The following is a 72,089-nucleotide window of genomic DNA, read 5'->3' on the forward strand; positions in this document are numbered from 1 at the left end:
CTGCGGAAACTGGTCATCGGGTGCTGGAAAGAAATAGAGAATACACTCAATATTAAATGGCTGGATATGCTGGATAGTAATAATAATTTAATAACACTTACCACAACAAAACATATTCTTTTCCATTAGAACATGTTCCTGATTTGGTAAAACAAGGCTGGTTGAAATAATTATTTCCATTTACTCTATTCCTTACTGAATCTGTTTTGCACTTCGTGTCGCGCCTTTTTTTCGACTGACAGCTCAATCAGTTGCCAGAAGGATTAAACTTATTACCAATGTTGCCAAACTTACAGAAGATGGGAATGTCATTTGAAAACTTTCAAACTTTTAATGAAACAATTTCGCATTCAGAATAACAATGTTTTATTTAAAGAAATATTTTCAAATTGAAAGTTTTATTCTCACTCATTTATTTTTTTTCTGTGTAGTTTTAATTAAATGTTTATTTTGTGGCAGGCGTTGAAGCCTCGCCGCCACCCACTGCCTCATCATCCACGCCATCTTGTTTCCGGTTTTGCGGCTTATTTTTTTTCTTCTGCTGAGCTGATGGCTCGACTTTAGACCCTGCGAATTAAAAAAAAATTTAAAAAAACTTGAATGAAAAGAAAGTTGAATATGTTCAAGTTTTGGCAGGTCAATTGAATTCAACTGAGTTGTACAATTCACTTGCTGTTTCAAAACGTTGAATTAAGCCCTCAGTACACTGTTTGTCATGATGACAAATATTTGTCAAGTTTATCCGGATATCTATCAGACTGATCAGAAATCGACATGGATATCAGGCTGACTTGACAAATATTTGTCATTATGACAAACAGTGTACTGATAGCTTAAAATAGCAAATAGGCACACACTCACCTTCATCCTCCACTGTATGAAAAAGATTTTTAATTATTCTCTCCGCAAACGGGTTTTTGACGGGTACTAGGTTATATAGCACCCCCCCCATCAACAGCGTTCCTGGATGAGGGGAAGGGAAAAAAGGCCTTTTCGCCAGTGAGTTTTCCTCCAGCTAGTGTCAAAAAGTACAGTAATCGATTGATTTTTACACACCGAAAAGCCGCCATTACCGAGCGTGGAAAGCTGGATTTACCGACCTACCGATAACTACCGATTTTTCTGCAATCAAGTTACCAATTTATCCAAAATTAATCTGGCCACCCTGGCTGAACCGGACTGAAATGTCAAATGAAATATTTCCAGCTGCAGCTTATGCTACGTTTAGACAAGGCAAGTGAATTGAGCAAGTCGCTTGAATCGAACGCGAATGCTACGTTTAGACAAGGCAAGTGAATTGAGCAAGTCGCTTGAATCGGACGCGAATGGAACGTGTAAACACCTTAATTCAATTCACTTGAACGAAAAGAAAGTTGAACATGTTCAACTTTTGGCATGTCAATTGAATTGAACTGAGTTGTTCAATTCACTTGCCCCGCCAAACCGCAGCACCATTAAATTCACTTGAACGACAAGAAAGTTGAACATGAACTTTTGGCAAGTCAATAAACGAATCCAAGTAAAAATAAGAAGAAGACACTCGACGGTGTTAACTTTGACAGATCCTACAGCACAGCATAGGAAGATCATTTTAAAATGCTTATAATAAATTCTAGACAAATTGTAATTAAAAACTGATTGATGTAGGATACGGAAAAAGTTCTGAATTACATATTCGGAAGCTTATCTCAATTTTTTGAATATTTTCCAAAAATGTATCTATCATACAGTTCGGAACTTTTTCCGTATCATACTTCAATCAGATTTTAATTACATTTTGTCTAGAATTTATTATAAGCATTTTAAAATGATCTTCCTATGCTGTGCTGTAGGATCTGTCAAAGTTAACACCGTCGTGTGTCTTCTTCTTATTTTTACTTGGATTCGTCTATTGAATTCAACTGAGTTGTTCAATTCTCTTGCCCTGTCAAAACGTAGCATTAGGCTGTGAACCAGCCTCCAGTGAACCAGTCGGGGTCTCGCCGACATTTCTCACCAACATGAACGCACGGTTCGTGGTTGCAAACAATCCCATTTGATTTTGCCATGACAGCTACTCGTGGTTGCAAACAATCTGAGTAAAAGTGTGAGTGAAATGTGCGTGTGCGTACACGCTCGCAGAAAGCCTAATTCCAGCGATTCGTTTAACTTTTAGTTAAAATTTGACAGTTCGATGGTTATTTACCCATCGTGGTTAAAATTTACTCCGAAGCCGTCCCATTTGAGTTTTGACAGATTGATAGTTATTTGGAACAAAATGGATTTGGCGCCAATTTTCTCGCGAACAAAGTTTAACTATCAAACTGTCAAATCTAACCATGCTCCGGAGCAGGGTTATTTTTAACCACGGAGAAATAACCATCGAACTGTCAAATTTTAACTAAAAGTTAAACGATTCGCTGGATTGGTTCACAGCCTTATAGGCCTTGTTTACAACGGCTGAACAGGCCTGCAAGCCCGAAGCTGTCACTTTCATAGAAGAACTGTCAATTGACGATAAAATCAGCTGTTTTTAAACGTCTCGTGAAAAGGTCTATAAACCGATAAACCGCGTTCAATGTCCCTTCTCATTTCTGCACATACGGTTCAATAAGGGCTCATTCACAAATTACATAACGCCCTAAGGGGTGGGTGGGTAGCCAATATTCCGTTACAAAATGTTACGGCTTGTCTAGGGGGTAGGTGGGTTTGTTCAGTTCTGTTACTTGTTTCAGGTTTAATTTCTATCCATGCGAATACATTTTCGCAGCTTCTCCTTCTGACGCACGCTCTTCGTTCCCACTGATGGCGTAGGTAGCGCTCGTAACAGGATCGTCGCGACAGAGAATCCAACGATGGCAATATGTTGCAGTGTAGCGGTAAAATCATAGAGCCAGCATCTGCATTTAAGTGAAATAGGTACTCTTGTGATATTCTGACTATCGAATGGTTGCTGTTGTGTTGGTGATTAGAAATCCGCATGTTATGAAATCTGTCCTTTTCAGGGCATTAAATTTTTCATTGGAGGAATTTGGTTTGATTGAGAGTAAATTCATGAGATGGTTGCGTTAAATCGGCAGCAGTTACGCAAAAATTCATTAGATTCAATCCATCATTTTCCTTCTGCAGAGTTAGTGATTAAAAATCCATCGAAAGATAAAGACGCTAATAGTTTGGAATCTATCCTAATTTCGTGACGATCTCGAATTTGAAAATTTCCGTTTTACACCCCGTATCTGAGTCTTGCCCTTAGACGTAGTTTACGTCAAAAAATTATGTCAACAATCTTCCTCCCAAACATAATGGTGGTCCTGAAAAGAACCGATTTATTTCCACTTATGTGCCTCAACAGCACGGCGTTGATTGCCAGATTCAAAGATGCTGTTGGGAACACGGAAGTAAAGATGTACTGCTGTTGCCACTACCGCCACCACCACCCAACGAAAAATTTCATCCGCATCATCACTCATAAATTTTAATCAACGAGCCCTCCCGTGCGAACGAAATCATCTGTGGAATGCATAATCAGGAATGCATCACGCTTGAATTTGTAATGCTAAAACGCATCATTCCGCTCATTTGCCAAAACATCATTTTGGTTTAAAACGCATTCGAAATTAATTTGGGGGCAATTTATTGCTTATACATGAAAGAGTGTCTAATATTTTATGCGAGAAACGTCAAATCACTGTTTTTAACAAAGGAGAACAAAAGAAAACATACGATGATTCAACTCATCCAGGAGTTTTAAGGTGCTGAGTTGGGTTTCAACTCACGCTTGATTAGAATCGTCCATGAGTTTTGAGTTTTTACCACCACAGACCAAACCACAGGCGTTATCGCTTGAATCGCCCTGGTCCGTTCTCCGTGACATCCAAAATGAAAATGACGCGCGCACGCGAAACAGGGGGCTTTATATACACAGGGAAAACGAAGCAGTGGATCAAAAGGCCCGTACCTTACTGCAATCTGATGTCCGTGTTGGGGATTTATGAACGGAATTGAATTTTTCACCCGATTTGGAAAGAAATAACATTTTCAATAGTTTAACGTTGATAATCAATAGTATCAATAGAATTGGCAAATTGCTGGAGAGTTTCCGAATTTATTGATAAGCAAATCTCGAAAATCCATCGAAAGATAAAGACGCTATTAGCGTTTGAAATCTATCCTAATTTCGTGACGATCTCGAATTTGGAAATTTCGGTTTTACACCCTGTATCTGAGTCTTCCCCTTAGACGTAGTTTACGTCAAAAATGGGCCTGATTTCGTTTAGTAAAAGGAAACTTTATTAATTATTGAACATATTTCTCTTCGTTAAAGGTTACCCAATTAAACACTTATAGGACGATCATGCCCTCAGTGGAGACAATGGGTTCTTAATAATATTGTTGTCATTGTTGTCATTGCATTATACTTAACGTATGCTGTACTTGAAGCGACACGTTGTAATTATGCCATTATGAATACTAATTGAAAACAATAATTTCCCCAACAAGTTGGCTTTCCTACCTATATACTGCCGCCGCAAGCGTAATCCAAAAAATTTAGATTGATTATCAAGACGAAATGAATCCAATTTCATTTCTAGCAGATTCAAAGTTTGTCTATTAGTTAATGCATTAAAACTATCAATTTCGAATTATCAAATATATATTTTCTTTCATTGATTCAATAATACTTCTAATATTGGTACCGTTACCCTAGCAGAGTGAACTCTGTGGCTTTTAAAAGAAATGAACATATACCAATTTGATGAGTACTGTACGACTTATATTTACTCATACCATATGTGTTCCGATGGTTTTGTGGTATGGCAAGCGCTTTCCACCCCAGAGGTCAGCAGTTCGAATCTAGGTGAATTCAGCATAAAACATTTTGCAATTTTTTTATACGCAAAAACAGTTTTTTGGCCATAACTCCAGATTGCGATGAGCTATTGATCTAATTTTCAATAGCAAACAATGGGAGTGAATTCAAATCGGACAATGGGAAGTTCGAAAAGTGCACGAATAAAAATCCACACATTTTTATTGGCAAAAATCTAAAGAAATTTCCAAATAAATTTTATGTGTGCGTTAATAACCACCCGCTATAGGAGAATCCACATAAAGGTTATTAGTTAATAACGGTTATGTGTGTTTCCACATATACGCTATGCGAATTCACATAGACGTTATGTGGGAAATGCTATAGTCAAAATTTATGTGTGCCACACATAATGGATATGATTGAATTTTTGTCAGTGTGTGTCTACAAATTTTGTACACATACACACATACATACATACACACATACAGACATCACCTCAATTCGTCGAGCTGAGTTTGTTTTTGAAGTAATATTATAGCCTTTACGTACATTTAGTGTACGAGAAAGGCAAAAAAAACACACACACACACTCAATTCGTCGAACGGAGTCGATTGGTATATAACACTATGGGTCTCCGGGCCTTCTATAAAAAGTTTGTTTTTGGAGCGATCATATAGCCTTTACCGTATACTTAGTATACGAGAAAGGCAAAACATAAAATGTATGAGTCTAGCATATGAGCATCATTCATATTCAATTATAATGGGTATTCAGATTATTAATAGATTCTAATGAATGAAATAAGGCGGTATTTTGGTTGGGTTTCCAATAATTTTACATTGAAAGAAATTTGGAGGAATAATTAGAATCAAATAGCACAAGGCCTTCCTTTATTCATCAATAGCTTTTTTGTTGGTAGCTTATTAAGCTCTGATATGACTCGGAAAATGTGTGGCATAACATCTAACGGAATAGGTATGCTGCGAAAGACTTGTGCTGAAATGGAAGAAAAGAGGATTTATAATTAGTTATAATTTGTTCATGTTAGTATGGTAATTAATATGCATGTTTATCAATACCTTGCATACCTGGATTCCTAGCCGTATAGCTAAATATAATGCTGTTCTGATTCGGTGGCCCTACTCGTCCATGTTCCGTACAAGTTCCACTGAGTGTTTTCATGGCTGAATCTCTCCAAACCGTACGAAAACCTGTTGTCATCCATACACATCTTCAATGGCTGCTGTCTAGCATAATCTGCAATCGAAAATAAAATGTTTCATTAGTTTGAAAATAGGGGCCCTCCTTAGCCGTGCGGTAAGACGCGCGGCTACAAAGCAAGACCATGCTGAGGGTGTCTGGGTTCGATTCCCGGTGCCGGTCTAGGCAATTTTCGGATTGGAAATTGTCTCGACTTCCCTGGGCATAAAAGTATCATCGTGTTAGCCTCATGATATACGAATGCAAAAATGGTAACATGGCTTAGAGCAAGATTACCGGTGGTGAGTTTGAGCCGTTTGGCAGCGCAGTATCATTACTTGACACTTTACCGGTCGCTACTAAACGCGTTGCTATAACAGTAGCGCGACTGACAGGTGACCAAATTTGGTAGCGCGATAAGAGCGCTGCTATTTGATGAACTTTCAAATGTCAAACGTCACCGGTACGGAATACAGCAACCAAATTGAGAGCCGAAAATAGTGACCGATACGGAAACGAGTGACGAAACTAAAATGAAAGCGCTGAGCGGGTGATTAAAATGCTCGCGACCGATAATGTAGCGGCCGGTAAAGTGTCAAGTAATGATACTGCGCTGCCAAACGGCCTAAACTCACCACCGGTAATCTTGCAACTGTATATGTGTATACACCATGAAATGATTAAATCAAATTTAAAGCAGACCCCACACGACGGATAAAGTTAATCGAAAAAATCTCCACGGGAAAGTTTTTAAAACGACGAAGTTTTTAAAACACTTCTCAAAAATTCTAAAAGCAATTTAATGAAAAACGGTAAGCAGTATGGGGTTGGACTATTCTTCTACTGTATAATAAATGCGATATTTCTATTAAATATTTTATTTTCTAATATTACACTTAAAAAGTATAAGAAAAGTCCAACCCTGTGCTGCTTACCCTTTTTAATTTAATGGCTTTAGAGCCATTTTTGATTTTCGAAAATAATCGCATTTCAATATTTTTTTTCGCCATATAAAGAATTAGTGACTCAAACTAAATGTCGAATATTGGCTAAACGACCCTGTTAGGAGCTCGCGTTTCCACTGGATGGAAGAAGAGACCTATACTAAGTATTGACTAACAATTGGAGAGCCATTTTTGATTTTCGAAGAATAATTGCATTTCAATTTTTTTTTCGCATATAAGAATTAGTGACTCAAACTAAATGTCGAATATTGGCTAAACGACCCTGGTTAGGAGCTCCGTTTCCACTGGTGAAAGAAGAGACCTATACTAAGTATTGACTAACAATCTGGAAGCCATTTTTTGATTTTCGAAGAATAATTGCATTTCAATGGTTTGCTTTTCGACATATAAATTAGTGACTCAAACTAAATGTCGAATATTGGCTAAACGACCCTGGTTAGAGCTCGGTTTCCACTGGGTGAAAGAAGGAGACCTATACTAAGTATTGACTAACAATCTGAGAGCCATTTTTGATTTTCGAAGAATAATTGCATTTCAATTTTGTTTTTCACATATAAGGAATTAGTGACTCAAACTAAATGTCGAATATTGGCTAAAGACCCTGGTTAGGAGCTCGCGGTTTCCTGGATGGAAGGGAGACCTATACTAAGTATTGACTAACAATTGGAGAGCCATTTTTGATTTCGAAGAATAATTGCATTTCAATGGTTTGCTTTTTCGACATATAAGGAATTAGTGACTCAAACTAAATGTCGAATATTGGCTAAACGACCCTGGTTAGGAGCTGTTTCACTGGTGAAAGAGGAGACCTATACTAAGTATTGACTAACAATCTGGAGAGCCATTTTTGATTTTCGAAGAATAATTGCATTTCAATGGTTTGCTTTTTCGACATATAAGGAATTAGTGACTCACTAAATGTCGAATATTGGCTAAACGACCCTGTTAGGAGCTCTGGTTTCCACTGGGTGAAAGAAGGAGACCTATACTAAGTATTGACTAACAATCTGGAGAGCCATTTTTGATTTTCGAAGAATAATTGCATTTCAATGGTTTGCTTTTTCGACATATAAGAATTAGTGACTCAAACTAAATGTCGAATATTGGCTAAACGACCCTGGTTAGGAGCTCGCGGTTTCCACTGGATGGAAGAAGGAGACCTATACTAAGTATTGACTAACAATCTGGAGACCATTTTTTGATTTTCGAAAATAATCGCATTTCAATATTTTTTTTTCGCCATATAAGGAATTAGTGACTCAAACTAAATGTCGAATATTGGAAACGACCCTGGTTAGGAGCTCGCGGTTTCCACTGGGTGAAGAAGGAGACCTATACTAAGTATTGACTAACAATCTGAGAGCCATTTTTGATTTTCGAAGAATAATTGCATTTCAATGGTTTGCTTTTTCGACATATAAGGAATTAGTGACTCAAACTAAATGTCGAATATTGGCTAAACGACCCTGGTTAGGAGCTCGCGGTTTCCACTGGATGGAAGAAGGAGACCTATACTAAGTATTGACTAACAATCTGGAGAGCCATTTTTGATTTCGAAGATAATTGCATTTCAAATTTTTTTTCGCATATAAGGAATTAGTGACTCAAACTAAATGTCGAATATTGGCTAAACGACCCTGGTTAGGAGCTCGCGGTTTCCACTGGATGGAAGAAGGACCTATACTAAGTATTGACTAACAATCTGGAGAGCCATTTTTGATTTTCGAAAATAATCGCATTTCAAATTTTTTTCGCCATATAAGGAATTAGTGACTCAAACTAAATGTCGAATATTGGCTAAACGACCCTGTTAGAGCTCGCGGTTTCCTGGGTGAAAGAAGGAGACCTTCTACTAAGTATTGACTAACAATCTGGAGAGCCATTGTTTGATTTTCGAAAATAATTGCATTTCAATGGTTTGCTTTTCGACATATAAGGAATTAGTGACTCAAACTAAATGTCGAATATTGGCTAAACGACCCTGGTTAGGAGCTCGCGGTTCACTGGATGGAAGAAGGAGACCTATACTAAGTATTGACTAACAATCTGGAGAGCCATTTTTGATTTTCGAAAAATAATCGCATTTCAAATTTTTTTCGCCATATAAGGAATTAGTGACTCAAACTAAATGTCGAATATTGGCTAAACGACCCTGGTTAGAGCTCGCGGTTTCCACTGGGTGAAAGAAGGAGACCTATACTAAGTATTGACTAACAATCTGGAGAGCCATTTTTGATTTTCGAAGAAAATTGCATTTCAATGGTTTGCTTTTTCGACATATAAGGAATTAGTGACTCAAACTAAATGTCGAATATTGGCTAAACGACCCTGTTAGAGAGCTCGCGGTTTCCACTGGATGGAAGAAGGAGACCTATACTAAGTATTGACTAACAATTGGAGAGCCATTTTTGATTTCGAAAATAATTGCATTTCAAATTTTTTTTTCGCCATATAAGAGAATTAGTACTCAAACTAAATGTCGAATATTGGCTAAACGACCCTGGTTAGGAGCTCGCGTTTCCACTGGATGAAGAAGGAGACCCATACTAAGTATTGACTAACAATCTGGAGAGCCATTTTTGATTTTCGAAAAAATAATGCATTTCAATTTTTTTTCGCATATAAGGAATTAGTGACTCAAACTAAATGTCGAATATTGGCTAAACGACCCTGGTTAGAGCTCGCGGTCACTGGGTGAAAGAAGGAGACCTATACTAAGTATTGACTAACAATCTGGAGACCATTTTTGATTTTCGAAAATAATTGCATTTCAATGGTTTGCTTTTCGACATATAAGGAATTAGTGACTCAAACTAAATGTCGAATATTGGCTAAAGACCCTGGTTAGAGCTCGCGGTTTCCACTGGATGGAAGAAGGAGACCTATACTAAGTATTGACTAACAATCTGGAGAGCCATTTTTGATTTTCGAAAAATAATCGCTTTCAATATTTTTTTTCGCCATATGGAATTAGTGACTCAAACTAAATGTCGAATATTGGCTAAACGACCCTGGTTAGGAGCTCGCGGTTTCCACTGGGTGAAAGAAGGAGACCTATACTAAGTATTGACTAACAATCTGGAGAGCCATTTTTGATTTTCGAAAATAATGCATTTCAATGGTTTGCTTTTTCGACATATAGGAATTAGTGACTCAAACTAAATGTGAATATTGGCTAAACGACCCTGTTAGGAGCTCGCGGTTTCCACTGGGTGAAAGAAGGAGACCTATACTAAGTATTGATAACAATCTGAGAGCCATTTTTGATTTCGAAGAATAATTGCATTTCAATGGTTTGCTTTTCGACATATAAGAATTAGTGACTCAAACTAAATGTCGAATATTGGCTAAACGACCCTGGTTAGAGCTCGCGGTTTCCACTGATGAAGAAGGAGACCTATACTAAGTATTGACTAACAATCTGAGAGCCATTTTTGATTTTCGAAAATAATCGCATTTCAATATTTTTTTCGCATATAAGGAATTAGTGACTCAAACTAAATGTCGAATATTGGCTAAACGACCCTGGTTAGGAGCTCGCGGTTTCCACTGGATGGAAGAAGGAGACCTATTCTAAGTATTGACTAACAATCTGAGAGCCATTTTTGATTTTCGAAAATAATTGCATTTCAATTTTTTTTCGACATATAAGAATTAGTGACTCAAACTAAATGTCGAATATTGGCTAAACGACCCTGGTTAGGGCTCGGTTTCCACTGGGTGAAAGAAGGAGACCTATACTATATGACTAACAATCTGGAGAGCCATTTTTGATTTTCGAAGAATAATTGCATTTCAATGGTTTGCTTTTTCGACATATAAGAATTAGTGACTCAAACTAAATGTCGAATATTGGCTAAACGACCCTGGTTAGGAGCTCTGGTTTCCACTGGATGGAAGAGGATAAGTATAGAATGGATTAGCAACAATCTGGAGAGCCATTTTTGATTTTAACAAATAACTGCATTTCTATGTTTTGCTTTTGCCTTTCTCGTATACAAATAGTATAAAGGCTATATGTTCGCTCAAAACAAACTTTTATAGAAGGCGCGAGACCCATAGTGTTATATACAATCGACTCAGCTCGACGAATCGAGGTGATGTCTTGTTTGTTGTGTGTGTATGTGTGTGCGTGTGTGTGTGTGTGTGTGTGTGTGTGTGTGTGTGTATGTGCAAAAGGTCAGCCCACTTTTCAGGATCTTACCCTTAACGATTTGCTCGCAACAAGTTGCATTCGACGCAGAATCCTGTCCCATTGTTTCCTATTGAAAATTGGCAGGATCGGACTATGGGCTCAAGTTATGGTCAAAATACTTTTTTGACAACAACGAGTGTAAAAGTCTGCCATTTTCAGGCACTTATCCTTCACAATTTACTTGCAACAGTTGATTCGACGAGAATCCTATCCCATTGTTTCCTATGAAATTGGCGATCGATTATGGGATCAAGTTATGGTCAAAATACTTTTTTAGACAACAACGAGTGAAAAGTTCAGCCCATTTTCAGGCACTTACCCTTGACCGATTTGCTCGCAACGAAATGCATTCGTCAGAAGTCCTGTCCCATTGTTTCCTATTGAAATTGGCAGGATCGGACTATGGGCTCAAGTTATGGTCAAAATACTTTTTTAGACAACAACGAGTGGAAAAGTCTAGCCCATTTTTCAGGCACTTACCCTTAACAATTTACTCGCAACAAGTTGCATTCGACGCAGAATCCTGTCCCATTGATTCCTATTAAAATTGGGAAGATCGAACTATGGGCTCAGAAGTTATGGTCAAAATACTTTTTTAGACAACGAGTGGAAAAGTCTAGCCCATTTTTCAGGCACTTACCTTTAACTGATTTACTCGCAACAAGTTGCATTCGACGCAGAATCCTGTCCCATTGTTTCCTATTGAAAATTGGCCGGGTCGACTATGGGCTCAGAGGTTAAGGTCAAAATACTTTATCTTTGACGAAGAGGAGTGAAAATCTAGCTCACTTTTTGGCACTTATCCATTACCTATTGTTTCAAAAAGTAGCGTTCGACGAGGATCCGTCCCATTGCTTTCTATTAAGAACTGGGCAGACGGATCAGAAACTATGGTCAAAATACATTTAAGCAAAAAGGCGTGGAAAGTCACGCCAACTTTTCAATCAATTTCCATCAACCGATTTGCTCGCAACAAATTGTGTTCGACGAGGAATCCTGTCCGATTGTTTTCCAATGAAAATTGGGACTCTGGGCTCGAGTTCTAGCCAATATATTTTTGCCTTTCTCGTATTCAAAGTAAAAAATAAAAAAAATTTAGCCAATGTATATTTTTACAAAAAACTTTTTAAAGAAGCCCAAGAACTAATATTTTATTAGTAAAATGCTTTTAAAAAGTTCACTTGTTTTGGGACACTTGGTCATTTGTTTAACAACAAGTTGTATAGGACGGCGAATCCTGTTTCATGTTTTTATTAAGTTTCTCATTGTTTTGTATTAAATTGACCATAAAAATTTAGCCAGAATATTAGGTATTAAGAACTAACTTACTTTTCGAGCACGTTCAAAGAGAGATCTGAGTAGAAAAAGCCGTAGTCGATAGTAGTTCTATTCTGCTGTATATGAATATTAAAAATGTATGTGACTTCGTAGCTTGAATTGGCATCGACAAATACAGATTAAAAATTGTCTCTAGTCACGCTTTTTTGGAGAAATATTCCATAAATAGAGGGGAGATAACTTCAATGTTCATAGAAACGAGCGTTTTCAATTGCGTTTATCTTAAATCATTCGATTAATACTCATAACTCATGTTCTATTTGATTTCCGTGGATATAATAAGAACTTGAAATCCAAAAATCGCTACTCGTTGATGGAATTTTGAAACCCTTTGTAGGACTAATTACACTACATCGAGTAAGCTGCTCAATTGGTTTGTGAGTTAGGAGATGGCGAAATCTGCTTTAATCAGGAAATTCAAAGTATCAAGTCTTCCAATTAGTTTCCGCGTAACCACTTCTATCTACCACAAGTATTTCTAGCGCAACCGAGAATAGGATTTGGCTAATTTGAATTATCGTTAAACAAATAAATTTCTTATTAATGAGCGTTTGTGGTTTTGAGGAAAGTTATTAGGTAATCAATTTGTTACTCTTTTACTATTATCCGATAATGATAAGGCACGTCCTAATAATAATTAAATAGGATGTAGTTTGTCAAAATGTTGACTACATACGTTTGAACATTCTTGGTTTTCTAAAGGTGACGCTTATAGTTGTGTAGATTACGAGATGTCACACGACAACTTTGACATCAAGAGCCTCCTTATTATAGCTTTATCCTGATAAACTGGTCGAATAACTCTCAAATAGTTTTAGCTACATTCTCAATATTTCGAAGAAACGATTTTTTTTTCAGATTTCGAACATGTGTAATTTGAATAGTTCACTATTTTGGTTTTAATTCTTTCAAAATGGACGCATTCAGGCCAGTACTGAATAAGTCGTGATCATCATAAGACAGAGACAAAGCACCTTTTTCTATTTCAGGAGACCAAATGAAAGAATCTGGGTTCTTTGATCAATATCGCATGGAAGGCAGTCATGAAAAGATCTTGTGCTTTGTTTTAAAATTCTAGTTTCTAAGTAATTTTTATATTATATATGCAAAGAATTGTGACTAGTCGATAAATTAATCATATTCCTTTAATTCACCGGTTGAAAGTGGTAATAAACACAATAATAAAGCAGATATTGCACTTTCATGCCCTGTCACGGGACAAATATTTTTGAGATTTTTGTATGCCATTCATCCTTCGCGTTTCTATAGATATTGAAAGGGCAGATATGTAAACATCGCTGACATCTCTCATTGAAAATGAGAAATTCAGTACTGATTCAGGCTTTTGATTGATTATTTGTTTACAATTTAAATTCATAAAAGATATTTTGCAATTTCTGATCATAATACCTGGTTTACAGTTAGCATTTGAGTGATAAAACGGCCTACTTTTCCATACCAATGACGTAATGAACATTATGCAACTCAAATGGGTTACATAAAATCCATTATTTTCCATTATAGCAAATACTGGTTTTCCAAGTATAGCACTCATATGGGTGCTATAATGGAAAACCAGCATTAGAACAATGGTTACATGGCCACATTTGCTGAATTGGCGGTGGTGTTCAAACAGTGTATTTTCTGTGTCACGTAATAAATAAAATAATTTGGTGAGATGACATCAAATTCTCCAAACAGGTTTATTTATCGCTCTATGGTCTGTCGAGCACCTAATGTGATAACATGGAATCTATTTGTTTTCTGCACAACACGATTTTTGATTGATCATGGAAGTAAATAAAATTGTACCATTTTGGTACAGATTTATCATACTCGTGCTGAAAAATCATCTTCTTGCAACTAGTTGCACAAACTACTATCTCAATTCTTTGCAATGAAACTACCATAGCATCATTCCATGAATGAATATGTACAAGATACAGTGTAGACTCGATTTTTAGCATGTTAAAATTTTCCTGATTTCGTCTACAACCGATTTTATGACGGGTTTGATATGGTTTCTCCACAGTCAAAACCATTAATTGCTTTATATTTGTTCTATTTGACCTCTCTAAAGAATTTTCTCGAACATTTTATAAAGAGCGAGAAAGGCATCAACACTGCTAGGTGGATTAATCTGGGTTTTTTATATAAGAATTTAGTTAATTATAATTTAAAAAACAAAAAAATCGTTGGTAAAATTAAAAACGTTGGTAAAATGAGAAAATTCGTTAGTGATTTTCAGTAGAAAGTATAGAGTTGTTAAATCTACACACTTAAAATAAATCTGATTCATTAAATTTCGAATCTCAAAAGAACTGTTCGTAAATAATTTTACGGATTTTCGGTGATTTTGACATTGAACAATGGAAAAATTACAAAAATCTGTAAAATAATTACGAACAGATCTGTGTTGAGAATTCGGTAAAATTACCGAATACTGTAAAATGAGTTAAGTGTGTACCAATGCCGAAAATGTCACTTCGAAAAAATGTTTGACAAAAGCTGACTCTTAAAATAACATTTTCTTTGAAAACTAAGTGTGTATTTACAATCAAAACAACTAGTAATGCTTTTAATACAACAGGCGTGTACTTTCAATTTGAGTTCAATAATCCCCAATAAAATATAAACATTTAAAATACATTATTTGTTCATTCTCCCATTTTATTATCTCATTCATTTTCGATTTTTGATTTACATTATAACGTACAATTAAAATTTATATTACCAATGAGTAAAATGATGCATTTCCGGATCAGACTGATTCATACGTGGCTTCTGCTGGGGATGACTGGCTGGCCGGTTATATGAATCAGGGATGTGTTGAGCACCGAGTTATTGTTGATTCTGCCTCGTTGCTGTTGTAATGATTATGCGAAAACGGTCATTTAGGGCCGTGTTGAGCACCGAGCCATGAGTTCTTCATCTGCTCAGTTACTGGTTGGTTTCTGCTGCCTTGGTTCTGCGGAAACTGGTCATCGGTGCTGGAAAGAAATAGAAATACACTCAATATTAAATGGCTGGATATGCTGAGATAATAATTTAATACACTTACCACAACAAACATATTCTTTCCATTAGAACATGTTCTGATTTGGTAAAACAAGGCTGGTTGAAATAATTATTTCCATTTACTCTATTCCTTCTGAATCTGTTTTGCACTTCGTGTCGCGCCTTTTTTCGACTGACAGCTCAATCAGTTGCCAGAAGGATTAAACTTATTACCAATGTTGCAAACTTCAGAAGATGGAATGTCTTGAAAACTTTCAAACTTTTAATGAAACAATTTCGCATTCAGAATAACAATGTTTTATTTAAAGAAATATTTTCAAATTGAAAGTTTTATTCTCACTCATTTATTTTTTTTCTGTAGTTTTAATTAAATGTTTATTTTGTGGCAGGCGTTGAAGCCTCACCCACTGCCTCATCATCCACGCCATCTTGTTTCCGGTTTTGCGGCTTATTTTTTCTTCTGCTGAGCTGATGGCTCGACTTTAGACCCTGCGAATTAAAAAAATTAAAAAACTTGAATGAAAAGAAAGTTGAATATGTTCAAGTTTTGGCAGGTCAATTGAATTCAACTGAGTTGCTATTCACTTGCTGTTTCAAAACGTTGAATTAAGCCCTCAGTACATCTGTCATGATGACAAATATTTGTCAAGTTTATCCGGATATCTATCAGACTGATCAGAAATCGACATGGATATCAGGCTGACGACAAATATTTGTCATTATGACAAACAGATATATATAACAAAATACAAATAGGCACACTCACCTTCATCCTCCACTGTATGAAAAAGATTTTAATTATTCTCTCCGCAAACGGGTTTTGACGGGTACTAGGTTATAGCACCCCCCATCAACAGCGTTCCTGGATGAGGGAAGGGAAAAAGCCTTTTCAGTGAGTTTTCCTCAGCTGGTGTCAAAAGTACAGTAATCGATTGATTTTTACACCCGAAAAGCCGCCATTACCGAGCGTGGAAAGCTGGATTTACCGACCTGATAACTACCGATTTTCTGCAATCAAGTTACCAATTTATCAAAATTAATCTGGCACTACGGCTGAACGGGAAGTCAAATGAAATATTTCCAGCTGCAGCTCATGCTACGTTTAGACAAGGCAAGTGAATTAGGCAATCGCTTGAATCGAACGAACTGAACGTGTAAACACCTTAATGCTACGTTTAGACAAGGCAAGTGTGAGCAAGTCGCTTGAATCGAACGCGAATGGAACGTAAACACCTTCAATTCACTTGAACGAAAAGAAAGTTGAACATGTTCAACTATTGGCAAGTCAATTGAATTCAACTGAGTTGTTCAATTCACTTGCCCTGTAAAAACATCTAATTCAATTCACTTGAACGAAAAGAAAGTTGAACATGAACTTTGGCAAGTCAATAAACGATCAAGTAAAATGAAGAAACTCGACTGTACGAAGATCTAAGCAAGATAGAAGATATTTAAATGTTATACTAAATTCTAGACAAATTGTAATTAAAAACTGATTGATGTAGGATACGGAAAAAGTTCTGAATTACATATTCTGAAGCTTATCTCAATTTTTGAATATTTTCCAAAAATGTATCTATCATACAGTTCGGAACTTTTTCCGTATCATACTTCAATCAGATTTTTATACATTTTGTCTAGAATTTTATAACATTTTAAATGATCTATCTGTCTAGTTGTCAAAACTTTGACTTCATTATCAACTGGATTGTTCAATTCTCTTGCCCTGTCAAAACGTAGCATTAGGCTGTGAACCACCTCCAGTGAACCAGTCGGGTCTCTGACATTTCTCACCAACATGAACCACGGTTCGTGGTTGCAAACAATCCCATTTGATTTTGCCATGACAGCTACTCGTGTTGCAAACAATCTGAGTAAAAGTGTGAGTGAAATGTGCGTGTGCTTACACGCTCGCAGAAAGCCTAATTCCGATTCGTTTAACTTTAGTTAATTTGACAGTTCGATGGTTATTTACCCATCGTGGTTAAAATTTACTCGAAGCCGTCCCATTTGAGTTTTGACAGATTGATAGTTATTTGGAACAAAATGGATTTGGCGCCAATTTTCTCGCGAACAAAGTTTAACTATCAAACTGTCAAATCTAACCATGCTCCGGAGCAGGGTTATTTTTAACCACGGAGAAATAACCATCGAACTGTCAAATTTTAACTAAAGTTGAACGAATCGCTGGATTGTTCACAGCCTTATAGGCCTTGTTTACAACGGCTGAACAGGCCTCAAGCCCGAAGCTGTCACTTTCATAGAAGAACTGTCAATTGACGATAAATCAGCTGTTTTTAAACGTCTCGTGAAAAGGTCTATACCGATAAACCGCGTTCAATGTCCCTTCTCATTTCTGCACACGGTTCAATAAGGGCTCATTCAAATTACATAACGCCCTAAGGGGTGGGTGGGTAGCCAATATTCCGTTACAAAATGTTGGCTTGTCTAGGGGTAGGTGGGTTTGTTCGTTGTTACTTGTTTCGGTTTAATTTCTATCCATGCGAATACATTTCGCAGCTTCTCCTTCTGACGCACGCTCTTCGTTCCCACTGATGGCGTAGGTAGCGCTCGTAACAGGATCGTCGCGACAGAGAATCCAACGATGGCAATATGTTGCAGTGTGCGGTAAAATCATAGAGCCAGCATCTGCATTTAAGTGAAATAGGTACTCTTGGATATTCTGACTATCGAATGGTTGCTGTTGTGTTGGTGATTAGAAATCCGCTATTATGAAATCTGTCCTTTTCAGGGCATTAAATTTTTCATTGGAGAATTTGGTTTGATTGAGAGTAAATTCATGAGATGGTTGTTAAATCGGCAGCAGTTACGCAAAATTCATTAGATTCAATCCATTTTCCTTCTGCAGAGTTAGTGATTAAAAATCCATCGAAAGATAAAGACGCTAATAGTTTGGAATCTATCCTAATTTCGTGACGATCTCGAATTTGAAAATTTCCGTTTTACCCCGTATCTGAGTCTTGCCCTTAGACGTAGTTTACGTCAAAATTATGTCAACTAATCTTCCTCTCAAACATAATGGTGGTCCTGAAAAGAACCGATTCATTTCCATTGCCTCAACAGCACGGCGTTGATTGCCAGATTCAAAGATGCTGTTGGAACACAGAGTAAAGATGTACTCTGTTGCCACTACCGCCACCACCACAACGAAAATTTCATCGCATCATCACTCATAAATTTTAATCAACGAGCCCTCCCATGAACGAAATCATCTGTGGAATGCATAATCAGGAATGCATCACGCTTGAATTTGTAATGCTAAAACGCATCATTCCGCTCATTTGCCAAAACATCATTTTGGTTTAAAACGCATTCGAAATTAATTTGGGGGCAATTGTTGTACATGAAAGAGTGTCTAATATTTTATGCGAGAAACGTCAAATCACTGTTTTTAACAAAGGAGAACAAAGAAAACATACGATGATTCAACTCATCCAGGAGTTTTAAGGTGCTGAGTTGGGTTTCAACTCACGCTTGATTAGAATCGTCCATGAGTTTTGAGTTTTACCACCACAGACCAAACCACAGGCGTTATCGCTTGAATCGCCCTGGTCCGTTCTCCTGACATCCAAAATGAAATGGCGCACGCGAAACAGGGCTTTTATTACACAGGGAAAACGAAGCAGTGGATCAAAAGGCCCGTACCTTACTGAATCTGATGTCCGTGTTGGGGATTTATGAACGGAATTGAATTTTTCACCCGATTTGGAAAGAAATAACATTTTCAATAGTTCGTTGATAATCAATGTATCAATAGAATTGGCAAATTGCTGGAGAGTTTCGAATTTATTGATAAGCAAATCTCGAAAATCCATCGAAAGATAAAGACGCTATGCGTTTGAAATCTATCCTAATTTCGTGACGATCTCGAATTTGGAAATTTCGGTTTTACACCTGTATCTGAGTCTTCCCTTAGACGTAGTTTACGTCAAAAAATGGGCCTATTTCGTTTAGTAAAAGGAAACTTATTAATTATTGAACATATTTCTCTTCGTTAAAGGTTACCCAATTAAACACTTATAGGACGATCATGCCCTCAGTGGAGAAATGGGTTCTTAATAATATTGTTGTCATTGTTGTCATTAGTATACTTAACGTATGCTGTACTTGAAGCGACACGTTTAATTATGCCATTATGAATACTAATTGAAACAATAATTTCCCCAACAATTGGCTTTCCTACCTATATACTGCCGCCGCGGAGCTCGCGGTTTCCACTGGATGGAAGAAGGAGACCTATACTAGTATTGACTAACTGAAAATCTGGAGAGCCATTTTTGATTTTCGAAAAATAATCGCATTTCAATATTTTTTCGCCATATAAAAAAAGATTAGTGAGCTCAAACTAAATGTCGAATATTGGCTAAAACGACCCTAGTTAGGAGACTCTGGTTGAGGTTTCCACTGGGTGAAAGAAGGGAGACCTATACTAAGTACATTGTGTAACAATCTGGAGAGCCATTTTTGATTTTCGAAGAATAATGTTGCACATTTCAATGGTTTGCTTTTCGACATATGGAATTAGTAGCTCAAAGCTAAATGTAATACGAATATTGGCTAAACTTTGACCTAGTTGATTTAGGAGCTCTGCAGATTTCCACTGGATGGAAGAAGAGAGACCTATACTGCAAGTGATTGATTCTAGCACTTTCAATCTGGAGAGCCATTTTTGATTTTCAGAAAAAGTAATCGCATTTCAATATTTATTTTTTTCGCCATATAAAATTAAGTGACTCAAACTAATATGTCGAATATTGGCTAAAACGACCCTAGTTAGGAGACTCTTGCAGTTTCCACTGGGTGAAGAAGGAGATTCACCTATACTAAGTGTTGACTAACAATCTGGAAAGCCATTTTTTGATTTTCCGAAGAATAATTGCATTTTCAATGGTTTGCTTTTTCGACATATAAAGGAATTAGTGACTCAAACTAAATGTCGAATATTATTTAAACGACCCTGGATTTAGGAAGACTCCGCGGTTTCCACTGGATTGGAAGAAGGAGACCTATATACTAAGTATTGACTAACAATCTGGAGAGCCATTTTTTGATTTTCGAAAAATAATCGCATTTCAATATTTTTTTCGCCATATAAAGAATTAGTGACTCAAACTAAATGTCCGAATATTGGCTAAACGACCCTGGTTAGGAGCTCTTGGTTTCCACTGGATGGAAAAAAGGAGACCTATACTAAAGTATTGACTAACAATCTGGAGAGCCATTTTTTGATTTTCGAAGAATAATTTGCATTTCAATGGTTTGCTTTTTTCGACATATAAAGGAATTAGTGACTCAAACTAAAATGTCGAATATTGGCTAAACGACCCTGGTTAGGAGCTCTTCCGTGGTTTCCACTGGATGGAAAGAAGGAGACCTATACTAAGTATTGACTAACAATCTGGAGAGCCATTTTTGATTTCGAAGAAATAATAATGCATTTCCAATATTTTTTTCGCCGACATATAAGGAATTAGTGACTCAAACTAAATGTCGAATATTGGCTAAACGACCCTGGTTAGAGCTCGCGGTTTCCACTGGATGGAAGAGAGGAGACCTATACTAAGTATTGACTAACAATCTGGAGCCATTTTTTGATTTTCGAAAAATAATCGCATTTCAATATTTTTTTTTCGACATATAAAGAATTAGTGACTCAAACTAAATGTTGAATATTGGCTAAACGACCCTAGTTAGGAGCTCGCGGTTTCCACTGGGTGAAAGAAGGAGACCTATACTAAGTATTGACTAACAATCTGGAGAGCCATTTTTGATTTTCGAAGAATAATTGCATTTCAATGGTTTGCTTTTTCGACATATAAGGAATTAGTGACTCAAACTAAATGTCGAATATTGGCTAAAACGACCCTGGTTAGGAGCTCGCGGTTTCCACTGGATGGAAGAAGGAGACCTATACTAAGTATTGACTAACAATCTGGAGAGCAATTTTTGATTTTCGAAAAATAATCGCATTTTCAATATTTTTTTCGCCATATAAGAATTAGTGACTCAAACTAAATGTCGAATATTGGCTAAACGACCCTGGTTAGGAGCTCGCGGTTTCCACTGGGTGAAAGAAGGAGACCTATACTAAGTATTGACTAACAATCTGGAGAGCCATTTTTGATTTTTCGAAGAATAATTGCATTTCAATGGTTTGCTTTTTCGACATATAAAATTAGTGACTCAAACTAAATATCGAATATTGGCTAAACGACCCTGGTTAGGAGCTCGCGGTTTCCACTGGATGGAAGAAGGAGACCTATACTAAGTATTGACTAACAATCTGGAGAGCCATTTTTGATTTTCGAAAAATAATCGCATTTCAAAATTTTTTTCGCCATATAAAGGAATTAGTGACTCCAAACTAAATGTCGAATATTGGCTAAACGACCCTGGTTAGGAGCTCGCGGTTTCCACTGGGTGAAAGAAGGGAGACCTATACTAAGTATTGACTAACAATCTGGAGAGCCATTTTTGATTTTCGAAGAATAATTGCATTTCAATGGTTTGCTTTTTCGACATATAAAGGAATTAGTGACTCAAACTAAATGTCGAATATTGGCTAAAACGACCCTAGTTAGGAGCTCATGGTTTCCACTGGATGGAAGAAGGAGACCTATACTAAGTATTGACTAACAATCTGGAGAGCCATTTTTGATTTTCGAAAAATAATCGCATTTCAAAATTTTTTTTCGCCATATAAGGAATTAGTGACTCAAACTAAATGTCGAATATTGGCTAAACGACCTAGTTAGGAGCTCGCGGTTTCCACTGGGTGAAAGAAGGAGACCTATACTAAGTATTGACTAACAATCTGGAGAGCCATTTTTGATTTTCGAAGAATAATTTGCATTTCAATGGTTTGCTTTTTCGACATATAAGGAATTAGTGACTCAAACTAAATGTTGAATATTGGCTAAAAACGACCCTGGTTAAGGAGCTCACTAACGGTTTCCACTGAGGTGAAAGAAGGAGACCTATACTAAGTATTGACTAACAATCTGGAGAGCCATTTTTTGATTTTCGAAGAATAATTGCATTTCAATTTTTTTTTCGCCATATAAGGAATTAGTGACTCAAACTAAATGTCGAATATTGGCTAAAACGACCCTGGTTAGGGAGCTCGCGGTTTCCACTGGATGGAAGAAGGAGACCTATACTAAGTATTGACTAACAATCTGGAGAGCCATTTTTGATTTTCGAAAAATAATTTGCATTTCAATGGTTTTTTTTTCGACATATAAGGAATTAGTGACTCAAACTAAATGTCGAATATTGGCTAAACGACCCTGGTTAGGAGCTCGCGGTTTTCCACTGGGTGAAAAGAAGGAGACCTATACTAAGTATTGACTAACAATCTGAGAGCCATTTTTTGATTTTCGAAAGAATAATTGCATTTCAATGGTTTGCTTTTTCGACATATAAGGAATTAGTGACTCAAACTAAATGTCGAATATTGGCTAAACGACCCTGGTTAGGAGCTCGCGGTTTTCCACTGGATGGAAGAAGGAGACCTATACTAAGTATTGACTAACAATCTGGAAACCATTTTTGATTTTCGAAAAATAATCGCATTTCAATATTTTTTTTCGCCATACTAAGGAATTAGTGACTCAAACTAAATGTCGAATATTGGCTAAACGACCCTGGTTAGGAGCTCGCGGTTTTCCACTGGGTGAAAGAAGGAGACCTATACTAAGTATTGACTAACAATCTAGAGCCATTTTTGATTTTCGAAGAATAATTGCATTTCAATGGTTTGCTTTTTCGACATATAAAGGAATTAGTGACTCAAACTAAATGTCGAATATTGGCTAAACGACCCTGGTTAGGAGCTCGCGGTTTCCACTGGATGGAAGAAGGAGACCTATACTAAGTATTGACTAACAATCTGGAGAGCCATTTTTGATTTCGAAAAATAATTGCATTTCAATGGTTTTTTTTCGACATATAAGGAATTAGTGACTCAAACTAAATGTCGAATATTGGCTAAAACGACCCTGGTTAGGAAGCTCGCGGTTTCCACTGGATGGAAGAAGGGAGACCTATACTAAGTATTGACTAACAATCTGGAAGGCATTTTTTTGATTTCCGGAAAATAATTGCATTTCAATGTTTTGCATTTTCTCCATATAAGGAATTAGTGACTCAAACTAAATGTCCAATATTGGCTAAACGACCCTAGTTAGGAGCTCTTGGTTTCCACTGGGTGGAAGAAGGAGACCTATACTAAGTATTGACTAACAATCTGGAGAGCCATTTTTGATTTTCGAAAAATAATTGCATTTCAATGGTTTGCTTTTTCGACATATAAAGAATTAGTGGCTCAAACTAAATGTCGAATATTGGCTAAACGACCCTGGTTAGGAGCTCGCGGTTTCCACTGGGTGAAAAGAAGGAGACCTATACTAAGTATTGACTAACAATCTGGAGAGCCATTTTTGATTTTCGAAGAATAATTGCATTTTCAATGGTTTGCTTTTTCGACATATAAGGAATTAGTGACTCAAACTAAATGTCGAATATTAGCTAAAACGACCCTGGTTAGGGCTCGCGGTTTCCACTGGATGGAAGAAGGAGACCTATACTAAGTATTGACTAACAATCTGGAGAGCCATTTTTTGATTTTCGAAAAATAATCGCATTTCAATATTTTTTTTTTTCGCCATATAAGGAATTAGTGACTCAAACTAAATGTCGAATATTGGCTAAACGACCCTGGTTAGGAGCTCGCGGTTTCCACTGGGTGAAGAAGGAGACCTATACTAAGTATTGACTAACAATCTGGAGAGCCATTTTTGATTTTCGAAGAATAATTGCATTTCAATGGTTTGCTTTTTCGACATATAAGGAATTAGTGACTCAAACTAAATGTCGAATATTGGCTAAACGACCCTGGTTAGGAGCTCGCGGTTTCCACTGGGTGAAAGAAGGAGACCTATACTAAGTATTGACTAACAATCTGGAGAGCCATTTTTTGATTTTCGAAGAATAATTGCATTTCAATGGTTTGCTTTTTCGACATATAAGGAATTAGTGACTCAAACTAAATGTCGAATATTGGCTAAACGACCCTGGTTAAGAGCTCTGCGGTTTCCACTGGATGGAAGAAGGAGACCTATACTAAGTATTGACTAACAATCTGGAGAGCCATTTTGATTTTCGAAAATAATCGCATTTCAATATTTTTTTTCGCCATATAAGGAATTAGTGACTCAAACTAAATGTCGAATATTGGCTAAACGACCCTGGTTAGGAGCTCGCGGTTTTCCACTGGGTGAAAGAAGGAGACCTATACTAAGTATTGACTAACAATCTGGAGAGCCATTTTTGATTTTCGAAGAATAATTGCATTTCAATGGTTTGCTTTTTCGACATATAAGAATTAGTGACTCAAACTAAATATCGAATATTGGCTAAACGACCCTGGTTAGGAGCTCGCTTGGTTTCCACTGGATGGAAGAAGGAGACCTATACTAAGTATTGACTAACAATCTGGAGAGCCATTTTTGATTTTCGAAAGAATAATCGCATTTCAATGGTTTGCTTTTCGACATATAAAGAATTAGTGACTCAAACTAAATGTCGAATATTGGCTAAACGACCCTGGTTAGGAGCTCGCGGTTTCCACTGGATGGAAGAAGGAGACCTATACTAAGTATTGACTAACAATCTGAGAGCCATTTTTGATTTTCGAAAAATAATCGCATTTCAATATTTTTTTTTCGCCATATAAGGAATTAGTGACTCAAACTAAATGTCGAATATTGGCTAAACGACCCTGGTTAGGAGCTCGCGGTTTCCGCTGGATGGAAGAAGGAGACCTGTACTAAGTATTGACTAACAATCTGGAGAGCCATTTTTGATTTTCGAAAAATAATCGCATTTCAAAATTTTTTTTCGCCATATAAAGAATTAGTGACTCAAACTAAATGTCGAATATTGGCTAAACGACCCTGGTTAGGAGCTCACTTGGTTTCCACTGGGTGAAAGAAGGAGACCTATACTAAGTATTGACTAACAATCTGGAGAGCCATTTTTTGATTTTCGAAGAATAATTGCATTTCAATGGTTTGCTTTTTCGACATATAAGGAATTAGTGACTCAAACTAAATGTTGAATATTGGCTAAACGACCCTGGTTAGGAGCTCGCGGTTTCCATTGGGTGAAAGAAGGAGACCTATACTAAGTATTGACTAACAATCTGGAGAGCCATTTTTTGATTTCGAAGAATAATTGCATTTCAATTTTTTGCTTTTTCGACATATAAGGAATTAGTGACTCAAACTATATGTCGAATATTGGCTAAACGACCCTGGTTAGGAGCTCGCGGTTTCCACTGGATGGAAGAAGGAGACCTATACTAAGTATTGACTAACAATCTGGAGAGCCATTTTTGATTTTCGAAGAATAATCGCATTTCAAAATTTTTTTCGCCATATAAAGGAATTAGTGACTCAAACTAAATGTCGAATATTGGCTAAACGACCCTGGTTAGGAGCTCGCGGTTTCCACTGGGTGAAAGAAGGAGACCTATACTAAGTATTGACTAACAATCTGGAGAGCCATTTTTATTTTCGAAGAATAATTGCATTTCAATGGTTGTTTTTCGACATATAAAGAATTAGTGACTCAAACTAAATGTCGAATATTGGCTAAACGACCCTGGTTAGGAGCTCGCGGTTTCCACTGGGTGAAAGAAGGAGACCTATACTAAGTATTGACTAACAATCTGGAGAGCCATCTTTTGCTTTTCCAAGAATAATTGCATTTCAATGGTTTGCTTTTCGACATATAAGGAATTAGTGACTCAAACTAAATGTCGAATATTGGCTAAACGACCCTGGTTAGGAGCTCGCGGTTTCCACTGGATGGAAGAAGGAGACCTATACTAAGTATTGACTAACAATCTGGAGAGCCATTTTTTATTTTCGAAAAATAATCGCATTTCAATATTTTTTTCGCCATATAAAGAATTAGTGACTCAAACTAAATGTCGAATATTGGCTAAACGACCCTGGTTAGGAGCTCGCTTGGTTTCCACTGGGTGAAAAGAAGGAGACCTATACTAAGTATTGACTAACAATCTGGAGAGCCATTTTTGATTTTCGAAGAATAATTGCATTTCAATGGTTTGCTTTTTCGACATATAAAGGAATTAGTGACTCAAACTAAATGTCGAATATTGGCTAAACGACCCTGGTTAGGAGCTCGCGGTTTCCACTGGATGGAAGAAGGAGACCTATACTAAGTATTGACTAACAATATGGAGAGCCATTTTTTGATTTCGAAGAATAATTGCATTTCAAATTTTTTTTTCGCCATATAAGGAATTAGTGACTCAAACTAAATGTCGAATATTGGCTAAACGACCCTAGTTAGGAGCTCGCGGTTTCCACTGGATGGAAGAAGGAGACCTATACTAAGTATTGACTAACAATCTGGAGAGCCATTTTTGATTTTCGAAAATAATCGCATTTCAAAATTTTTTTTTCGCCATATAAGGAATTAGTGACTCAAACTAAATGTCGAATATTGGCTAAACGACCCTGGTTAGGAGCTCGCGGTTTCCACTGGGTGAAAGAAGGAGACCTATACTAAGTATTGACTAACAATCTGGGGAGCCATTGTTTGATTTTCGAAAATTAATTGCATTTCAATGGTTTGCTTTTTCGACATATAAGGAATTAGTGACTCAAACTAAATGTCGAATATTGGCTAAACGACCCTGGTTAGGAGCTCGCGGTTTCCACTGGATGGAAGAAGGAGACCTATACTAAGTATTGACTAACAATCTGGAGAGCCATTTTTGATTTTCGAAAAATAATCGCATTTCAATATTTTTTTCGCCATATAAGGAATTAGTGACTCAAACTAAATGTCGAATATTGGCTAAACGACCCTGGTTAGGAGCTCGCGGTTTCCACTGGGTGAAAGAAGGAGACCTATACTAAGTATTGACTAACAATATGGAGAGCCATTTTCCGAGTCCGCAGAATAATTCCCTTTCACTGGTCTGCTCGCTCGACAGATCAGGAATTAGTGACTCAAACTAAATGTCGAATATTGGCTAAACGACCCTGGTTAGGAGCTCGCGGTTTCCACTGGATGGAAGAAGGAGACCTATACTAAGTATTGACTAACAATATGGAGAGCCATTTTGATTTTCGAAAATAATCGCATTTCAATATTTTTTTTCGCCATATAAGGAATTAGTGACTCAAACTAAATGTCGAATATTGGCTAAACGACCCTAGTTAGGAGCTCGCGGTTTCCACTGGATGGAAAAAGGAGACCTATACTAAGTATTGACTAACAATCTGGAGAGCCATTGTTTGATTTTCGAAAAATAATTGCATTTCAATGGTTTGCTTTTTCGACATATAAAGAATTAGTGACTCAAACTAAATGTTGAATATTGGCTAAACGACCCTGGTTAGGAGCTCGCGGTTTCCACTGGGTGAAAGAAGGAGACCTATACTAAGTATTGACTAACAATCTGGAGAGCCATTTTTGATTTCGAAGAATAATTGCATTTCAATGGTTTGCTTTTCGACATATAAGGAATTAGTGACTCAAACTAAATGTCGAATATTGGCTAAACGACCCTGGTTAGGAGCTCATGGTTTCCACTGGATGGAAGAAGGGAGACCTATACTAAGTATTGACTAACAATCTGGAGAGCCATTTTTTGATTTTCGAAAAATAATCGCATTTCAATATTTTTTTTCGCCATATAAGGAATTAGTGACTCAAACTAAATGTCGAATATTGGCTAAACGACCCTGGTTAGGAGCTCATGGTTTCCACTGGATGGAAGAAGGAGACCTATTCTAAGTATTGACTAACAATCTGGAGAGCCATTTTTGATTTTCGAAAAATAATCGCATTTCAATATTTTTCTTTTTCGCCATATAAGGAATTAGTGACTCAAACTAAATGTCGAATATTGGCTAAACGACCCTGGTTAGGAGCTCGCAGTTCCCACTGGGTGAAAGAAGGAGACCTATACTAAGTATTGACTAACAATCTGGAGAGCCATTTTTGATTTTCGAAAAATAATTGCATTTCAATATTTTTCCTTTTCGCCATATAAGGAATTAGTGACTCAAACTAAATTTCGAATATTGGCTAAACGACCCTGGTTAGGAGCTCGCGGTTTCCACTGGATGGAAGAAGGAGACCTATACTAAGTATTGACTAACAATCTGGAGAGCCATTTTTGATTTTCGAAGAATAATTGCATTTCAATGGTTTGCTTTTTCGACATATAAGGAATTAGTGACTCAAACTAAATGTCGAATATTGGCTAAACGACCCTGGTTAGGAGCTCGCGGTTTCCACTGGATGGAAGAAGGAGACCTATACTAAGTATTGACTAACAATCTGGAGAGCCATTTTTTGATTTTCGAAAAATAATCGCATTTCAATATTTTTTTCGCCATATAAGGAATTAGTGACTCAAACTAAATGTCGAATATTGGCTAAACGACCCTGGTTAGGAGCTCGCGGTTTCCACTGGGTGAAAGAAGGAGACCTATACTAAGTATTGACTAACAATCTGGAGAGCCATTTTTGATTTTCGGAAAATAATTGCATTTCAATGTTTTGCATTTTCTCCATATATGGAATTAGTGACTCAAACTAAATGTCCAATATTGGCTAAACGACCCTGGTTAGAAGCTCGCGGTTTCCAATGAATGGAAGAGGGATAAGTATAAAATGGATTATGCTACAATCTGGAAGGCGTTTTTTTTAATTTTAACAAATAACTGCATTTCTATGTTTTGCTTTTTGCCTTTCTCGTATACAAAGTATACGTAAAGGCTATATGTTCGCTCCAAAAACAAACTTTTTATAGAAGGCGCGGAGACCCATAGTGTTATATACCAATCGACTCAGCTCGACGAATCGAGGTGATGTCTGTGTGTGTGTGTATGTGTGTGTGTATGTGTGTGCGTGTGTATGTGTGTGTGTGTATGTGTGTGTATGTGCGCAAAAAGTCTAGCCAACTTTTTAGGCACTAACCGATTTGCTCGCAACAAGTTTCATTCGACGCGGAATCCTGTCCCATTGTTTCCTATTTGAAATTGGCCAGATCGGACTATGGGATCGAGTGTTATGGCCAAAATACTTTTTTTTTAGACAACAACGAGTGTAAAAGTCTAGCCCATTTTTCAGGCACTTATCCTTCACCAATTTACTTGCAACAAGTTGCATTCGACGCAGAATCCTATCCCATTGTTTCCTATTGAAAATTGGCCGGATCGGATTATGGGATCAGAAGTTATGGTCAAAATACTTTTTTTTAGACAACAACGAGTGGAAAAGTCTAGCCCATTTTTCAGGCACTTACCCTTGACCGATTTGCTCGCAACGAAATGCATTCGTCGCAGAATCCTGTCCCATTGTTTCCTATTGAAAATTGGCAGGATCGGACTATGGGCTCAGAAGTTATGGTGAAAATACTTTTTTTTAGACAACAACGAGTGGAAAAATCTAGCCCATTTTTCAGGCACTTACCCTTAACCAATTTACTCGCAACAAGTTGCATTCGACGCAGAATCCTGTCCCATTGTTTCCTATTCAAAATTGGCAGGATCGGACTATGGGCTCAGAAGTTATGGTCAAAATACTTTTTTTTAGACAACAACGAGTGGAAAAGTCTAGCCCATTTTCAGGCACTTACCTTTAACCGATTTACTCGCAACAAGTTGCATTCGACGCAGAATCCTGTCCCATTGTTTCCTATTGAAAATTGGCCGGGTCGGACTATGGGCTCAGAGGTTAAGGTCAAAATACTTTATCTTTTGACGAAGACGAGTGAAAAAATCTAGCTCACTTTTTTGGCACTTATCCATTACCTATTGTTTCGCAAAAGTAGCGTTCGACGAGGGATCCCGTCCCATTGCTTTCTATTGAGAACTGGGCAGACGGGATCAGATACTATGGTCAAAATACATTTTTAAGCAAAAAAGGCGTGGAAAGTCAGGCCAACTTTTCAATCAATTTTCATCAACCGGTTTGCGCGCAACAAATTGTGTTCGACGGGGAATCCTGTCCGATTGTTTTCCAATGAAAATTGGGACTCTGGGCTCGAAAGTTCTAGCCAATATATTTTTTGCCTTTCTCGTATACAAAGTAAAAAAAAAAAAATTTTAGCCAATGTATATTTTTTTACAAAAAAAAAACATTTTTAAAAGAAGCCCAAGAACTAATATTTTATTAGTAAAATGCATTTAAAAAGTTCACTTAGTTTAGGGACACTTGGTCTGAATTTGTTTAACAACAAGTTGTATAGGACGGCGAATCCTGTTTCATGTTTTCATTAAGTTTCTGCCCATTGTTTTGTATTAAATTGACCATAAAAAATTTAGCCAGAATATTAGGTATTAAGAACTAACTTACTTTTCGAGCACGTTCAAAGAGAGATCTGAGTAGAAAAAGCCGCGTAGTCGATAGCAGTTCTATTCTGCTGTATATGAATATTAAAAAATGTATGTGACTTCGTAGCTATTGAATTGGCATCGACAAATACAGATTAAAAATTGTCTCAAGTCACGCTTTTTTGGAACAGAAATATTCCATAAATAGAGGGGGAGTAACTTCAATGTTCATAGAAACGAGCGTTTTTCAATTGCGTTTATCTTAAATCATTCGATTAATACTCATAACTCATGTTCTATTTGATTTCCGTGGATATAATAAAGAACTTGAAATCCAAAAATCGCTAGCTCGGTTGATGGAATTTTGAAACCCTTTGTAGGACTAATTACACTACATCGGAGTAAGCTGCTCAATTGGTTTGTGAGTTAGGAGATGGCGAAATCTGCTTTAATCAGGGAAATTCAAAGTATCAAGTCTTCCAATTAGTTTCCGGCGTAACCCACTTCTATCTACCACAAGTATTTCATGCGCAACCGAGAATAGGATTTGAGCTAATTTGAATTATCGTTAAACAAATAAATTTCATTATTAATGAGCGTTTGTGGTTTTGAGGGAAAGTTATTAGGTAATCAATTTTTTACTCTTTTACTATTATCCGATAATGATAAGGCACGTCCTAATAATAATGTAAATAGGATGTAGTTTGTCAAAAATGCTTAGTGCACATATACATACTTGGTTTTCTAAAAGGTGTCGCTTACAGTCTGTTTAGATTACAAAATGTCACACGACAACTTCGACATCAAGAGTTTCCTTATTATTGCTTTATCCTGATAAAGCTTGTAGTCGGAGTAGACTCTCCAAATAGTTTTAGCTACATTCTCAATATTTCGAAGAAACGATTTTTTTTCAGATTTCGGAACATGTAATTTGAATAGTTCACTATTTTTGGTTTTAATTCTTTCAAAAATGGACGCATTCAGGCCAGTACTGGAATAAGTCGTGATCATCATAAGACAGAGAGCAAAGCACCTTTTTCTATTTCAGGAGACCAAATGAAAGAATCGTGGGTTCTTTGATCAATATCGCATGAAAGGCAGTCATGAAAGGATGTTGTGCTTTATTTTAAAATTAAAGTTTCTAAATTATTTTAATACATATATGCAAAGAATTGTGACTAGTCGATAAATTAATCATATTCCTTTAATTCACCGGGTTGAAAGTGGTAATAAACACAAAAATAAAGCAGATATTGCACACTTTCATGCCCTGTCACGGGACAAATATTTTTTGAGATTTTTGTAGCATGCCATTCATCCTTCGCGTTTCTATAGATATTGAAAGGGGCAGATATGTAAACATCGCGTGACATCTCTCATTGAAAATGAGAAATTCCAGTACTGATTCAGGCTTTTGATTGATTATTTGTTTACAATTTAAATTCATAAAAAGATATTTTGCAATTTCTGATCATAATACCTGGTTTACAGTTAGCATTTGAGTGATAAAACGGCCTACTTTTCCATACCAATGACATGCATGAACATTATGCAACTCAAATGGGTTGCATAAAATCCATTATTTTCCATTATAGCAAATACTGGTTTTCCAAGTATGTAGCACTCATATGGGTGCTATAATGGAAAACCAGCATTAGAACAATGGTTACATGGCCACATTTGGCTGAATTGGCTTGGGTGGGTGTTCAAACAGTGTATTTTCTGTGTCACGTAATAAATAAAATAATTTGGTGAGCATGACATCAAATTCTCCAAAGGCAGGTTTATTTATCGCTCTATGGTCTGTCGAGCACCTAATGTGGCACGATAACATGGAATCTATTTGTTTTCTGCAGCAACACGATTTTTTGATTGATCATGTGAAGTAAATAAAATTGTACCATTTTGGTACAGATTTATCATACTCGTGCTGAAAAAATCATCTTCTTGCAACTAGTTGCACAAACTACTATTCTCAATTCTTTGCAATGAAACTGCCATAGCATCATTCCATGAATGAATATGTACAAGATACAGTGATGACTCGATTTTTAGCATGTTAAAATTTTTCTGCCCCTGATTTCGTCTACAACCGATTTTATGACGGGTTTGATATGGTTTCTCCACGAGTCAAAACCATTAATTGCTTTATATTTGTTCTATTTGACCTCTCTAAAGAATTTTTCTCGACACATTTTATAAAGAGCGAGAAAGGCATCATCACTGCTAGGTGGATTAATCTGGGTTTTTTTATATAAGGAATTTAGTTAATTATAATTATAATACACACAAAAAAAAATCGTTGGTAAAATTAAAAAAACGTTGGTAAAAATGAGAAAATTCGTTAGTGATTTTCAGTAGAAAGTATGAGATTGTTAAATCTACACACTTAAAATAAATCGCCGAATTCGGTAAAATTTTACCGAAATCTCAACAGCAGAACTGTTCGGTAAATAATTTTACGGATTTTCGGTGATTTTGACAGTTGAACAATGGAAAAAATTACAAAAAATCTGTAAAATAATTACCGAACAGATCTGCTGTTGAGAATTCGGTAAAATTTACCGAATACTGTAAAATGAGTTAAGTGTGTACCAATGCCGAAAATGTCACTTCGAAAAAATGTTTGACAAAAGCTGACTTCTTAAAATAACATTTTTCTTTGAAAACTAAGTGTGTATTTTACAATCAAAACAACTAGTAATGCTTTTAATACAACAGGCAGTGTGTACTTTCAATTTGAGTTCAATAATCCCCAATAAAAATATAAACATTTAAAATACATTATTTTGTTCATTCTCCCATTTTATTATCTCATTCATTTTTCGATTTTTGATTTACATTATAACGTACAATTAAAATTTATATTACACCAATGTAGTAAAATGATATGCATTTCCGGATCAGACTGATTCATACGTGGCTTCTGCTGGGGATGACTGGCTGGCCGGGTTATTAATGGCAATCAGGGATGTGTTGAGCACCGAGTTATTGGTTGATTGCTGCCTCGGTTGCTGTTGTAATGATTATGCGAAAAACTGGTCATTTAGGGCCGTGTTGAGCACCGAGCCACCGAGTTCTTCATCTGCTCAGTTACTGGTTGGTTTCTGCTGCCTTGGTTCTGCGGAAACTGGTCATCGGGTGCTGGAAAGAAATAGAGAATACACTCAATATTAAATGGCTGGATATGCTGGATAGTAATAATAATTTAATAACACTTACCACAACAAAACATATTCTTTTCCATTAGAACATGTTCCTGATTTGGTAAAACAAGGCTGGTTGAAATAATTATTTCCATTTACTCTATTCCTTACTGAATCTGTTTTGCACTTCGTGTCGCGCCTTTTTTTCGACTGACAGCTCAATCAGTTGCCAGAAGGATTAAACTTATTACCAATGTTGCCAAACTTACACAAGATGGGAATGTCATTTGAAAACTTTCAAACTTTTAATGAAACAATTTCGCATTCAGAATAACAATGTTTTATTTAAAGAAATATTTTCAAATTGAAAGTTTTATTCTCACTCATTTATTTTTTTTCTGTGTAGTTTTAATTAAATGTTTATTTTGTGGCAGGCGTTGAAGCCTCGCCGCCACCCACTGCCTCATCATCCACGCCATCTTGTTTCCGGTTTTGCGGCTTATTTTTTTTCTTCTGCTGAGCTGATGGCTCGACTTTAGACCCTGCGAATTAAAAAATAAAAAAAACTTGAATGAAAAGAAAGTTGAATATGTTCAAGTTTTGGCAGGTCAATTGAATTCAACTGAGTTGTACAATTCACTTGCTGTTTCAAAACGTTGAATTAAGCCCTCAGTACACTGTTTGTCATGATGACAAATATTTGTCAAGTTTATCCGGATATCTATCAGACTGGTCAGAAATCGACATGGATATCAGGCTGACTTGACAATTGTCATTATGACAAACAGTGTACTGATAGCTTAAAATAGCAAATAGGCACACGCTCTCGGTCATCCTCCACTGTTTGAAAAAGATTTTTTATTATTCTCTCCGCAAACGGGTTTTTGACGGGTACTAGGTTATATAGCACCCCCCCCATCAACAGCATTGGGGGGTGCTCATCCGCTCGCTGCTTTCTGGGTAGCGGCTGGTGCTGCGGCGGATGCTGTTGCTGTGGCTGATGCTGTTGCGGTAGATGCTGCGGCGGAATCTGCGACTGTAGTTGCGGCTGTGCCGCATACTGCGCCGGATGCTGCGCCTGGTGGTGTAACGGACGTGTAGTGTTGTGTAGTGGTGATGTGTAGTGTTGTGGTGTGTTCGTGTTGAATGCTTGATATTCCGGGTGATATGGTGCGGGTGTTTGATAAGGGAAACTCCGGGGGAAATATGGCCTGTATTTTTTGTTGTTTCGATAGTCCATTTTTTGCTGCGAAAGAAGGAAATATAAATTAAGATTAATCCAACTTGCGGTGATGGTGTCTTTCTCGCTCTTTATATGGGGGACATACTTGTGGTATTCGTACCATGGTACAAAAATCTTGAAATTAATGCCATACCAATTATTGTCTTCATTAAAGATAGCCTTGAAATTATTTTCTTGTCGCCTTGTACCATGGTACGATTACCACAAGTGTGTGCCCCATATTACACTCGACAAATGCACATACAGAAATACACACGGACAGGGAATTTCTCGAGGAATTCTTGGAGGAACTTTCGAAGGAATTCCTGAAGAAACTTCACGAGGAGTTCTTGGAGGAACCTCGCGAAGACTTTCTGGAGGAACTTTTGGAGGAATTTCTGCAGGATTCGCCCGAGGAACTTCGCCAGGAATTCCTGGAGGATCTTCCGGAGTAATTCCTGGAGGAACTTCTGGAGAAATTCCTGGAGAAACTTTCGAAGGAATTCCTGGAGGTACTTCCCTAGGAATTCCTGGAGGAACTTCGCGAGGAACTTCTGGATAAATTTCTGAAGGATCTTCCTGAGAAATTTCTGGAAGGATTCCAGAAGAAATTCTTGAGGAATTCTTGGAGTATCTTTCGGATAAATTCCTGGAGGAACTTCCCGAGGAATTCCTGGAGGAGCTTCTTGGGGAATTTCTCGAGGAATTCTGGGAGGAACTTTCGAAGGAATTCCTGAAGGAACTTCCGGAGGAATTCACGAAGGAAGTTTCGGAGGAATTCCTGGAAGAACTTAATAATTCTGGAGGAGATTCCGGAGGAATTCCAGGAGGTTCTTCCCGAGGAATTCTTGGAGGAACTTTGAGTGGAATTCCTGGAAAAACTTTCGGAGGAACTCCCGGAGGAACTTCTGGTGAAATTCCTGGAAAAACTTCCGGAGGAATTCCTGGAGGTATTTCCCGAGTAATTCCTGGAGGATCTTCCGGGGGAATTTCTGCAAGATTTTCCCGAGGAATTCCTGCAGGAACTTCCTAAGGAACTTCGCGAGGAGAGTAATTCCTGGAGGAACTTCTGGAGAAATTCCTGGAGAAACTTCCGGAGGAAGTCATGAAGGAACTTCCGGAGGAATTCCCGAAGAAAGTTCCGGAGGAATTCCTGGAAGAACTTCAGGAAATAATTCTGGAGGAGATTCCGGAGAAATTCCAGGAGGTTCTTTCCGAGGAACTTCTAGTAGAATTCCTGGAAAAAAACTTTCGGAGGAATTCGCGGAGGAACTTCTGAAATTCCTCCAGAAGTTCCACCAGGAATTCCTCGGGAAGTTCCTGCAGGAATTCCTCGGGAAAATCCTGTAGAAATTCCTCCGGAAGTTCCTCCAGGAATTCTTCGCGAAGTTCCTCCAAAAAATCCTCGAGGAATTCCCCCGGAAGATCTTCCAGGAATTCTTTCTAAAGTTCCTACAGGAATTCCATACCGGAAGTTATCTCCACCCGGCATCTTTGAATCGACCTCAGCACTCGTCCGGTCACCCGTTGAAACGGGTCGTCAGTTACGGGGGAGCTTCCGACGAGTAGTTCGCTGTTAAGGCGGGAACTGAATGGCTCAACGGTTTAGCAAGTAGCTGAATAGCTGAGTGCATGGGAAATCATGGGGAACAGTTGAGTAGATCGTGGCGCGCGAATGCAGAAAAATAGACATAATTCCATACCATATCATTTGTTATAAATATATATTCAATATCAAAGTGAATTTGTTTCAAATACCATACATTTTATTAAATAATTCACGAGGTTTCTTGATAGATTAATACGTAACACACCTGCGTTACGCATACAAAGTGAAATTATATTTGGACACTTCCGAAGGAATGGTCAAAAATTATCTGTTCGTCGACTTCAGAGCAGCATATGATACAACGACAACCAATATAACTGATACGGTTGATGGATCGGATGATGTACGTAGTTCGAGTCTTAGGGGAATTCTTGAGTCCCTTCGAAACGAATTGAATGCACATGTTTGATGCCTTGGAAGACACAATCATTTCGTTGCATTGCATTGCCCAATTCGCAGACGTAAATGTTTCATAGATTCTTACTTTCGAAACTTTTGCCTTTCTCGTACACTAAGTGTACGTAAAGGCTATAATATTGCTCCATAAACAAAATTTTGATAGGAGGCCCGGAGGGCCGATTTTTATATACCGATCGACTCAGCTCGACGAATTGAGGTGATGTCTGTATGTGTGTATGTATGTATGTGTGTGTGTATGTGTGTATGTGTACAAATTTTGTAGACACACTTTTTTGAACTTCCCATTGTCCGATTTGCTCGCAACAAGTTGCAGTCGACGTGGAATTCAGTCCCATTGTTTGCTATTGAAAATTAGATCAATAGCTCATCGCAATCTGGAGTTATGGCCAAAAACTGTTTTTGCGTATAAAAAAATGACCTCTTGGGTGGAAAGCGCTTGCCATACCCCAAAACCATCGGAACACACATGCAATGAGTAAATATAAGTCGTACAGTAATCAATGAAAGAAAATATATATTTGATAATTCGAAATTGATAGTTTTAATGCATTAACTAATAGACAAACTTTGAATTTGCTAGAAATGAAATTGGATTCATTTCGTCTTGATAATCAATCTAATTTTCTTGGAGGTAAAATGAGCTCCATTATACTGCCGTCGCAAGCATAATCCTTCAATATTGATTTTGCATGGAAGAAAATATGGAACAGTTACGCTTGCGGCGGCCCATTTTTTCTATTATTTTGCTATCATGCGCTCGCATACCCTACACAGAAAAAAATAAAACTATGCAAACAAATGTAATGCACTTTCTATCTGAAAAGCGGCTTATTTTATTCAAAATGAGAGTAAAATCGTCTCCGTAAAATTTTTGTATTTTATGTAAAGTTTTTTGTTCCGAGGCTGTGTGTAAAATTAAAGTACGCGCTTTCGTCATATAAGTTCAAGAAATGTTAAATCACCTTACGTAAACAACACATAGCTGGTGCTGTGACACCGATGAACGATGGAAAGAGAAAACACATGTTTATATTTTCTTCACTCACAAACAAACAGTTTGTTTTCGTCTTTGAGAAGTCCAAATCGAACCAAAAATTGTGCAGACGACGCAAATCGCGCTATGGTCAAGGTTTTGGTGGTAAGTAACACTTTAATCAAGACATTAATACATTAAAAAAGTGTCACTTGAGATGTTGATTTTTTTTTAATCTTATGAAAGTTATCAAGACGTTATTATTTATTTACAGCATCTTTAAGAATCTTCTATTCTTCCGGCGCAGCAAACTTCACCCGATATGGCGATGGTGGAACCTCGGGCGAAACCGAGCGCCCAACAACATTGTCTTCAGTCAACATATCGGGAATAATCTGTGGAAAACTGAAGTTGATCGCCTGGACATCAATTCTCACCCAAATTAGTAAATAAATTATGCTTATGTAAAATAAAAACTATCAATAACTAATAACAAGAATCCATAAATTTTCCCTATTTTATTCTATAATGGTTTGACAGTATTAAAAAATTATAAATGAAACATACTTTTTATCAATTTAAAAGTATTCGTACTTTTATTTTTCATAGTTTCTATTTGACAGTTCTACAATTGATTTTTAAAAGTTCAAACTTTCAATTTCATATATGACAACCTTACCGCTTATAAATCGAAAGTTGACGAACTTTTATTTTGACGATCCGCGACTCTCTACGAAAAAGAACCAACGAAACTTTTTATTTTAACCAACGGTTTTTTTAATTCGGTTAACGTTATTTTTTTGTGTGTATATACGAGTGAACTTCTCAGGTGGCATCTTTTTTGTGGCGTTCAATCAGCGTATGGGAGCGCAGCTGATGTGCGTGAGGCTGAGGACGCTATAGCATATATGCAAGCACATTTCGGCGGGAGCGAACGGCACTGCATTTGCTTCAGTCGCTTGCCGTCGGATGAATATCGCAGAAAGAAGCATCACCAACACACCGCATTGGCCCTGACGGAAGCGAGTAAACAAAATGGGGGCCGGTTGATGCCTTTTTATTTCACCCGGCAAGGGATATAGGGCGTAAATTTCAAAATGATTGTTAAAACGTTAAAACACATTTTAGCCGAAAATAGTTGGATTTTTCGGGTTCGAAATTTAATTAACTTTTAGATTGGGAACACGAAAGTCTAATTATTTCGATTAAAAACCCAGATTAATCCACCTAGCGGTGATGGTGCCTTTCTCGTTCGTTCAAAAGGTTTGAAAAAATCTCAAATAACACCAATATGTGGATTGGTCTTATTTTTCATATTTGTTTATATGCATAAAAAAAATTCTCGCTTAACGCAATTTGTTGCAAACAAATCGGATGAGCATTAAAGCAAAAAATGGCATTTTATTTTGTTGTTCTAAAATTAGTATTTTTGCCATAACTTTAGACCCAATTGTACGATCCGGCCAAGTTTCTATAGGAAACAATGGGACAAGATTCTGCGTCGAATGCAATCTGTTACGAGCGACCTGAGAAGCACACATATTGCACATCAATCACAGTAACTTATATATGACCGGGTTCAGTCACAATATGATTGCTGCAACCAGATTTGTTGAACTTGTGTTGCTTGTGGAATAGATCTAGACCAACATTTGAAAAGGGCGTAACAGCCAAAATTTATTACTTCTGATTCTTCGTCTACATATAAAGCTCTGTATGTGGACGAAGAACCAGAAGGAATAAATTTTGGCTGTTACGCCCTTTTCAAATGTTGGTCTAGAGATGAAGTCTAAGTGCTAAAAAAGTGAGCTAGACTTTTTAGAACTCTTTTTCACAATAAATAGTAATTTGACCATAAAATCTAAGCCCATAGTCCGATCTGGCCAATTTTCAATAAGAAAATATGAGACATTCTGCGTCGAATGCAATTTAATGCGAGCAAATCGGTTGAGGAAAAGTGCCTGAAAAATGAGTGAGTTTTTTTTAGTGATTTTTCCATATTTCATATCTCGCATAATTTATCAAAAGGACCTAAGTAACATTTTTTTCATGAATTAATTTGAGTACTGCAATCAACAGAACAACATGAAAGCTATTGATTGCAGTATTCAAATAAATTCATGAAAAAAATGTTACTTACGTCCTTTTGAAAAGTTAAGCGAGATATAGCTTTTACCGTATACATACTTAGTATACGAGAAAGGCAAAAATGGTATAATTTTCGATCCCATAGTCCGATATGGCAATTTTCAATAGGAAACAACGGGACAGGATTCTACGTCGAATGCAACTTGTTGTGAGCAAATCTGTTAAGCATAAGTACCCGAAAAATGTGTGACATTTTTTACGCGACTTTTTCGTATGAATTTGTATTTTGGCCATAACTTTCGATCCCATCGTCCGATCTGGCCAAGCTCAAATAGGAAACAATGGGACAAGATTCTGCGTCAAATGCAACTTGTTGTGAGCAAATCGGTTGAAGATATGTGCCCGAAAAATGAGTGACATTTTTTACGCGATTTTTTCGTAAGAATTTGTATTTTGGCCATAACTTTCGATCCCATAGTCCGATCTGGCCAATTTTCAATAGGAAACAACGGGACAGGATTCTACGTCGAATGCAACTTGTTGTGAGCAAATCGGTTGAGGATAAGTGCCCGAAAAATGAGTGACATTTTTTACGCGATTTTTTCGTAAGAATTTGTATTTTGGCCATAACTCTCGATCCCATAGTCCGATCTGGCCAATTTCAAATAGGAAACAATGGGACAGGATTCTGCGTCGAATGCAACTTGTTGCGAGCAAATCGGTTGAGGATAAGTGCCCGAAAAATGAGTGACATTTTTTTAGTAGTTTTGCGCACACACACACACACACACACACACACACACACACACACACACACACACACACACACACACACACACACACAGACATCACCTCAATTCGTCGAACTGAGTCGATTGGTATATAACACTATGGGTCTCCGGGCCTTCTATAAAAAGTTTGTTTTTGGAGCGATCATATAGCCTTTACCGTATACTTAGTATACGAGAAAGGCAAAACATGCGTAGATATGTAGCCTGACATATAGGTGAAGACTTCGGCTATCTGTTGGTGGTGTTGGATTGCGTGAGAGTGCTCTCGCCTCTCAGATTTGACGAATCGATGTTTTAATCTTTGTTTACAAACGCAGAGAAGTCGTTTTAAAAATTTGGTATTGAGTTGTAGAAAATCAAATTGTTTAAAGTTTATTGGTATTATAATAGAAAATATGTTTTTCAAAAAAAAATAGAACCGAACGAGCGTCGAACGCAGACTCTCGAGTGAGAGCCTAGAACTTTACCCCTCAGCTATCTTTACTCCTTGAAAGATTGGTGATCGAAGTATAACAGGTTATACGCAATTTGCACTGATCATCGGCTGCTTGTGCATTCGTGCGGCAACGCACCGGGTGCTGTGTTTAGGTTCCGTGGCATATTTAAATCATCTGACGTTGAAAAACATATACGATTGAGTCTACGTCATGTGCTTTTGTGTCAATTCATTCAGATAAGTCACCTAATATTCATAGTGTTTTGGTGTGCAGGGAAGCAGCTTCAATTTCAATATTTAATTTGAATCCACTGTAACGCATTCTTCCTTGCGTTGTAGCAAATAATTCATATTGGCACAGTATATGTAAAACATGGCTGGTCTAACAATTAGTTTGTAAATAAAACAATTTATTTTAGTAAATGGTTTTGATTTTCTATAAATATTAATTTACTATTATTCCTACCTTTTCGCTTGCATACCTTCTGTGTGGTTTTTGATAGTTAATTTATTCATGCTATTATTATTATTATTTATTATTTAATCAGACTAAGGCCGAAGTGGCCTGTGCGGTATATAATAGTCTTCTCCATTCGGCTCGGTCCACGGCTACACGTCGCCAACCACGCAGTCTACGGAGGGTCCGCAAGTCATCTTCCACCTGATCGATCCACCTTGCCCGCTGCGCACCTCGCCTTCTTGTGCCCGTCGGATCGTTGTCGAGAACCATTTTCACCGGGTTACTGTCCGACATTCTGGCTACGTGCCCGGCCCATCGCAGTCGTCCGATTTTCGCGGTATGAACGATGGATGGTTCTCCCAACAGCTGATGCAATTCGTGGTTCATTCGCCTCCTCCACGTACCGTCCGCCATCTGCACCCCACCATAGATGGTACGCAGCACTTTCCTTTCGAAAACTCCAAGTGCGCGTTGGTCCTCCACGAGCATCGTCCAGGTCTCGTGTCCGTAGAGGACTACCGGTCTAATTAGCGTTTTGTAGATTGTCAGTTTGGTACGGCGGCGAACTCTATTCGATCGGAGCGTCTTGCGGAGTCCAAAGTACGTACGATTTCCAGCCAATATGCGTCTCCAAATTTCTCTGCTGGTGTCATTTTCGGCAGTCACCAGTGAGCCCAAGTACACAAATTCTTCTACCACCTCGATTTCGTCACCACCGATGCAAACTCGCGGTGGGTGGCTCACATTGTCTTCTCTTGAACCTCTTCCTATCATGTACTTCGTCTTCGACGTGTTGATGACTAGTCCGATCCGCTTAGCTTCCCTCTTCAGTCTGATGTAGGCTTCCTCCATCTTCTCAAAGTTACGTGCCATAATATCTATGTCGTCGGCGAAACCAAATAGCTGGACGGACTTATTGAAAATTGTACCACTCGTGTTAATACCTGCTCTTCGTATTACCCCTTCCAAAGCGATGTTGAATAGCAAACACGAAAGACCATCACCTTGCCGAAACCCTCTGCGGGTTTCGAAGGGACTCGAGAATGCCCCTGAAACTCGAACTACGCACATCACTCGATCCATCGTCGCTTTGATCAACCGTGTCAGTTTATCCGGAAAACCGTGTTCGTGCATTAGCTGCCATAGTGGTGGAGCGTTCGCCCATAAAACCCGCCTGGTACTGCCCCACGAACTCCCTTGCAGTTGGTGCTAGTCGACGGCATAAAATTTGGGAGAGTACCTTGTAGGCGGCGTTCAGCAATGTGATTGCGCGGTAGTTGCTACAATCCAGCTTATCGCCCTTTTTGTAGATGGGACACACGACACCTTCCATCCACTCCTGCGGCAAAACTTCCGCAGACGCTGCGCCTAGCTGCTCTTCCGTTGGAAGTGCCACTTCCAGCTGCTGCGCGTATTCTTGGGCTAGTCTACCATCTTGTAGCCGCCCAATGTTAAGCCGCGGCGTCCGACTTCGACGCGTGTTGTACACCGTCGAGAGTTTTGAGCGCAGGCATACTGCAACGAGGTAGTGGTCGGATTCAATATTCGCACTGCGGTAAGTGCGGACGTTCGTGATGTCGGAGAAGAATTTACCGTCGATTAGAACGTGGTCGATTTGGTTTTCCGTTTCTTGGTTAGGTGATCTCCATGTGGCCTTGTGGATATTTTGCGGGGAAAGAAGGTGCTTCGGACTACCATTCCGCGGGAGGCTGCGAAGTTTATGCATCGTTGGCCGTTGTCATTCGATACGGTGTGCAGACTATCCGGTCCGATGACCGATCTATACATTTCCTCCCTTCCTACCTGTGCGTTCATGTCACCGATGACGATTTTAACGTCCCGCAGTGGGCATCCATCGTATGTCTGCTCCAGCTGTGCGTAGAACGCTTCTTTCTCGTCGTCGGGTCTCCCTTCGTGTGGGCAGTGCACGTTGATGATGCTATAGTTGAAGAAACGGCCTTTAATCCTCAGCTTGCACATCCTTGCGTTGATTGGCTGCCACCCAATCACGCGTTGGCGCATCTTACCCAGCACTATGAAGCCGGTTCATGCTATTATAAGTCCTAAATCTTGGACTCGCTAGACCAATTAATTGGATAGTGACAACATATCTGTTTGCAGATTTCAAATAGCACTCGGATTATGTGGAAGAAGCTGAGTTTCGGAAGGATTCGGAGAAAATTTTCCAATCTTGTAAGTCAATGAAAATGTATCCAAATTTTTCTACAATCCAAGGATGTTTTGGATCATGTAGTAATCTTAGTTCGATCATTTATTTTGTCGATGACTCATTCCGGAGGTTAAATTTCAAAACGTTTTTATGGTGGACTTCTGGTGCGAATATTTTTCGACAGCTTTGCCCTATCAGGAGCATTTTGTATTACCGAGTTTTCAGTAGTTAAACTATTATCGGCGTAGCACCAAGTTAGAATTCGGAAGTCGGGACTTCCGAACCGAACTTTCTTCCGAAGTTAGTCAAACTAATTGATGCGTTGTTTAGCGCATCTTTAAGCGAATCCAGCGCACTACTTCCGAAGTTGGGAAAGTTGCCTGTATCTGGAGAAAAATCCAACTTCGGTATAAAAAGCGGTATAAATTTATTCCGGATATACAATAATTATCGACTTTAGTCAGCTGTTCAAAAACCGCGTAAAATTTTACCGAGTTCGGTATTCGAAATTCACTGTGTGGCTTTTCCCTCAGAGCTTTCACAAAGAACCCGGTGAACTTTTCGGAAAAGATTTTCCACGGCTACTTTAGTTTTCTGAAATGCGTTCGCATTTATTAAAATAAATAAAATTATCACAATTTTTTTTTGTGTTTGGTTTTGGGGTGAAGTTGATCAAGACAGCTCTACTAAAATCATTATGACCTAGCCGTCAAAATACACAAGGTTATTTGTATGAATGTTGAATTTACTATGTAGAGAAGTCTACGAAGTCAGTATTTGAAACGAAAATAGCGTCATTTATGACTATCTCTCGCTTTCTTCCACGAACTACACTTTCATGATTATGATCGAAAAACTCGGATTCTCTACCTAGCAGTAACATAATTGAACAGATAATATAATTGACCATCGTTTCATAAAAAATAGGCACTTTTGACTGACACATCAAATGATCATCTTCGCCTAAATGATCATCTTCCCCCCATATGACGGTATGTGTACAAATTTTGTAGACACACTTTTTGCCTTTCTCGTATACTAAGTATACGTAAAGGCTATAATTTCACTCCAAAACCAAACTTTTGATAGAAGGCTCGGAGACCCATAGTGTTATATACCAATCGACTCAGCTCGACGAATTGAGGTGATGTCTGTTTGTCAATGTGTATGTATGTATGTGTGTGTGTGTATGTGTGTATGTGTACAAATTTTGTAGACACACTTTTTGGAACTTAGCATTACCCGATTTACTCGCAACAAGTCGCATTCGACGGGGAATGCGGTCCCATTGTTTGCTATTGAAAATTGGCCTGATCGGACATTGCATTTCGGAATTATTGAAAAATCATTGTTTTTTCCCAAGGGTCCCCCCTTGGAAAAAAAATTTCAAAAACGAAATTTTTTTTTTTTTCAAGAATAGTGGGAATGCATAGTAATTAATGCAAAAACATGCAAAATGATAGAAAATATGCGATCTATCCCCCTAAAGTGCTTTTTTGACCTTTCCTATGTGATTTTTTCAGTACATTTTACGATGCACGAGAAAGGCATCATCGCCGCTAGGTGGATTAATCTGGGTTTTGAACTTCCCATTGTCCGATTTGCTCGCAACAAGTTGCAGTCACCCCCATGAAACGGCTGTTATCCACGAACAACTCGCCTGAAGCCAAAAACATGGTGCTGCAACATGGTGCTGATGGATGTAAACATTGCCGGTTAAGCAATAAACACACGAAGTCAGTACAGTCGGATGCGTAAGCGACATGTGTTGCATTGTTAAATTATTTATATTCAATGAGATGTATTGCATTGTTGATTTTCGACGTTATTAATTGGCGCTTTGATGTTGCATGAAGAAGAAGAACCAGAAAGATGATATTTAAAAAATTTCGCACGGGAAAACAGGCGAGGATATTTTTGAAACTCTTCTCTGAAGTTCTATCAATTAATCAATTTAATTAAAAACGGTAAACAGTACGGGGTTGGACTTTTCTTATACTGTTTATTAAGTATGATATTACAGAATAAAAATTGAAATTGAAATATTGTGTTTATTGTGCAGTAGAAAACAAGACTAACCCCGTACTGCTTACCGTTTTTAATAAAATTGCTTCTAGAATTTTAAAGAAGTGTTTCAAAAATTTCATCGTATGTTTTCCCGTGCGAATATTTTTGATTATCATCTTTCTGCTTCTTCTTCTTCATGCAACTTCAAAGCGCTAATCGCCAATGTTCTCGCGGCGGTATGAACGGAGCTTGAATTGGGAAAGGCAACACTAGCGCCACCCAATCGGTAGACGGCTTCAAAAACTACATCTCATTTTATTTTTTGGATTTGAGGTAGCGTTTTATTGAACATTCAGATGTTATTTATGGATCGTTTTTGTGCATTTAACGGTACAAAGTAAGGGCTACCATAAACAAATGTGAAAAATAAGCCCTATTTAGTGTTAAATATATTAGACTTTTCTAATATGTTTGTCAACCCTTTTGAACGAGCGAGAAAGGCATCTTCACTGCTAGGTGGATTAATCTGGGTTTTTTATACGCAAAAACAGTTTTTTGGCCATAACTCCAGATTGCGATGAGCTATTGATCTAATTTACAATAGCAAACAATGGGACTGAATTCCGCGTCCACTGCAACTTGTTGCGAGCAAATCGGACAATGGGAAGTTCAAAAAAGTGTTTCTACTAAATTTGTACACATACACACACACACATACATACATACACACATACAGACATCACCTCAATTCGTCGAGCTGAGTTGATCGGTATATAAAAAATCGGCCCTCCGAGCCTCCTATCAAAATTTTGTTTTTGGAGCAATATTATAGCCTTTACGTACACTTAGAGTAAAATCAGCAGTGATTCAAATCGTTCGGGGCTGTCTGTTTGAATATGTATCTGAAACATTGAATTTCCCAGCAGCTATTCTAGATTCAGTTTTTAAACCAGTCAACTGTCAAAAAAATAAAACTGGTATAACGCTCCGTTCTATTTTCTGCAGATTTGAACCACGATTGAATCACGAGATTCAAATATTTTTCAATTGTTTTGGTGTATGGATACGTCATTTTATCTACGGATCAATCCACGTTGCAATTCTGGCGCCTTTCTTGGCAGTAACATAATGATTTCAATTAATTGAAAATTTGAAAAACATGAATAGAACACTGCTGGGGAAACCAGCGAGTTTGTTCTATTTTGCTCCAGATGCAAACTAGAATAGTGGTCGAAAATTTAGAATCAAACTGAATCACTCCTGATTTCACCCTTAGTGTACGAAAAAGGCAAAAACGAGCAATGGGTAATGTTTTCAACATAACCGCGAGTAGACGTAGGACTTGTATAAACGTAACGTATTTAACGTATAACGGCTCTGTCTCATTTCCCGAATTAAATTTAAATTGACTTAAAACTGACAGTTCAAAAATTTAAAAATCACCCGGCCATAAGAATGGCTGCGTGCTACCCAGCAATTTCAATAAGACATCGATCAAGAATGATTCGATATCTGTCAAAAGTAATCCTGCTCATCCAGCAGGGTTATTCGATAATTATTGAACTGTCACTTTTAAGTTTAATTATCCAATTGAGACAGACACTTAAGCCCCAAACGCAATACAACGGAACGGCGACGGAAACGGTAAATTTTACAGTTAGCCCATATATTTTCTGTCAAATTTGCCGTTTCCGTCGCCGTTCCGTTGTATTGCGTTTGGGACTTTACATTTAACTTCTAACTTTTGGATCTATAGAGTTTGATTATAGGTATTGATATTGGAAACGACAACTTCCATGCAGTGTAGAATTATTAGCAATTTGTTTATTCAAATCTTCTGGAAATAAAACTAATAATTAAATACATAATTAGAATTGCTTTGTTTCGAACTATTAAGCCCTTATTTACTCAAGCAAATGTAGGGCATCTATAGATTTATTATTGATGATAGTATTTGAAGTTTAAACATTTTATTTATAAATCTTCCAGACTTGGGCAAAATGTGCTATTTTAGGGGAACTGTCCCGTTTTCCAAACAAAGAAATACAGCGCCAATTTCGTTGCTTCTTTTTGCTAACATGCGTGCTTACTGCTGAAAAAAAATCACAACAAAGAGAAACAAGTCAAGGAGCAGTAACCCTACTAAAATAGAGGAGGTATTGCTAATACGTCAACGAAAAATTACAAACTCCGAGTCTACTTCAAGTTTAATAATACAATTTCTCAGAAAATGAAAAACAAAAAAAAAAAGATAAAGTTTATTTAAATATTCTTCTGGAAATTATTTTTTACGGACATTTACATGTAACACAGCGAAATTTTCTAATCTAAAATGGATATTAACACTATTGCTGATTGTGCATCTTTAATTGCTAATGCCTTTTGCAAATAAATGAAAGTAATTATTTTAATAGAATTTTTATTTTCATCAGCGTACTTTTTTTTCTAGGGAATCAGAACTGTTATAGTATAACCATGTTTCAATGTACGTGTGGTTCTGTAATCATATGAATTATGAAACCCATCACCTGGATGAGCAGACCAAATCTCTCTAATTTTATTCTTCCTCATCCACCGCTGCCCTCACTGCCACAGCCATCATCGGCCTGTAGCCGTGAACCCCGAGCGATGCGATGGGCGATTGAATCCATCGCAACCGACACCACTGCATCCGACCATCATCAAGCACAGAATGACAAAAAAATGCGCCCACTTCTTTAATGCATATTCGCAGACCCACCCACCGGCAGTTCTACCGCTGGTGACTGTATGCTGTCGCTCGCACACGACAGGCACTGCTTCTTTTATACACAACGAAAATCTTCCGGTAGACCCGAACATACCGTGACATACCGCATTCTGATGTCCGTGTTAGGAATGCACGGGATTGGTTACATATGAAATTTTGACTGGCTTTGACAAGAATTGAAATTCTCAGTAGCTAATCGTTAATAATCTTAAGTTTCAATAAAATAGGCAAAATGGTGGAGAGTGTCCAAGTCGATTGATATATAATTCTTAAAAATCCATCGAAAGATAAAGGCGCTAGTTCAAAATCTTCCCTTCCAGCGTAACGCTCTCGATTTCCAAAAATCTAAATGACACCCAGTGTATAGTAAAGAAAGACGTAAGTCCTACGTCAATAGCAAAATGTTCTATGCTGAGTTCACCTAGATTCGAACTGCTGACCTCTGGGGTGGAAAGCGCTTGCCATACCACAAAACCATCGGAACACATATGGTATGAGTAAATATAAGTCGTACAGTATTCATCAAATTGGTATGTTCATTTCTTTTAAAAGCCACAGAGTTCACTCTGCTAGGGTAACGGTACCAATATTGGAAGTATTATTGAATCAATGAAAGAAAATATATATTTGATAATTCGAAATTGATAGTTTTAATGCATTAACTAATAGACAAACTTTGAATTAGCTAGAAATGAAATTGGATTCATTTCGTCTTGATAATCAATCTAATTTTCTTGGAGGTAAAATGAGCTCCACTATACTGCCGTCGCAAGCATAATCCTTCAATATTGATTTTGCATGGAAGAAAATATGGAACAGTTACGCTTGCGGCGGCAGTATATAGGTAAGAAAGCCAATTTGTTTGGGAAATTATTGTTTTCAATTAGCATTCATAATGGCATAATTACAACGTGCCGCTTCAAGTAAAGCAAACATTAAGTAATGCAATGATGAACAATATTATTAAGAACCCCCATGTCTCAAGCATTGTCTCCACTGAGGGCATGATCGTAATAACGTTTCTCTAACGTTTCATGATTAATAACGTTTCTCTTTACTAAACGTAATCAGGCCCATTTTTCTATTATTTTGCTATCAAGCGCTCGCATACCCTCAGATATATTAATTTTATTGAAAACGAATTTCGATTTTTACCATACACGGAATATATTGTACGTTTACTTGCTAGGTGGACACGGTACTCTAAGCCGTTCCACCAAGTGTTCGTTAAAGTTGTCGCTAGAGTATTTATTCGCTGTTGGTTTGAGCGAGACAATGTAAACGTCAAAAAATTCCAACCAGCAATCTGAGTGAAAGAGCGAATATTTTTTTACCGGCAACCACGTGCTTTTTGGCGGACAAAAGAATGACCACGTGTCCCAGTAGGTGAGGGGTACTTTGATATTTATTACCTGATCGAGAGATACACTACTAAAAATCCACACATATTTATTGGCAAAAATCCATAGATTTAACCTATGATGTATATCAGCGCACACATAACCATTCCCCACGCGAACTACTAATAAAATATATATCCAAATAAACTTTATGCGTGGTCTCGAATTAGCAATTATTTAATTTATGTGTGGCTATATATCGATTATATTACGGTGGAGCTATTGCAAAAATTTATAACGGCGACACATATATCTTATACAGATATTTTTGGCAGTGTATATTTAAAATTTTTAATACTTGCCCCAAAAAACCGCGAAAAAAATACCTACATTTTTTCATAAAGTTCTGCGACTGTAATATTGAAGAATTGATTTCATTTGACTGAATATTTGTAATCATTAGAATTAAGTTTTACTAGACATTAACATTGCTGTTCCCCTCGATTTTTGACGTAAACTACGTCTAATACTAAGGACACACCTGTGGTACTTGTACCATGGTACAAGAGAACAAGAAAATTATTCCAAGACTATCTTCAATAAAGACAATAATTGGTATGGTATTCATTTCAAGATTCTTGTACCATGGTACTTGTACCACCAGTGTGTCATTAGTATAAGGGGAAGACTCAGATACAGGGTGTAAAACCGAAATTTCCAAATTCGAGACCGTCACGAAATTAGGATAGATTTCAAACGCTAATAGCGTCTTTATCTTTCGATGGATTTTCGACATTTGCTTATCAATCGATTCAGAAACTCTCCAGCAATTTGCCAATTATATTGATACTATTGATTATCAACGTTAAACTATTGAAAATGTTGTTTCTTTCCAAACCGGGTGAAAAATTCAATTCCGTTCATAAATCCCCAACACGGACATCAGATTGCAGTAAGGTACGGGCCTTTTGATCCACTGCTTCGTTTTCCCTGTGTATAAAAAGCATCGTGTTTCGCGTGCGCGCGTCATTTTCATTCTGGATGTCACGGCGAGCGGACCAGGGCGTCCAGAAGCGGTCCCAGTGACAACGGCTGTCTCAGCGGATGATTTTTTTTTCGGTCGGTGGTGGTGGCGGTCGTGGAAGCAGCAGCACATCATTTCATTCGTGTCCCATCTTCGGCGGATCTGGCAATCGACGGCGTTTGTTGAGTCAGATCATCGGATGTGGTCGCGCAGCCCAGTGGCTGCTGTTAATAAGGCACATAAGTGGCAATTAATCGGTTCTTTTCAGGACCATCATTATATTTGGGAGGAAGGTTAAGTTGAAATAATTTTCCTAAAGTGCAAGTGCAATTCTTCGGTGAAATTTTCTAGCGTATTTCGGAGTTATATGATTTTAGTGATTGAGAATGTTGATATTAGACGAACTTTCTTCATAGAACAAAGCATAATTGTTTGGCATCGGTAGCGGAATCATAGCATTAGTGCCGGTCCGAGCATAGGCTGTCATCGGAAGATTGCTACAGCAATTTATTCACTAATGTGGCGTTTGGAACGATTTGGATGTTATCGGCACAACATGAAATTTTCCCGCGAGACTCTAATTTTGTATTTTTCCTGTTGATGATTGAAAAAGAAATCGGTTCCGAGATGAACTTTATTCAAAGCGCAACGCTAACGTCGGTAGTTGAATCCCAAGCAAGTATCGGAAGAAGACCATGCAAACAATTGATTCGCATTATGACTGAAGAAAATTGTATGGCTTGTATGGCAGTATTGATGTTTGCTACAGATTTTTTCACGTAAACTTCGTCTATAGGGAAGACTCAGATACAGGGTTTAAAATGGAAATTTCCAAATTCGAGACTGTCACAAAAATTAGATTTCAAACGCTAACAGCGTCTTTATCTTTCGATGGATTTTCGACATTTGCTTATCAATCGATTCGGAAACCCTTCAGCAATTTACCAATTCTATTGATACTATTGATTATCATTAATGCTTAATTTTTGTTCTACAACAAATATGATTTTGAAAAAGTATCACCGGCGCGTGCTTACTCACAATGTACATGCTGATACATTTACAGTTACATCAAACAACTGAAAACCGAAATACGCCACTCCAAAATTACGAGGTGACAATGATAGAAAGAGACAAAAGATAGGAAAAATAACACAGTGTGTAGTGCCTCCCGAGTCATCTTAAGGGAAGATCCTTTAATTACGTAACGCAAAAATTGGGCATTTCAAAACAAGCCCCCCCCCTATATCACACTTTTGTATGAAGCATCTAAAAATTATGTATGGGTCGTCACACTTCGCCCAACCCACCCCCCCTGCTCTAAGCGTTCCGTAATTTGTGGACGCTCCCAAGAGCCACTTTCATTGATGGTAGCCGATCGTTAGTACTTCATATCAAATATCATATCATATCATAGCATATCAAAGAATATTGTGGCCAAATTCCATAAAATTTGGTCAACAAAAACCCCCCTGACAATAATAGAACAAAACCTGCCAAAGCCGTCATTACCCCTATTTCAGACAAGAAAATTTCGAACGAAATGGCTCGCGCGCGCGGAAGGGCTGCTTTCTTGTAATCAATAAAGTTGAACCTGTAGCCACGCCCCTTTGCGGGGTGTGTGACGGTTACACAATATTTGCAGTCATACCGGACAACAAAGAGGCGGGACTAATGAGCCATCTTTATTGATGATAAGAAAACTGCTCTCCCGCGCGCGCGTGGCATTTCAGCACCTAAAAACTCATGGATGAGTTGAATCATCGTATGTTTTCTGTATGTATGTTAATATATAATCACTGTATGTATGTAGAATCACGAGCGCGCGTAAAATGGAGAAGCTGCAAAAATGTTTTCGCATGGATGACTATCTACCAAAATTATAAGTCTTTCTCTGAATCGTGCTCTCGTGATTCTACTACCGACGGAAAACAATCTGCTATCACCAAGCAATTAAGTTTTACTTTGATCAAAATTCATCTCGCCTCAAGTTGTGACAAAAGAGCTACTTTCATTGATGGTAGCCAATCGTTAGTAGGGGAAATTACGGCTTTGGCAGGCTTTGTTCTATTATTGTCAGGGGGTTTTCTGTAACTAATTATGCTCAAATTTGGCCAATACATTCTTTGCATATCAAAAAATATTGTGGCCAAATTTCATAAAATTTGGCCAACAAAAACCCCCTAACAATAGAACAAAACCTGCCAAAGCCGTCATTCCCCCTACTTCATACAATGAAATTTTATCTGAGCGCTGCTAATGTTAATGACGACGACCGCGCGACCCACACCATCGATGCATCGCCGGGAATAAAACTTCTGGTAGGTGCTCCACCGATGCCGAAGGTGGTACCACGGTCTGCTCTTCGCGACATCTCAAACGTAATGACTCGCGCGCGCGAAAGAGCTGCTTTCTTGTAATCAATAAAGTTGAACCTGTAGCCACGCCCCTTTGGTGAGTGTGTGACGGTTGCACAATATTGGCATTCATACCGGACAACAAAGAGGCGGGACTAATGAGCCATCTTTATTGATTATAAGAAAACGGCTCTCCCGCGCGCGCGAGGCATTTCATTAGAAATGTTGTGGAGAGCGGTTCCAGCATCGGCGGAGTTGCTGAGAGAATTAATCGGTTCTTCTCAGGGCCACCATTCTATACAAAGGAAGAGGCGAGGCGAATATTATTCAAAGAGCAAATTAGCCACTTGGCGACGCCATAATCTTGCCGTCCGTAGCAGAAACACGATTGCGCCCCGGGGGGAGATTCTATATAATATGAATTCGTATGAATGGCATCAGTGGCAGCCAAGTGAAAAATGTCGGAAGTGAATCTGAAAAGCGTGCGTCGGAGGGAGTTGCTGGAGTAAATATATTCATATGAATGGTAAATTGGTAATGTGATCGCATTTTAACGTGAACTACAGGGGAGACTCTGATACAGGGTATAAGATGAAAATTTCAAAACTGGGGACCGTCACGTAGTCATGTAAGATTTTAAAGATAATCTTTATCTTTGATGGATTTTGAGATTTATATATCAAATGAATCGGAAACTCTCCACCAATTTGCAAATGTTATTGAAATTTTTGATTATCAACGTTAAACTAGTGGAAATTTCAATTCATTCCAAACCCAGTAAAAATTCAGACCCAATCAATAATCCTGCAACCCCAACACGGACATCAGGTTGTTATAAGTTACGGTCCTTTTCGCCCATCGCTCCATTTTTCTAGGCATAAAAGACTCGTGTCTCATACGCGCACGTCATTTTCGTTCGAGCATTCTCAGAGAGCGGACACGATACTTCATTTGTAGCCTTGAGCCAGCATTGGAGGCGATTGTCGGGCGGAGACAAAGGCATCCCACAGCGATAGGCGGCAGTCAACGATGGTGGAGCGACGGTCGGGACGGCAGCCTCACTGGAGTGAAAATTTTGCCCGCTTGCGGTCCAAGCGACAACGGCTGCCGCGTTGATGTTGGTCGCGTCGTCAATGGTGGAGCTGCGGTAATTGCTGATAGTGAATGGAGTCATTTAAAGTAAATCAATTCTTTGGATTACCATCATTACCGTGGAAAAATAGTGTTAAGCTGAGAGGATTTTCCAAAGTGCAACAACTTGTGACCAGCACACTCTTGGCGTTCAGTAAAATCTTCTAGCAAGATTCTGAATTTGGTTATGTGCTGTCAGTGATTTCCAATGCGTACCATTGAGAAAAATAACAATATAAAATTGATCAATTGGAGACAAACTTCGGTTAGTTACGCAGAACTTCGGTTAGTTAGGAAATTTAAATGCAAGGATGATATCAGTAGCAGCCAGCTAAAATTTTCATTTTTGCTGTTAGGGATTGGAATTGCACATTATCGAAGGTTAATCGGTTCTTTTTAGAACCAAAATTTTATACAAAAGAACATTAACCGAAACTAATTTTATTCAAAGTGCAAATTATTATTTGCAATAGAAATACCCAAATTAAATTAAGCTCATTCAGAATATTTTTCGAAAAATAAGAAAAAACAATGAAATTGATTTTTTTCAAGTGAAACCCCTAATAAATTAAACAAACAAAACTAAACTTCTCATATTATATAAAACTCGAGAATTAAAAAATTTTGACTTAATTACATGAATATACACACAAAAAAAAATAGTTGGTAAAAGTCAAAGAAACGTTAGTAAAATTAAGAAAATTCGTTAGTGATTTTCAGTAGAAAGTATAGGATTGTTAAATTTACCAATGCAAAAAATGTCACTTCGGCAAGAGCTTTGAAAAACGTCAAACCTTTTATATTAACATTTTTCTCTCAAAATAAGATGTCCTTTTTACATTGGAGTCAACTACTGGTACTTTCAAAGCAACAATTTTTTTAACTTTCATTTTCATATTTGCATTTTCATTTTGAATTTGCCAAAATAAAATTCTACAAATTTAAAATTGATTAAATGTTTCATTTTATTATCGCATTCAATGCTTCAATGAATTGAACAATCATAAACATTAAACAATAAAAAAATATTTGAAAGCCACGGAATACGGCTGCTACTTTTTATGTAATACATGTTCCGCAGAACTGGACTAAAATCGTTCAGCGGCTTTTCTTTTCACAGCGGCTTCGATGCGCGGGAGAATCGGCTGGAGCAAGTTGTCGCATAACATTATTAAACCGTTGTACGTTGTATCCTCGAATGGGCGTGAAATTCGTTCATGAAGCACTCGATGTTCAGTGGTAGATTGGTTGTTGATGGATACCAGTTATTCAGACTTCTCAATCTCGATAACCTCTGTGGAATGAAAGGGGGGAAATAAACAAATGAGGAAATAATATTCAACTTGTTATGCCTTACCTCTTATTTGTCCTTGATATGAAATTCGTTTCCGAAGTGCTTCGCCAGCTGGCACCAGCTTGCCTTTTGAAAAAGCCGCCTTAATTTTGCAACGCCGTTCAGCTTCAAACAACTTATGCTGGACCGTTTTAATGGTCGATAATTGATGGTTGAGACGTCGGGCCGGGACGAGTTTGTCAGATGCCGCTGGGACATATTGATCTCACGAAACTGCTGCGAACTGCGTGAACATCCAGAAATCCTCTTTGCATCCATGCAGTAAACTACTCACATACGGTTCCAGAATCTCAAAGTCTTTCTGCTTAATTCGCGTCAGCGGATTTACTACATCAGTAAGGATGTCCTTGGAGGTGCCAGAACGGATGTGGAAAGCGCACCTGGTGATCTTTTTTGGCTGAACGAAAACTTCACAGCGCCGGAACGATGGATAGTTGTTTTTCTTTTAATGGATTTAATTTTGTTTTGCAACTGTCACCGACAGTCGAGGGCTGCCAGTTACATTATTTCTTCATGTCAGTGCTGCCAAAATTGTAAAATGATGAAGCTTTTTTGATTATTTTAATTTTCTTGCTCTGAGAGTTTTGACTGTAAAGGCCGGTATCGACTTAAAAAGTAGAGAGGTTACGGAATTTTGTTCAATATTACCAAGAGGAATTTTGACAACTGATCTGCATGGAGCAAATTGTCACGTTTACTTACGGAATAATCGAGCAGAATATTTTTCCGAAAGTAAAGTGACAGCTCCCATTACTTTGCGTGGGAACCTTACAAATGCCAATTTTGTTTTTTGTTCTTTTCATGTGGATACTGCTGTAAGAATTTTGTTTCGATTCTTTACTTTTCCGATTCAGTGAACGGAATTTAACATGTGATTGGGATAGAAAAAGAAATTTCTTTTGAACACGATACCAACCTTAAAAATAAAAATTTTAAACTGAAAAAAAACTTTCAGATCAATCAATTTAGCATTTGACTGAAAAGTTTTAACTCCTAAAAATACCAAATTCTTCGTGCTTTCAAAATAAAATTGGAAAATGTTGGAATCCCAACTTTTTTTTGCTCTGTGTATCAGCTACTTTCAAAATGTAAATTTTTAATTGTCGTATCCAACAAATTTTATGTTTTGAATATTGCTCGACACCAGTGTTGTCTCAAAAGTAATCAAAAGAACAATTTTGTAATATTCATGAATTATGGGTCTTGCTAGGTTCTTCATTTCACCAAACGGTTTTACGTAGTTTACGTCGGGCGGTCGTGTCTTGTACACAACCCTTATGATTTTTGCACTTACTCTGAGTAGCCGTAAAAGTAATCGGGAAAATCTTGATATCGAGTAAAGGCCGGTATCGACTTAAAAAGTAGAGAGGTTACGGAATTTTGTTCAATATTACCAAGAGGAATTTTGACAACTGATCTGCATGGAGCAAATTGTCACGTTTACTTACGGAATAATCGAGCAGAATATTTTTCCGAAAGTAAAGTGACAGCTCCCATTACTTTGCGTGGGAACCTTACAAATGCCAATTTTGTTTTTTGTTCTTTTCATGTGGATACTGCTGTAAGAATTTTGTTTCGATTCTTTACTTTTCCGATTCAGTGAACGGAATTTAACATGTGATTGGGATAGAAAAAGAAATTTCTTTTGAACACGATACCAACCTTAAATCCACAATAAAAAGCGGTCTAACTTTTTTTTTCGGATAGACAATAACACCTGAGAAATAACACTATTGCTACGTTTTGACAGGGCAAGTGAGTTGAACAACTCAGTTGAATTCAATTGACTTGCCAAAAGTTGAACATGTTCAACTTTCTTTTCGTTCAAGTGAATTGAATTAAGGTGTTTACACGTTCAGTTCGCGTTCGATTCAAGCGACTTGCTCAATTCACTTGCCTTGTCTAAACGTAGCATATGGTTCTCTGGGCATCCTATCAAAAATTCGTTTTTGGATTGATCATATAGCCTTTCGGTACAACTTTATTGTACGAGAAAGGCAAAAACCAGCAAAAACCATTCGCCAAGTTGAAGCAAAATTCTTCACACAACCAATGACAGTTTTTACAGTAGAGCAACAGAGAGGAGGAGATGGCGGCCATGTTTCACTCAAACTCTGACAGATAGCAATGGAGTTTACCACAGGAGGGAAGAGCAGAATTTGCTTCGACTTCGCGAATAGGTTAAAATAAAAATTTGCGTTGGTTCTTTTTCATATAGGGTTGCGTATGTTGCATTTTTTACAGTGTACAGGTAAACACTCACTACTGTGCAACCATTTTTCACTTTCATTTGCAGAGCTGCATGTCTGTTTTCAAACATAATAAAAGTTTTCGCACTTTTATTTTGAACACGCGGAACTCTCTACGAATAAGAACCAACCAAAACATCAAATATTTCCCAAATTTACTCACTTGTAATTACTGTTAATGACGGCCAACACTGAAAAAGTAACACACAATCCCGATCTAACCACACAGAATGGAATGAACAAATAAAATGAAGTATCACGAGCGAGCCGATACCAAACGCGGTGCCATCATCATCAATATACATAGCCCGATGTCATCATTGATAAGCAGTATGAAAAAAATATAGCCCGGGAAATCCTGGCCACGATCTAGTGATGATCTAAACAATAGGATGTCAACAGCTTGATCACAAGTGCCCAATGAGAATAGATGGAAGGTGAGGGAGAAGACCAAATGCAAGTGTATTAGTAAATGATGGAAAATGTAAACAGCAAATGGTGACGTACATATTTGCACGGCTTCTTATGGGAGCTCGTTCGAATGTAGAAGTGAAAGCTTTTTCGCCATACACGAAAGGCACGCACACAATATATGGATTTCCATACCTTAGTATCTATTTTCATTGACGAGTGCCCGAGCGACTATAGAATTCGCGACTACAAAGGTAAATGCTTCACGCATAGTCTCAAGCTATCAGTACACTGTTTGTCATAATAACAAATATTTGTCAAGTCAGCCTGATATCCATATCGATTCTTGGTCAGTCTGATAGATATCCGGATAAACTTGACAAATATTTGCCATTACAGTAGACGTTCGATAACTGCAAGTCAAACTAAATGACAGCTGCATTGCGCTGCACATTTAGATGCACTTTTATTGCATCTGACGTCGATTGACAACCGTTTTGACGTCTAGAATGCGTTGCAGTTATCGAACGGCATTCGTTAACTGAAAAGTAAACATTTTGCAGTTATCGAACGGCTACTGTATTTATTTATTTATAACAAACAGTGGACTGCGGGCTTCAAGTAGTGTGTACACACAAAGAAAACCATTGCTAAACACAAAAAGTTGCGTTTGTTCTTTTTCGTAGAGAGTTGTGCATACATGTATATTCAAGACAAAAGTCTACTAAGGCTGTGAACCATTCCACCGATTCGTTTAGCTTTTAGTTAAAATTTGACAGTTCGATGGTTATTTCGCCGTGGTTAAAAATAACCCTGCTCCGGGGCATGGTTAGATCTGACAGTTCGATAGTTAAACTTTGTTCGCGAGAAAATTGGCGCCAAATCCATTTCGTTCCGAATAACTATCAATCTGTCAAAACTCAAATGGGTCGGCTTCGGAGTAAAATTTTAACCACGATGGGAAAATAAAAAAGATATTTTAGTTACTAGATAAAGATTGTCGCTGTCGTCGCTGTCCGGAACATCTTTTACTGGCGAGGATAGGGGAGCTAATTGTCAAAGAAGGAAAATCCATACGATTTGACAGGTATGTACCACACATGTTTCGGACAGCAGAACAAAGGGAACTTAAGCGACAATCTTTATCTAGTAACTAAAATATCTTTTGAAAATAACCATCGAAGTGTCAAATTTTAACTAAAAGTTAAACGAATCGGTGGAATGGTTCACAGAAAAGATATTTTAGTTACTAGATAAAGATTGTCGCTTCTGTTCTCTTTGTTCTGCTGTCCGAAACATGTGTGGTACATACCTGTCAAATCGTATGGATTTTCCTTCTTTGACATTTAGCTCCCCTATCCTCGCCAGCAAAAGATGTTCCGGACAGCGACGACAGCGACAATCTTTATCTAGTAACTAAAATATCTTTTGTTCACAGCCTAACTGTTTATAAAAACCCTGATTAATCCACCTAGCGGTGTTGGTGCCTTTCTCGTGCAAAAAAAATACTAAAATCCCAGATTGATCCACCTAGCAGTGATTGTGCCTTTCTCGTGCATTATTAAGGTCACTCCTGACGGAATCCAAGATTAAAAGTGCTCGCGTTTTCGGGGGCACACCACTCGATTCAGAGGCGGCGCACAACTGTCATTTTTGTTGATTTAGCTTTGCTGCTTCGCAGCATGCGTGAAATAATAAAAATGACAGTTGTGCGTTGCTTCCTTTTCGAGTGGTGTGCCCCCGAAAACGCGAGCACTTTTAATCTTGGATTCCGTCAGGAGTGACCTTAAACAACCCAATCAAACAATCAAATGCATTATCGGGGAATTCGTTGAAATGCTGAATAATTTGTTATATTGATTTTAAAATCACTAAGGGTAAAATCAGCAGTGATTCAAATCGTTCGGGGCTGTCAGTTTGAATATGAATCTTAATAAAAATCTATTCTAGATTCATTTTTTATACCAGTCAAATGTCTAGAAAATAAAACTGGTATAACGCTCCGTTCTATTTTCTGCAGATTTGAACCACGATTGAATCACGAGATTCAAATATTTTCCAATTGTTTGAATGTGTCATTTTATCTACGGATCAATCCACTTTGAAATTACGCTGCCTTTCTTGGCGCCAACATGATGATTTCATTTAATTGAAAATTTGAAAAACATGAATAGAACACTGCTGGGGAAACCAGCGAGTTTGTTCTATTTGGCTCCAGATTCAAACTAGAATAGTGGTCGAAAATTTGGAATGAAACTGAATCACTCCTGATTTCACTCTAAGTAAAGTATTATAAGCGTGCGCGTTTTATGCGATTTTTTGCCTTTCACGTACTCACACAAAAAAAAATCGTTGGTAAAATTAAAAGAACGTTGGTAAAGTTAAGAAAATTAATTAGTGATTTTCAGTAGAAAGTATAAGACTGTTAAATCTACAAGTACAAGAATGTCACTTCGGAAAGAACTTTGACAAGAGCCGACTTTTCAAAACGACATTTTTCTTTCAAAACGAAATGTGTATTCCAACTTTAGAACCAACAGTTATGCTTTCAAAACAACAAAGGATGTGCGCTTTCAATTTGAGTATACTATGTCAGAATGGATATTCACATTTTCAAAAATGATTATTCCGTTCCCATTTATTTATTATTTATATTTATTAAGAATATATTTATTCACAAGAAAATATACAATTTACAAATTATTATCATATTAAACCGAGTCATGTTACTGTGCCACAACATCGCTGATTAGCATAATCACGACAATGTTGCTGGTGATGATGCGGTTCACCTCCGTTGTGGTTATCATGCAGCTGGAAGCTTCCGTATCACTAGCAGAAGAGCTCGCGGCGAATCTTCATCCAGCAGTTCTCCCCGGGACTTAAGTGATAACGAAGGCACCTTTTCCTCGCGATCTTTCACATGGTTTAAATTCTTCCAAATCGAACCAACTTATTTGAACTCCCGACGCAGATGGTTTATGTAATCGGAGAAATCGAAAAGTTGCGGATTCCCTTGATAAAAGTGTAGGCATGTCATCGGGGGTGGTGATCTCATCCTGTGATTGCGTATTTTAAACTCGGTTGTAAGAAAATTGTAAGATCGATTTCTCACAATTAAGCACCTTAATCGAAAAAATATTTGGTAGGCGTGCATCCTTCATAACCGGTACCAAATAGTTTTTCATGAAAAGTCCCTAATTTTGAGAAAACCTGCGTTAAATGTCTTTCGCCATACAAATTTCTGGCGGTTAACTCATGCTGGCTATTTGCGCATATACGATAGCGCCTGGATGTGGAAGCGGTGGGTAGAAAATCAGTCACTGCCAATAATGAATTATTGGCAGTGGCTGATTTTCTACCCGCCGCATCCACATCCAGGCGCTATCGTATATGCGCATATAACAAGAGTTAACCTCAGAAAGTATGGCGAAAGACATCTAACGCGGGTTTTCTCAAAATGAGGAACTTTCATGAAAACTATTTGGTACCGGTTATGAAGAATGGTGTCCGCTACTACGCCTACCAAATATTTTATCGATGAAGCTGCTTAATTTTGAGAAATCGAGCCTTAGATGCCTTTCGCCATACTGATTTCAGAAAGTTAACTCCTAGTGTGCCGCTGTAAGCACGGTCAAAGCGGGCGATTCATTCATTGATGTTCAACAAATCTTGTATCCGGTCGGATGCATGTAGTAGAAATTAATATTTTCTTCTGATGAAAAACCGAACAGCTAACAGTTTAACATGTAGTTGTTTCGCTCTTCATAATCGCTTTTCATTCTGCGACATTATCCGATATTCATATAGCTATTGCTCGATTACAGCTCCCTCGAGGTCATATCAGAGTTACTAAACAGAATATGTAGCTGTGCACTCGCCAAACTGTTTTCTTACAGTCCTGTTGCTCTACTCTGAAGTGTATTCGACTGATGACTACATATTGCAGAATGAACTTTGTGCTTTCCGTCTAACCGGCTCCAGACTCTTCTGACACTAAAACATACTGAGCTTGGTGTTGTATGTTTCCGTACGAGTTGTCTTCTTCTATGGTAAAGATATGCGCTGGTTGCTCACCAATGAAATCATTCCCTGGATCTATAGTTATCAGAATAAATCTGGAATAAGTCTGCAGAAGTTGTTAGAAAGACGGGGGTTATCATTTCAATCCCTATAATTATGCTATGCTTTATAAATTTACATTTATTTGTCGTTGTATCGGATGAGCAAGTTGTGCACAATTTTACCTGGATCGTGTTCTCCACACTCAGCATGGATGAGATATGCTTTGGTACGCCACTCTTATGAAATCCACAGTGCATTTCCATTGTTTTCTCGGACCAAAAGTATCCGACCCCGATAGTCATATCAAATTCACGTTCAGTAACGGTTTCGATCCATATGTAGTTGCCCTATAGTAATATTTAGTAAATGAAAGACAATTAGAAATATATATTAGAAATCTCAATTTCTATGTTCAAGTAGAATATGTACCACATATTATTACAATTACTTTGCTATCACTTCACTCGTGGGTAGTGCAGATGTTTTTCTGCTTGCAGTGGGCAAGTGATTGTAATAGCCTATAGGCGAATTCGAGAAGGATCCAGTGGTAGAGTGCGCTGCGAGAGTTTGGGAGAAAAGTCGTCAGAAGCCATTATTTACATTCAAAATCAAAATTTCTCCATAAAATTTACTTCACTTTTTGGTATATTGTCACATGTTTTCCACTGGCAATGGCTTCTTACATTCTTTAAGCAGCTATTAAAGACAAATCCCACCCAAATAAGCCGCGAATTAAAAATCCGGGAATTCATAACCAAGATAGTGCGGTGGAGGCACTGCAAGAGATGTGCTATTTAATCGGAAAAATCATATGCAAGCACCCACCGGATGAAAGCTCATCCCAAAGAAAACAAGATTTTCTTCCAATTTGCGACTATTTCAGCTTTCATAAATGGTTGTATTAACCAGAAAACGCGAAAATCGTTCTCCCTCCGTATGCTGCCAATGCACTTTTTTGGACAACGACACTTTTTTCGTGGTTCTTGTGGCGACCACCAGATGTCGAAATGATCGATGAGCTTTACTCAAATTCGTCTATTCAGATTGGGCTATTTATGACTTGAGGGCAGCAGGGACTATGTCCAAGGGCTTGACGATCCCTCCCCAGGCCATCTGCGAGCTGTGGGGCTTGCCTAGGATGTGGTGGGGTTTGACAGTGGGCCCTGTTCAACCTCTATAAAAAGCTGCATGTATCCGCAAGTAGGCCCCACCAAAGCGACCGTGTGCCGCTCAAAGCGCACAAGCCCAAGTCCTGGTGTTAGGTGGGACGCTAAACAGCCCTGACACGACGGCCCTCCGACGAGACAGGAGGTTTGCGCAGGCCCAATAAGCCGCCTAGAAAACCAATCATTACGAACAATATAAGAGATAATGCGACTCGATATAATCGGCAAAGACCTAAGCGACGAATACAGGATCACGATTGGAAGCTTGGAACATGGAATTGCAAGTCGCTAGGTTTCGCAGGTTGCGACAGGATGATCTACGATGAATTACATCCCCGCAACTTCGACGTCGTGGCGCTGCAGGAGATTTGCTGGACAGGACAGAAAGTGTGGAAAAGCGGGCATCGAGCGGCTACCTTCTACCAAAGCTGTGGCACCACCAACGAGCTGGGAACCGGCTTCATAGTGCTGGGTAAGATGCGCCAACGCGTGATTGGGTGGCAGCCAATCAACGCAAGAATGTGCAAGCTGAGGATTAAAGGCCGTTTCTTCAACTATAGCATCATCAACGGGCACTGCCCACACGAAGGAGCACCCGCCGACGATAAAGAAGCGTTCTACGCACAGCTGGAACAGACATACGATGGATGCCCACTGCGGGACGTTAAAATCGTCATCGGTGACATGAACGCACAGGTAGGAAGGGAGGAAATGTATAGACCGGTCATCGGACCGGATAGTCTGCACACCGTATCGAATGACAACGGCCAACGATGCATAAACTTCGCAGCCTCCCGCGGAATGGTAGTCCGAAGCACCTTCTTTCCCCGCAAAAATATCCACAAGGCCACATGGAAATCACCTAACCAAGAAACGGAAAACCAAATCGACCACGTTCTAATCGACGGTAAATTCTTCTCCGACATCACGAACGTCCGCACTTACCGCAGTGCGAATATTGAATCCGACCACTACCTCGTTGCAGTATGCCTGCGCTCAAAACTCTCGACGGTGTACAACACGCGTCGAAGTCGGACGCCGCGGCTTAATATCGGGCGGCTACGAGACGGTAGACTAGCCCAAGAATACGCGCAACAGCTGGAAGTGGCACTCCCAACGGAAGAGCAGCTAGGCGCAGCGTCTCTTGAAGATGGCTGGAGAGATATTCGATCCGCCATTGGTAGCACCGCAACCGCTGCACTTGGCATGGTGCCCCGGATCAGAGAAACGACTGGTATGACGGCGAATGTGAGCAGTTAGTGGAAGAGAAGAATGCAGCATGGGCGAGATTGCTGCAACACCGCACGAGGGCGAACGAGGCACGATATAAACAGGCGCGGAACAGACAAAACTCGATTTTCCGGAGGAAAAAGCGCCAGCAGGAAGATCGAGACCGTGAAGAAACGGAGCAACTGTACCGCGCTAATAACACACGAAAGTTCTATGAGAAGTTAAACCGTTCACGAAAGGGCCACGTGCCACAGCCTGATATGTGTAAGGACATAAACGGGAACCTTCTTACGAACGAGCGTGAGGTGATCCAAAGGTGGCGGCAGCACTACGAAGAACACCTGAATGGCGATGTGGCAGACGAAGATGGCGGTATGGTGATGGACCTGGGAGAACGCGCGCAGGACATAATCTTCCTGGCTCCGGATCTCCAGGAAATCCAGGAGGAGATTGGCCGGTTGAAGAACAACAAAGCCCTGGGGTTGACCAACTACCAGGAGAGCTATTTAAACACGGTGGTGAGGCACTGGCTAGAGCGCTGCACTGGGTTATTACCAAGATTTGGGAGGAGGAAGTTTTGCCGCAGGAGTGGATGGAAGGTGTCGTGTCCCATCTACAAAAAGGGCGATAAGCTGGATTGTAGCAATTACCGCGCAATCACATTGCTGAACGCCGCCTACAAGGTACTCTCCCAAATTTTATACCGTCGACTAGCACCAACTGCAAGGGAGTTCGTGGGGCAGTACCAGGCGGGTTTTATGGGCGAACGCTCCACCACGGACCAGGTGTTCGCCATTCGCCAAGTACTGCAGAAATGCCGCGAATACAACGTGCCCACACATCATCTATTCATCGACTTCAAAGCCGCATATGATACAATCGATCGGGACCAGCTATGGCAGCTAATGCACGAACACGGTTTTCCGGATAAACTGATACGGTTGATCAAGGCGACGATGGATCGGGTGATGTGCGTAGTTCGAGTTTCAGGGGCATTCTCGAGTCCCTTCGAAACCCGCAGAGGATTACGGCAAGGTGATGGTCTTTCGTGTTTGCTATTCAACATCGCTTTGGAAGGGGTAATACGAAGAGCAGGGATTAACACGAGTGGTACAATTTTCAATAAGTCCGTCCAGCTATTTGGTTTCGCCGACGACATAGATATTATGGCACGTAACTTTGAGAAGATGGAGGAAGCCTACATCAGACTGAAGAGGGAAGCTAAGCGGATCGGACTAGTCATCAACACGTCGAAGACGAAGTACATGATAGGAAGAGGTTCAAGAGAAGACAATGTGAGCCACCAACCGCGAGTTTGCATCGGTGGTGACGAAATCGAGGTGGTAGAAGAATTTGTGTACTTGGGCTCACTGGTGACTGCCGAAAATGACACCAGCAGAGAAATTCGGAGACGCATAGTGGCTGGAAATCGTACGTACTTTGGACTCCGCAAGACGCTCCGATCGAATAGAGTTCGCCGCCGTACCAAACTGACAATCTACAAAACGCTCATTAGACCGGTAGTCCTCTACGGACACGAGACCTGGACGATGCTCGTGGAGGACCAACGCGCACTGGATGTTTTCGAAAGGAAAGTGCTGCGTACCATCTATGGTGGGGTGCAGATGGCGGACGGTACGTGGAGGAGGCGAATGAACCACGAATTGCATCAGCTGTTGGGAGAACCATCCATCGTTCACACCGCGAAAATCGGACGACTGCGATGGGCCGGGCACGTAGCCAGAATGTCGGACAGTAACCCGGTGAAAATGGTTCTCGACAACGATCCGACGGGCACAAGAAGGCGAGGTGCGCAGCGGGTAAGGTGGATCGATCAGGTGGAAGATGACTTGCGGACCCTCCGTAGACTGCGTGGTTGGCGACGTGTAGCCATGGACCGAGCCGAATGGAGGAGACTCTTATATACCGCACAGGCCACTTCGGCCTTAGTCTGAATAAATAAATAAATAATAATAATTTATGACTTTGTTAAGTGAGAGGGTATCCAATTATTACGAGGTGTTCAGACTGCAGCAAGATAATATATCTTGACGTTTCCATGTTTCCTCATTTGCACGCTAATACAGGGTTGAATTCAAGGAGAGTTTTAAAATTTAATTTGCGAAATCAAGCATTTGTGTGGCGACAATCGAACATTTTTTTCTGAACAAAGTTTCTACGAAAAAACCCTGATTAATCCACCTAGCGGTGATGATGCCTTTCTCGCTCGTTCAAAAAGGTTGACAAACATATTAGAAAAGTCTAATATAACACTAAATACACAGCAAAAACAGTTGTTGAATATTACATTCGAAACAAATGCACATAGACTATTCCGTCAGAGTTGTGATATTACACTGGTTTGATGTACACGACAATTCGTGAGTAACAGCGTCGGTGTATTTTTTTCCATGATGTACAAAATTCAGCGACGTAATAAAAGCGATGTAAAATAAATTGATGTAAGGGAGTACGATGTAGTCGGTTGTATTATGTATTGTATACACGCCAAACGAATATGATAAATTGAGTTTTCTTCGTTCCATTAATTTATAAAGAGAAGACCTGAAATTCGATTGATGAAGTTGTATTATTTTATTTTATTTTATTTTTCTTTGTTAATTGATTAATGATTACTCAAATTACTTCTGAAGTGACACTTACCTGTGAGGGACGTCAAGCATGGAGATTATGGGAAGCATAAGTTGCACATTGTCCTGGTGGATCCATCGACGACTTCTTGAAGATAGTGTCTACAGAGACAGTATGTCTGCTCGAACACGCCGTTCAGATCCGGGGCAGCATGAAGACAGTTAAAATGCCGTTTTGTCAGAAGTGTAGCCCATAACTTCTAAATTGAGTTTATCCCGGATCTGAAAAAAAATGATATATGTATACAACAGATACAACATCCGGAAATTCGAAGATTACCCGGAAATCCGTTTCCATGCATTAGCTGCCATAGCTGGTCCCGATCGATTGTATCATACCTGCCCGCATACTTGGAGATTCGTATCCGGAAGTCGCATGTCCTGCGCGCGTGCTCCCAGGTTCATTGCCATACCACCACTGTTGTCTGCCACATCGCCATTCAGGTGCTCTTCGTAGTGCTGCCGCCACCTTTGGATCACCTCACGCTGGTTTGAAAGAAGGTTCCCGTTTATATCCTTACATATATCGGGCTGCGGCACGTGGCCCTTACATGAACGATTTAACTTCTCATAGAACTTTCGTGCGTTATTAGCGCGGTACAGTTGCTCTGTCTCTTCACAATCTCCAAATGGATTTGGCGCCAATTTTCTCACGAACAAAGTTTAACTATCGAACTGTCAAATCTAACCATGCTCCGAAGCAGGGTTATTTTTAACCACGGCGAAATAACCATCGAACTGTCAAATTTTAACTAAAAGTTAAACGAATCGGTGGAATGGTTCACAGCCTTAGTATACGAGAAAGGCAAAACCCCCCTGCCAAAGCTGTCATTCCCCCTACTAATTTTCCAATAATTTGATTTATTTTTTTAGCCTAGTTATGCTTAGTTATTAGAGTGGGGTGCAGTTGTATGAAAAAACGCAAACTTCGTCCGATCAAATGAGATCAAGGTTTTTCTGAATCGTTTTGGGACCCCAATCAACTGTGCAAAATATGGCCTCGATTGGTTGCAACCTCGCATGCCTCATCGCGTTTTAAATTTACATGGAGATTAGTATGGGAAAACGTACTTTTAACATTTTTGCTCTTAGCGGCTTCAATTTATCATCAATAACGTGACTCAATACGTTAGCATATAGTCTGGTAGATGCCGCAGAAGGTACGTAGCTGGAAGGTCTACAAAAAAAGGGATTACGTTTCGAAAATTGATTGTGTAAACCCTAGCACACTACTTCCGAAGTTGGGAAAGTTGGCGAAAAATCCGACTTCGGTATAAAAAGCGTTCTAACTTTATTCCGGATAGACAATAACTATTCCAACATCTTGTGTGTAGGGTAGCTTGCCGATTTTTTCTATCTTGGGGTAAATGTATTTGGCAACTTTGTATGTGTATAGTCCTGTTTTACTTCGTTTAAATTTCTCCGTTGTTTCTAAATCCAATGATTTGGTTGATTAGGTTGATGTCGAGGCATATTTTAAAGTTGCAATACGTTTATTTCAAAATCATGTGTTCAGGATAAATTTGAGCAACTTCAATGAATGGCTCTGGGTCCCCCCCAAATTGGGTACTATCTGTTCTTAGACAGGGGTATCATAGCTGCCAAGCTATTCATTGTCGCCCAGTTTAAAATGAAGCAATCATAAAAATGAAGCAATCAGCGCACACATAACCATTCTCCACGCGAACTAGGGTAACCAACTTGATTTGGACCCCCACACATTTTGGACCCTCCTGGCGGCATTTTTCTGATTTCTGAACTAAGAACAATACCGCTGCTAATTCCCCCATTGGCTTCAGGAAATTATTATTGTTCAGCATCTGTTTCACTGGTATCCCGGGCAAAAAAGCGATATTTAGATGAAATTTCGAGGAAATTAGATTGTTCAAGAAGGCGAGCGTTACAAAGCGTTAGGCTTAAAAATATACATCACTGAAAATCTCAGAACGTACACAATAAGCTTTTGTCGAAATTGTGAATTTAAAACGCAGGAATCTTCTCATTGATGCATGCCAATCGAAAGATAAGACTTGGCTTCGGCTCAATTGACCAGGGTAAATTAGAAATTCGACTTCGAAGAGACAAAATTGGGAATGTCCAAAATGTGTACATTTGGGGTCCAAAATATGTTGCACTGTCCAAAACGAAGAATATTTTCATTTCAGAAAATAGCTAATTTCAATGATTTATCAACAACTGAAGCCCATTTCGAATTTCTATTTCATAAATAAGATTTTCATCTTTGAAATGGTGTCATTTCCGCCCATATCGAACCTGTATTTCAGTAGATATAAGCATATGTTGGGATGCACTTCCTCTAGGGGTCCAAAATAGGACAGTTACCCTACTAATAAAATATATAGAGTAGAGTGGGGCAAGAGTGCGCGTGGGGTAAGAGTACGTATTCGATTTTTTGAAGTAATAAAAAAGATAAACTGGCAGCACTGCATCAGTTTGACAGGTATTCTGGCCAACTATTATCATGTGTAATTGTAAACGATTTGAATAAACAACAAGGGAGATATGGAGGTAGATAACTTTTTGGTCATTTTGCTAAAAATAATTGGGTTTCCACAACTAGTATTTCATTACCATATATACGTTCAATCAGGTGAACATTTTACATTATGGTACAGAACACCAAACCGGTTGGTTTTCCAAGAAGTCGATGTTGGCCGGAGAAGGGAACCCCCTCACAAAGAATAACAACTAGAGTTCCCTCTCTACACCACGGCAGGCTACTGACTGATACTTCTGCCAGCAGCTGCAGCTCTCTTTATTCAACAATAGGTATCTACAATACATCCATAACATTATTCCTAAATCTACCCAAGAGCAACTACAACCAACTGGCGTCTACCTCCTATCTAGCTTCGATCTACAGCGAAGCGTCGCACACTACCTGATATTCCAACAGTCGAAACCATTACTTGAATAATTTTTGGGACTGTGGGGTAAAAGTACGCAGGAACCGGTGGGGCAAGAGTACGCATATGAATCTTCAAGTTATGATGTCAAACCCGTATCTCCGGCCGAAAAAAGACTTCTTCCAAAGCGTAAAGATCCACAACTAAGAAAAAAGGGACAGAATATGAAATTATCACAAGTTTTTAGGATAAGTTGAAGTAATTCGGTGTTAGAAAGGACTTAGCGAACAAAGCACTGAAGCGAAATAATGAAATTGTATTAGGACTTGTTGTACACCTAAACATAGTACGAAAACACAATTTCATCTAAATTATTATTTCATTTAATCAAAAGAAACATTCATAATTTACGCAACGTTTAGCTGGGAGGGGTTGTGAGATGTGTGACGATCCATATAATTTTTAGAGGATTCATACAAATAGTATAAGATCACCCCCTGGAGGGGTGATGAAATAGCCAAATTTTACGTTACGTGATTGGTGGACTTTCTTTAAGGAAAATGCCTTTGTATACGCCACGCGAAACCTGATATATATATTTTTACCTCTGTAGTTTTTTGTATATATAAAAAACAATGGTTTTTCGTATGAAAGTGCACATTTTTAGGACCCCCTCCCCCTTTAAGAATTACGTAATCTTTAAACATTTCCTAATATATGCTCATTAAACATTAATTAAATGTTATTAACTCTTATTTGATTGGCACATGATTGGATAAATGCGTACTCTTATTCTTATTCGATGCGCACTTTTACCCCACCGGTGGGGTAAGAGTGCGTTTTTCACTTGTCTTTCAATAAGGGTTCTACTAAAACGAATCTCAATAATTTCAATTTTTTTTCCACTGGGTAACATAAAGGAAGAGTATATGAATTATTGACACTGATTTAATATGCAGAAGCTTGCTTTATAAGGGCCACATGATCGATTGAAATCTAAGTGCGTACTCTTGCCCCACTCTACTCTATCCAAATAAACTTTATGTGTGGACTCAAATTAGCTATTATTCAATTTATGTGTGGTTCTATATAGATTATATTAGGGTGGAGCTATTGCAAAAATGTATAACGGCGACACATATATCTTATATAGATATTTTTGGTAGTGTAGTATTACTGTGAGTCAGAGCCAGAAGGGAAAGTGATTCGGAATCGATCGAAATAAATTTATTTTATGGTTTTTTCACTCTCACCGCA

At 38.5% G+C, this 72,089-nt stretch overlaps 1 protein-coding gene and 3 long non-coding RNA genes across 6 annotated transcripts in view; all 4 read right to left on the minus strand.

The window, feature by feature from the left end:
* LOC134204049 (uncharacterized) overlaps nucleotides 1-962 on the minus strand; it is a 1,253-nt gene extending 291 nt beyond the window's left edge. The window contains exons 1-3 of the long non-coding RNA XR_009977765.1: nucleotides 862-962; nucleotides 102-567; nucleotides 1-23 (exon numbers count right to left, since the gene is read on the minus strand). The exon at nucleotides 1-23 is cut by the window's left edge and continues 291 nt beyond it. This is a non-coding gene — a long non-coding RNA (uncharacterized LOC134204049). The remainder of the gene's footprint in view (nucleotides 24-101; nucleotides 568-861) is intronic.
* Nucleotides 963-5,680: 4,718 nt separating this feature from the next.
* LOC134204050 (uncharacterized) lies at nucleotides 5,681-6,550 on the minus strand. The gene is made up of 3 exons (XR_009977766.1): nucleotides 6,291-6,550; nucleotides 5,882-6,050; nucleotides 5,681-5,789 (listed from the first exon to the last, which is right to left on the minus strand). It is a non-coding gene; the product is annotated as an uncharacterized LOC134204050 (long non-coding RNA).
* Nucleotides 6,551-33,696: 27,146 nt separating this feature from the next.
* On the minus strand, nucleotides 33,697-34,284 carry LOC134204048 (uncharacterized). Its single transcript, XR_009977764.1, has 2 exons — nucleotides 34,139-34,284; nucleotides 33,697-34,060 (listed from the first exon to the last, which is right to left on the minus strand). It is a non-coding gene; the product is annotated as an uncharacterized LOC134204048 (long non-coding RNA).
* Nucleotides 34,285-34,898: 614 nt separating this feature from the next.
* LOC134204047 (uncharacterized) lies at nucleotides 34,899-58,774 on the minus strand. Of its 3 annotated transcripts, none has more exons than XR_009977762.1 (3): nucleotides 58,606-58,750; nucleotides 56,197-56,715; nucleotides 55,816-56,133 (listed from the first exon to the last, which is right to left on the minus strand). XR_009977762.1 is itself a non-coding variant. In XM_062678874.1 (2 exons), exons 1-2 carry the CDS (start codon nucleotides 58,745-58,747, stop codon nucleotides 35,001-35,003), a joined length of 450 nt encoding a protein of 149 aa, XP_062534858.1. In that variant the 5' UTR covers nucleotides 58,748-58,774; the 3' UTR covers nucleotides 34,899-35,000. The 3 variants fall into 3 exon arrangements, 1 of the variants encoding a protein (XP_062534858.1); XR_009977763.1 differs by having other exon boundaries at nucleotides 56,197-56,740; nucleotides 58,606-58,620; XM_062678874.1 differs by lacking the exons at nucleotides 55,816-56,133; nucleotides 56,197-56,715 and adding an exon at nucleotides 34,899-35,308 and having other exon boundaries at nucleotides 58,606-58,774.
* Nucleotides 58,775-72,089: the final 13,315 nt, after the last annotated feature.

The sequence above is a fragment of the Armigeres subalbatus genome, unplaced genomic scaffold (genome assembly GCF_024139115.2).
Source record: "Armigeres subalbatus isolate Guangzhou_Male unplaced genomic scaffold, GZ_Asu_2 Contig37, whole genome shotgun sequence".
Classification (NCBI taxonomy): Eukaryota; Metazoa; Arthropoda; class Insecta; order Diptera; family Culicidae; genus Armigeres; species Armigeres subalbatus.

Coding starts and splice junctions, on each gene's coding strand:
- LOC134204047 (XM_062678874.1), bottom strand. CDS start 58,747: ATGTATATTGATGATGATGGCACCGCGTTTGGTATCGGCTCGCTCGTG. Junction 35,309..58,605: donor GTCATTAACAGTAATTACAA/GTGAGTAAATTT, acceptor CTTCTTTCGCAG/CAAAAAATGGACTATCGAAA.